General features: G+C 38.7%; 2 protein-coding genes across 2 annotated transcripts; one reads left to right on the forward strand and one right to left on the reverse strand.

Moving 5' to 3' along the window:
* Nucleotides 1-23,089: 23,089 nt before the first annotated feature.
* Nucleotides 23,090-30,578, reverse strand: LOC109239370 (protein Brevis radix-like 4). Its single transcript, XM_019405924.1, has 5 exons — nucleotides 29,759-30,578; nucleotides 29,093-29,481; nucleotides 24,707-24,842; nucleotides 24,216-24,601; nucleotides 23,090-23,462 (listed from the first exon to the last, which is right to left on the reverse strand). Exons 1-5 carry the CDS (start codon nucleotides 29,879-29,881, stop codon nucleotides 23,381-23,383), a joined length of 1,116 nt encoding a protein of 371 aa, XP_019261469.1. The 5' UTR covers nucleotides 29,882-30,578; the 3' UTR covers nucleotides 23,090-23,380.
* Nucleotides 30,579-59,033: 28,455 nt separating this feature from the next.
* LOC109239356 (immune-associated nucleotide-binding protein 9-like) lies at nucleotides 59,034-60,627 on the forward strand. The gene is made up of 6 exons (XM_019405909.1): nucleotides 59,034-59,259; nucleotides 59,484-59,752; nucleotides 59,988-60,152; nucleotides 60,288-60,386; nucleotides 60,504-60,539; nucleotides 60,616-60,627. Exons 1-6 carry the CDS (start codon nucleotides 59,034-59,036, stop codon nucleotides 60,625-60,627), a joined length of 807 nt encoding a protein of 268 aa, XP_019261454.1.
* The last annotated feature ends 11,462 nt before the right edge of the window (nucleotides 60,628-72,089 follow it).

Below are 72,089 nucleotides of genomic sequence, written 5' to 3' on the forward strand. Positions count from 1 at the left end.
ACATATTGCCTGATTTAAATGACACTCCAACTGAAAAAGGTATTAAAAGTTTGATTCTCATATTAAATTTTCGTCGTAAATATATCAAAAGTTAAAAAATTATTATTTAATAGGAACTCTTTCAAAGTTTTTCTAACAATCCTTCTACATTGTAGATGTGCAAATGCATAATTCTCTGCCAGATTTAAATGAAACTCCAATAATGCAAGGTAAGGATTTGAAATTCTTATTGTTATTAGTTAAAAGTAAAATACAATGTTAAGATTAATGAAAATTAATTATTCCAACTCTCTTACTAGAAATCGAGGCTGCAATAAACAACACTGTCATTCAGTATGTTTCTATGAGATATTGATTTACCTTTAAATAATGACCTTATACTAGATGTGGCTATATGAATCTAAAGTTACTTAATTGACTATCTTCAAGAGAAATATTTTGGCATTGTTTCAAGTTCTAACACCCGAAATATAGGAACTATTTTTTCCATAATGATAGTATACTAAGAAGTGAACTGGCAACTAAAAGTTGTAAAGTTTAGGAGTATATGTAGAAATACTGTACGTTAACGCACTGTATCATGTTGATGTGATAATGGAGATTATTGAGTTGTCTTTACCAATACTTGAATTCTGGATTCAACTTTTGCATCTCCTCCTCTAATGTTTATGAATCGTAGTAGATTAAAAAGAATGGCAGTGTTCTATTGAAACTTAGTATGTCTGTATAGACTACAAGTAGAGTGTGCAATGAAGGGAAGCTTCTCTAGGAGAGCCTATGGATGATCAGGGGAGTAGAAGTAGGAGTAGTAATAGTATTAGATCAATATACACTTACAAATTATACATGTAACAGGGCAGTTGCGAAATAACATAGGATATGAAGATGATGAAGAGTATCCAGGTATAACAACCATATCTTTGCACTTTTCTGTTTTTATTAAAGAAGAATCTATATTGACAAACATAGATGTATATATTAATAATCCATCCCTATTAATTGATTTAACTAATACTTTTTTTAGATGTGGATGTTGAATGTGACGAAATTTACACTGAAGGTACTTATCAGATACTCCTTAATCACTCAACATAGTTGGATAAAATAAATCAATAATCTCTATCTTTGACTTTATATATTATTGCAAGTATAGATTACTGGGACATATGAGATGCTACATATGAATGCGAAAAGTGCGGTGCTCTTTTTTGGTTTGAAGAAAGAATCCGCAAGCATTACAACAAAAAACCTATTTTCACAATGTGTTGTGATCGCGGAAAAATAAAGCTTCCAGATCTTAAGAAGCCTCCTGAAGTTTTGAAACAACTTTTATTTGGATAAGGTTAGAGGAATTATAACTTTTATATCAACATGTTCATATCGTCTTATATTCACATTTATCATTTTGCAATGGTTTTAACATAGGTCCTAAAAGTAGCCATTTTCGAGAAAATATTAGGAGTTATAACTCCATCTTCTCATTTACGTCAATGGGGGGTAAGGTTCATGTCTCTATCAACCAGAAAAGAGGGCCAAGAACATTCAGATTATGTGGTCAAAACTATCATCAAATTGGGAGCTTACTACCTCCTGAAGGATCTACTCCAAAATTTGCACAATTATATATATATGATACAGAGAATGAAGTTACAAATAGAATCAACGCTATCAGGTTAGCCTTATACCTTTATTATATAATACTATAAAAATAACATCTAATTTAAAAACCTTTATTGATATCATATATTTTTTCAGTCGTGGCGAAGATATTAATAAACTTCATGCTGAAATTGTTTCTGATCTGAAACAAATGCTTGATGACAATAATATTTTGGCAAAGGCATTTAGGATGGTCAGAGATCGATTCCAAGAGAATATAGACTCCAATGTTAAGCTCAGATTAATAGGGAAGAGAGGTACTGATGGTAGAAGATACAACTTACCAACAATACCAGAAGTAGCTGCTTTAGTGGTTGGTGATTTTGAAGTTTCTGGAAGTGATCGCGATATCATTATAGAAACACAATCTGGACAGCTACAAAGGATAAATGAACTAAATGCTGCATATTTAGGTCTACAATATCCTTTGCTTTTTTCTTATGGTGAAGATGGGTACAGAGAGGACATTCCTTTAAGTCAAGGTGATCAATCATCGAGAGGAAGGCAATGTGTAAGCATGCGAGAATTTTTCGCTTATAGAATTCAGGAAAGAAAAGATAAAGTTCCCATAATTGTGTCTTTAGGAAGATTATTTCAGCAATTTTTAGTTGATGGTTATACAATGATAGAATCTTCTCGGTTGAAGTTTATAAGGACTCATCAAAAGCAATTAAGAGTTGATTCTTATAAAGTCCTAGAAGATGCTATATTGCATGGTGACATCGATCCTTCATCCCAAGGTAAAAGGATAATTCTACCTTCAAGCTTTACAGGGGTGCACGATATATGGTTCAGAATTATCAAGATGCTATGGCAATATGCAAATGGGCTGGATATCCTGATCTTTTTATTACATTTACTTGCAATCCTAAGGGGCCAGAGATTACTAGATTTGTGGAGAGCAGGGGCTTGAATCCTGAAGATCGTCCAGACATTTTAAGTAGGGTGTTCAAAATTAAATTGGACCACTTAATAAAGGATTTGAGAGATAATCAAGTTTTTGGACAAGTAAAAGCAGGTATACCATTTAGAATTTAATTTAAATAAAGATGGTGATTTTATATGAGTTTTTCCTATGATTCAGATAATTATTTTTTCAAATTAACTTGCATAATTTCCAATGCAGTGATTTACACCATCGAGTTCCAAAAACGAGGGCTGCCTCATGCTCATATCTTACTCTTTCTTCATGAGCATAATAAATTTCCATCTGCGTCAAATATTGATCGAATAATTTCGGCAGAAATACCAGATGAGGTGGGTGATTCTAATTATTATAATGCCGTAAAAAATTTGATGATGCACGGTCCATGTGGTTCTGCTAGGAAATTTTCTCCTTGCATGCAGAATGGTAGATGTACAAAGCACTTTCCTAAAAAGTTTGTTGACGCAACAACGGTTGATGAAGAAGGGTATCATGTTTACAGAAGAAGGGATAATGGTAGAACAATTATGAAAAATAGTATTCATTTGGATAATAGATATGTGGTGCCACACAATCTCTTCTTATTATTAAAATATGGCGCTCATATCAATGTGGAGTGGTGCAATCAAACCATATCCATTAAATACTTATTTAAGTATGTCAATAAAGGTCATGATCGTGCAACTGCTGCTTTTTCTCAAAGTACTCATGACAATGGTTCATCAAGCATTGATGAAATCAACATGTATTATGATTGTCGCTACATATCCCCATGTGAAGCTGCTTGGAGAATATTTAAATTTCCAATTCATCATAGAGAACCGTCAGTGGAAAGACTATCATTCCATCTTCCAAATGAACAAAGTGTCATTTTCTCTGATGATGATCCAATTGATAATGTTGCCAATAGACCAACTGTAAAGGAATCTATGTTTTTAGGATAGTTTGAGGCAAACAAAATTTATTTGGAAGTAAGAGATTTGACTTACGCAGAATTTCCTCTTAAATTTTGGTGGAACCAAAAATTAAAAAAATGGGAAAAGAGGATAAAATCTGCATTTTCTATTGGGAGGATTTTCTTTGTTACTCCAGGAAGTGGAGAGATATATTATCTCAGATTGTTGTTGAATGTAATCAAAGGTCCAACTTCGTATGAAGAACTTAGAAGAATTAACAATCAGAACTATCTTACTTATAGAGATGCATGTTATGCACTTGGGTTGTTGGATGACGACAAAGAGTATGTCGATGCTATAAAGGAAGCAGGTACTTGGGGAATGCCATCTTATCTAAGACATTTATTTGTCATGTTGTTGTTATCAAATTCAATGTCACGGCCAGAAATTGTTTGGCAATCATCATGGCAATTATTGTCAGAAGATATTCTCCGTGAAGAAAGAACATTATTGAGTAACCCAGTTATTAAAACATAAAATTTTCATATTAAAATAAATTTTTACTGCTATATGGATTAAATGAGGAATAAATGTTGATACATGATAACTTCTGTAATATTCTACTTTCTTGAATTTGGTGGTCTGATAGATGAAGACAAATCTCTTTTTTAACTATTTATAAAGTCAATTTGATCAATTTATAATATCAATCTTTTCTCGCTACCTTTTATTCGTATATGTTCTAAATGACATCACAAATTGCAACTTTCTCTTTTGACAATTTTAATACATGTAGTTAAAAGAACAAAAAATAGTACTCCAGATCCATGCTTAGATATGTTATTTTATAACATATAAAAATCAATGATCTGTATACTCATACAAACAAACTATATAAACATGAAACTACATGGTTGAGTTTAAATTATGAGTATATATTTTATTTTGAACTCTAACATTTTTATGTCATGCAGAGGCTGAATTAACCGATGATGAATTGAAAAATCGTTGCTTGAAAAAGCTGGACAGGATTTTAAAAGGTTGTGAAAAAAGCTTTAACGATTTTCCGACAATGCCAAGACCATATTACAATGATGAAGAATTTGATGATGCCAACAGACTAATTAATGAGGAATTGCGCTTTAATAGGCGTTCTCTGTCACGACCCGGATTTTCCACCATCAGAGTCGTGATGGCGCCTTCTCGTGGTAGCTAGGCAAGCCAACTTAATTACCTTCCCATCACTAGCAATTATCTTTAACAGATTATAACATCAATATAGAACATAAAGTCTAATAAGAACAATAGCGGAAGTCTGTCTTAAAATGATGAATTTAAAACGCGGAATATTCAAAAACAACCTCTACCCAAGATTTGGTGTCACATTACTCACGAACCACTAAGAATAAACTAAATACAAAGGTCTGAAAGAAATATAACAGCTGTCTGTCTCGAAACAAGGAGGCAACAGTCTAACAGAAAACAATGAAAAGAGACGCCGGGCCTGCGGACGCCTGCAAGGCTACCTCAGTCTCGTGAATATGAATCGCCTGCTTCCGAACTACTGCTGCTGCTGTTCCTCAAAACCTGGACCTGTGCAAAAATGCACAGAAGTGTAGCATCAGCACAACCGACCCCATGTGCTGGTAAGTGTCTAGCCTAACCCCGGCGAAGTAGTGACGAGGCTAGTATGGACACCACATAAACCTGTGCAGTTATAGATATACAGCGGAAATCGAATACAAAGCAATTACCAACATGGGAGGGGAAACATGCTATGGGGAGTTACAATAATAACAATAATCCAGAGTAACAACTAAAGCAACTTAGGTTCACAGTGAACAAGAAATCAATACTCAAATGTAAACACATAGCCTCAATAATTGTTGCGGCGTGCAACTCGCTCCATAATTACCATTGTTGCGGCGTGCAACCCGCTCCACAATATCATTGTTGCGGCGTGCAACCCGACCCATATTACTTATCATATATCATTGTTACGGCGCGCAACCCGATCCTCATATATTATTGTTGCGACGCGCAACCCGAACCTCAACATTATTGTTGCGGCGCAACCCGATCCTCACCTTTTACTGTTGCGGCGTGCAACCCGATCCTCAATATCATTGTTGCACGTGCAACCCGACCCTCACATATTATTGTTGCGGCGTGCAACCCGACCCTCAATATCATTTAACAGTCCGACTCCCCAAACAACAGTCACAATTAAGGGGCATAAAAATAAGTAAACATTTGACAAACATCCCGGCAAGGGAAAGAATCCAACAAGTTCAACCAGATCCCGGCAAGGGAAAGAATCCAACAAGTTCAACCAGACGTCCCGGCAAGGGAATAATCAACAACGTTTTCTCTTTCTTACTTTTCTTATCTCACGATATCATTGGAGCCCAAGCTCCAAGAAATTTCTTATCTCATATTCCGTCACAAACAAAAATATGACGACTTCCCAGTAAGGGAACAAAACATCATCTTAAATATTCTGGCAAGGGGATTACTATAACCACATTAGTTCCAACATCTAACCACCATATTAGTTCCAACATCTAACTACCACAGCTATAACCAGCCTATTACCACACTTGACCACCTCAGCTATATCTAACCGACTACCACATCCAACCAACCCATCTACAGCTATAGTCATCATATGACACAAGGAAACATTAACCTGAGCGACCCTAGTATCCGTTAAGAACACAATACAGAGGAATCACAACCCAACAATAGCCCGCCAAGAGGGCAACATAATGATCTCTCCTCTTTCTCGCTTTTACTTCACAATTCTTTTTCACAACTCGAGCAGATGCTCCAGAGGTTCAATTATCACTTAACTTTCGTTCTACAACTGGAGCCGACGCTCCTCAATGGATTAAGTCATTTCATATACTTTCAATATTCGTATCACAGTTCGAGCCAATGATCCTAGGAATCAAATTATCATATCACCATTCACATGTTATTCACAATATATGGAAATACTCCAATAAACATGAAATTCACAATAAGTTCATGATAATCACATTATAAGGACTCACGGTCATGCTAGACACAAATGTATAGATACTCGTCACCATGCCTATACATCGTACTCGATCACATAGCAATTAGCAACAAGACTCAACTCCTATTCCCTCAAGCTAGGTTTAAACCAAACACTTACCTCAAAGCCTTGAAATCCACTTAATCCTCAACTATCGCTTTACCTCGTGATTCCACCTCCAATACAGTGATATCTAGGCATAATTAATTCAACAATATCAATAAAGACTCAATGGCAACTTCTCATAGCCTAGATATATGTTTTCTAGCATTATTCCCAAAATACCAAAATTAGACACCGGGCCCACATGGCCCAAACTCTAGGCTCGGACCAAAACCCGATCACCCATTACCCCACGAGTGCAAATATATAATTTGTTTTAAGATTCGACCCCAAATTGAGGTTGAATCACCCAAAATTCTCAAAAACCTAACTCTACCTAAACCCCATAATTTCTACCTTGATTTCATGTTTTTAGGGCTAGGAATTCACTAATTAATGAAGGAAATTGAAGGAAACAAGTTGAACAATGCTTACTCAAGAAGTTTTGATGAAAGGAAGCTTCAATGGACGCCTAAGTGCTTGGAGAAGAAAGGGTTTCGTGTGTTTTTATGAAAAATCCCGTGCTACTGTTCTGTTTTTAACTTAAAAATTCGCTGGGCAAAATTGCCCTATGCGATCGCGGAAATAGGGATGCAATCGCGAAGGGTACCACTGACTGGTCATCGCGATCGCGTGGAGGGTTACGCGATCCCGTAGAAGAACTACTGGGGGTCCAAGGATTTGGCTTACGCGATCGCGTGGTTCAAGACGCGATTGCGAAGGAAGACGACTCAGTGCTATGCGATCGCGTGGGGAAGAGCGCGATCGTGAAGAAGGAAATCCCTGTGTAAAAATTGCAGAAAATTTGATATCATCCTAAGTCCAAAACCACCCCGAACACCTCCGAAAACACTCCCGAGCCCTCGGGGCTCCTAACCAATCACACACCCTAACTTAATAACATCTTACGAACTTACTTGAGCGATCAAATCGCCAAAATAACCTCAAAATCATCATTTTCCTTTCAAACTTCATAAACTTCAAACTTTAGATATTTAGGTCCGAACGCGTCAAACGACGTCCGATTTCGACCAAACTTCACAGAAAGCGCTTGAACAATATATAAGACTTGTGCCGGGCGTCGGAACCAAAATACGAGCCCGATACCACAGTCTTTTAATCAATTTTCATTTCCATTTTCCTTAATAATTTTAGAAAAACAATTTCACAGAAAAATTCATTTCTCGGGCTCTAGACCTCGGAATTCGACTCCGGGCACATGCCCGAGTCCCATATTTTTCTACGAACCTTCCGGGACCGTCCAATCTCGGGTCCGGGTCCGTTTACCAAAAATGTTGACCAAAGTCAACTGTAATCATATTAATGTCAAAATTCTTCTAATTTTTCACAGAATTCACATATTTCAACATAAAAGCATTCCGGCTATGCGTCTGGACTGCGCACGCAAATCGAGGCAAGTAAAAATGAGGTTTTCAATTCCTCGGAAGCACGGAACGAATGAGAAAACAGGTGATGACCCTTTGGGTCGTCACATTCTCTCACACAGGAACATCAACAATTATTAATGAAATTAACATTCGAGCAGAAGTCTGTTTATGATAAAATCATATCTGCAGTGAATGAAGATAAAGGAGGGTTATACTTTTTATATGGTCATGGAGGAACTGGCAAAACTTTTATCTGGAAAACATTTTCTTCTGGCATACGATCTAAAGGCGATATAGTGATAAATGTTGCTTCAAGTGGTATTGCTTCTCTTTTATTACCAGGAGGTCGAATTGCCCATTCAAGATTCGCAATCCCTCTAAATCCAACTGAAGATTCAACATGCAATATAAAACAAGGTACTCCTTTGGCAAAGTTGATTGTGAAGGCAAAATTGATCATTTGGGATGAGGCACCAATGATGCATAAATACTGTTTTGAAGCTCTTGATCGAACTCTTAGAGATATTCTAAGATTTAAAGATCCGTCAAATTTAGATCGGCCATTTGGAGGTAAAACTATTGTTCTTGGAGGTGACTTTCGACAAATCTTGCCTGTAATTACAAAAGGTACTAGGCAAGAGATTGTTAAAGCAACTCTAAATTCTTCATATTTCTGGCCCCACTGTCAGGTTTTAAAGCTAACAACAAATATGAGATTGCAAGGAAATATATCTGGTGCTGATTTGGATGATTTAAAAGAGTTTTCTGATTGGATTTTGGCAATAGGTGATGGAAATATTGGATGTTCCATTGATGGCATTGAGAAAGTACAAATACCCGATGATCTTCTCATACATAATTGTGATGATCCAATATCTAGAATTGTAGAAAGTACATATTTTGATTTCTTGAGACATTTCACGGATATAAAATACCTTCAAGAAAGAGCGATTCTTGCGCCAACTCTTCAGATGGTAGAATCGGTGAATGATTACATGGTTTCTCTCAACAATAGTCAGGATAAGTCATACTTAAGTTCGGATACAATTTGCAAGTCTGATCACGCATTTACATCTTTGGAACATGTACATACACCTGAATTTCTAAATAGTATTAAATGTTCAGGTATTCCAAATCACTCTATCTCTTTGAAGGTAGGTGTTCCTGTGATGTTGTTAAGAAATATAGATCAATCGTCAGGATTGTGCAATGGTACAAGATTGATCATCACAAGACTTGGAAATCGGGTAATTGAAGCCAAAGTATTATCTGGAAACATGGCTGGAGATAAAGTTTTTATACCAAGAATGACACTTACTCCATCGGATGCAAGAATTCCTTTTAAGTTCCAAAGAAAGCAATTTCCGGTCATTGTATCTTTTGCCATGACCATCAATAAAAGCCAAGGTCAGTCATTATGTAATGTGGGATTATTTTTGAAGAAGGCTGTGTTTACTCATGGACAACTATATATTGCACTTTCAAGAGTAACAAGTAGAAAAGGGTTAAAGATCTTATGTTATGATGATGATGGGAAAATAACAAATGAAGCTACAAATGTAGTGTATAAAGAAGTTTTCCGAAATTTAGAAGATAGAAGTTTTTAATGAGTAAGTATCAAAAGAACAGCAGCAACAACAAGTTCAGTGTACATACTCAGTCTACAGTTGGTCATACTACAAACAAAATAAAATTGGATGAGGTACTCATTCTTCTAAATTTAATTTACTTTGATATGTCCTATTATAGCTTAATTGTTTTTTAGTCACGGGGAAATACTTTTATTTGTTAAATTATATATCTATATTTGCAGGAAATACTTCAATTAAATTGTGGAGTTGCAAGAATATGGATTACCAATCATCATTTCACATTCATTGATTGCTACTAGGTATGCAATATTAGTTAGGATGAATTTTATTCGCAAATATATAATAACAGTGGTAGTTCGATCTCTGAATGCTCATTATGAATAGGAAGAAAAATATCTTCAAGTTGGCATAAGGTGAATACATAGCTCCTGAGAAAATTGAGAATGTTTATGTCAAATGCAAAATTTGTTGCACAGTGCTTTGTCTATGGTACGCAGATAAAGAACTTTTCTTTTACGGATTAACTAAATGGTGTCTCCTTTGCTCACAGCTAAAACATTGCAGGTGATAGCTTTACTTTCTCTTTAATAGCAATAGTTTGTGTAGAATTTTGCTCACTGCCCGTCAAATTTAACTTTCAAAATTCTCCTTTGCAGGTGTCTCTTCTTTGATCCATTATTAGCACTGGAGAATTTTGAAACTTCTTGGTTGTGGATGAAGGTTTCGACAAATTGTGATCATGTCAACATTATACAACATAAGTGTTTTTCCCTATATTAAAATCTGTTTGCACATGGTCTTCTTTTCAATTTTTTCTGTATCAACATTCCTGATATTTTATATACTAATATCTTCGGCATTCCTAAGACCCTCAAGTGAAATGTGAAGTGGGAACCCTGTTTCCACATTTGCATATATTTGTTTCTATGTTGACAACTCTTATTAGTTCTTCAAGAACCTTGCATTAACATTATCACTCTCCGATGTTATGTCCATGATTCTTATGGGTATATATTCTAAGTTATTTCGTATAATCTGTGTTTCACGGAATCGGACGCGATCATTCTTTCATTTCACTTAATATTTCTTAACAATGGCAGGGTTTTGATGTGAAACTCATTGATGTCAATAGAACATGTAAGGTCACTAAGGTAATGCGGCTATTCCAATGGATTTGTCATTCTTTTTTAATGGAGCTTGAATAAACAATTTCACAAATTATGGCTGAAATGTGATACAGGGGGGACAAGTTGTCAAGTATACTGCTTTGTTGGCTTGTGGGAACTATCACGGAGTTGTTGCTTTCGCAAAAGCAAAAGGTCTAGCTATTCCCATTGCCCCGCAAAAGCTACCAGAGTCTGTTCATTATTTGAGCATTCCATTTAAAGGTTTGTTTTCATTTTGATCAATGCCTTGGACTGGATGATTGGTCTTTCAGCAACTCTGCTAAAACAAGGATTTTTTTTTTAAAATGAATTGTGCAGGCATATGAGAAATGCTTTCACAACCTACATTATGTCAAGCCGCATGATAGTTTTTAAGCATACAATTTCTACACAAACTGTAGACACTTATTCACTAATTTTGGCTCACTATTATTGTTTTGTGACTTGGTAAGTATATGTCTAATTTCAGAAAAGTTGAGTTTGTGCAAATACTTCGACGTCTAAGCATTAGGTTCTCTAGAGGAAGCACAAAATACAAGGGAGCGGCGATGCACAAATATGGATGATGGGAAGCTCAGTTTTTCTGCTTTCTCAATAAGAAGTAACTAACCGCTTATATCACCATACCTTAGGAATGTCATAATATCAGCGATATAACTGTTAAAAAGGTTTCTTGATATATTATCATATTATTATACATATTTTATAAAGAAGAAAGAATATCGTGTAATTGGATATATGTTGCTATTTATCTATCTAGGACTGATTGACAATGAGATGGAAGCTACAATGTCTAATGACTATAACTTGACTCTCCCGCTCCCTTTTCTGTTATGTCATTTTTGGACCAGGTCGTACGATAAGACTGCTATAAAGTGCAACAGAAGGGAGGCAATTACTAATTTTGAATTGACCACATATGAAGGGGAATTTAAGCGGTTTCATATGTTCAAAAGTTGTCGGGGTTCGATGATGATTTAGTGATCGACGCTTATAAGTTCCTTACGAGAAAAGAGCAAGACATTCCTCAAATTGGATGAGATATTAAGAACACTTTGGTTAATCAAACACTGTATTTTGTTTGAGAGTGTTAGATCGATAATGTGATAATATGTTTTAGTTCGTTGTTGTCGTTGTTCGTCGTCTAAATGATCTATCACCCCCTTTAGTTATTAAAGCTTAATGGCATTATTGTGCTATCATTTCCTCTTTCTTGAGAAAGTTTTGGTTCTTCAACAGTAAAAATTATCATCAGAGACTGCTGTAGTCTTTTGGATATTAATCAAAATGACATTACCATTTTTGTTTCAGGTCTACCATACAGTACAAGGAACTCCTCCTTAAGTCTTTTCCGTTTTACGTTGTGCACAAGCTGAGAAAATCTGCTTTCCTCAAGGATAACATTTGGCAAGCTTGGGACTATCAAGATACACGACTTTTCAGATTATCATTGACAAGATCAGAAACGATTTGCAGAATTATGTTTGAAATAATGCAGGGTCTTGCTTGAGATGAGAGAGCAGATCCTGTTGGAGTTCAAAATTGTAGATAGATTGATGAATACCTCTTTTCTCTTAATTTGTTCATCCTTTACTCCAACTCCATGCAAAGTCTCCTTTTATTGTCTTAAAAACAGTATGGATAGTTTGCAACAAGATGTGAATAAACAGAATCACAATGATATAACGGTGAACAAAATTAATATACAATATCAAAATTACACATAAAGCCTGTAACAACCCGACCGGTCGTTTCGCGTGCTAGCGCTCCGTTCAGCAATCGGAGGCCATGAACAGTTAATCTTATGAGGGGGAAACTACCCCATAGGTGAGTTAAATTGATTATGTACTCCTATTTGTGGGGGCTACGTACGCACGAGGTGACGAGAGTCCGTGCGTAGCTACTATTATGCTATTGTCCGGGTAGTCTATAACCCAAAAAGCATGTTATACTTGGATTAATGTGAACCCATTGATAGTGGAATTGTTTAAATCACCTTTAATTGGTAAAGGAATTTAAAAAGAGATTTAATATTAATTTTCCCTGAAATGTTAAAAAAAAGAGAAACTTGTCTATTTGGATGATTATCCTCGATAAACTCTTAATTTCCTACTTGAGCATGTATTTTTTGTGTGCCTGCGTCGCATGGATGATTCGCGAGCAGGATATGTGTTTATTTATGGAACGGGCCGAACGCCTCGGTGAGAATAGATGCATCTATGGTTCGTGCCGCTCGACCCTCGGCAGTGCACAATTTACATTTCTGTTGGAGCGGGCCGTCGACCTCGGCATGATTTGCGCGTGTTTATCTGTTACTTGAAAATTTTAAATGTGGAATTGGCCCTACGTGGCTAGATATAAACTGATAAGATAATAAAGAACAAACTTTAGAAGCCCTGGATTTATTGTTGAAGGTGTTTACCTATTTTTCTGGCTTCACAATCAGAACTTCTATACAAATCCATGATTTTCCTCACACTTATAGAACATTGCTAATTGACCTCTAGTGAGTGTCGGAGTTGGCCATCTCGTCTCTACCCCTTCGGGATTAGGCGAGATACTCACTGAGTACACGTTGATTACGTACTCATACTGCACTTCTGTGCATTTTTGTTGCACAGGTATATATACCTCTAGCAGCCTATTGGGCGTAGCAGCACGGACGACTCTGGGACTAGGTGAGCTGCATTGTTCGAGACGACCCGCAGCCAGAGTAGTTCCTTTCAGCATTTTATTATTTATTCCCCTGTCCACTGNTCCTTCTACAATTAATTGTGATATATGTTGTCACATTGAGTGGTTGTAGCCATTCTTATTGTTTCCTTGGTCCTATTTCAGATACTGAACAAGGACAAGTTCGAATTACTACAACTGGGAGTTGTCGAAGTCAAGGAAGGGGACAACGTAGAAGGGTACGTCGTGGCAGGATTTATTCCTATAATGATTCTGACTCCGAGCCTGAAGTCATCAGGAATGTCCCAAGGCCGATACAAAATAAGTTAAGAGATCGAAGGGCTGAACGAAGGGAAAGAGAAAAGAAATTTAGAGAGCTTAGGGCTTCACTAGCTAAACATATTGAAAATTATCAGTTTACCCGAGATGCACTAATTGATGATATTGACCAAATTAAACTATCTGATTGGGAAGCCTTAGCAATTTTAGTAGATTCACTTGGACAACCTTTAGGTAGTATTTTAACAGAAGTTAATCATGAGGTTTGGCCAAGTGAACCTTTTTGGGTTTATGTTCTTAAATTTGAAGCAGAGTGGGAGAACTGTCTGTACAACTATTTGTAATTTGTTTACTTAATGAAACTTTGTTATTTGTTTGCAAGATTATCTGTCATTTTACTCTTGATTTTTTTTTAAGAGTATTACATAAAGAACAAAAAGGAATAATAGTAACTTATTCCTTCAAATAATGCAACTTTAACGACATACCCAATGTGTTAAAAAGAGGATTAACATGAAGAGACAGATTACTTTATGCTCTTTACTTGATTATATATACTCCTCATGTAAAGTAATACTTTACAATCTGTTTTGCTTCTTTTCAAATCAAAAATTAACGAGGAATCTAGCTATATTTATGTAGTTACAAATATGAATTCATCCAAAGTATACTTGCAGTAGAGTATTACTTTATAAATGAAAATAAACTTCACTTATGTTCCTTTCGGTGAGTATCAAGTGTTGATAGTTATTTATATTGCTAGAATTCACTTTTGAACTAAATGAATTTTTATACTTAATTATCATTCAAGCTTTATCCTCTTTCAACTGCTATTACGATTATATTCATGATTGAATTAATAGGAAGTTAGTGTACCTTCTTCGTTGCTGCAATTTTATTGCCGTTAAAAGTTGAATTCTATTTGGTTGGACTGCTTGACAGGAAATATGTCATGGAGATTCTATTGTTGTTGCTCTATACCCTTTTATCGCTATGACAGAGAAATATTTCGGAATTCAATTAATAGGATTCGTGGATACTTCTCCATTTACTTTAATTCTAACTTACACGAAGTCAAAAATATAAATATGTCACCAAGTTTCGATGAAATTTTTTCCATCACTATTTCTTATTCATAATTTATTCTTCATGAAACATATATCATAATTTGAGTTAAATATTTAGAGGAATACATTTCCACAACTTTATTTGCCATTATGAGTCTCTTAGAAGTAGAATAGGATTTTTCTTATATTTAATTTGGAGGTTATACATTTTGACAAATTAAAGCTTAATTTAGTTCTTCATTCTTCACTTAGGATTTTTCTGATATTCTGTTTGGCAGTAGATGTTAATGATGAAGCAAATATTTTAGCAAGCCTTATATATGTATTTAATAATGTACAATTGTTATGTACAGTCTTTTATATGTTATGTTTTATCAAGGGGTAATATGGCACAAGTATTAACTTCCCAACATTCTATCTTACATTTTTGTGGACTAAAAAAAGTTCACAGCCATTCAGGCGTGTAATGATATTGAAACAATATGATTTTCTAAGTTGTGTGCTCAAAAAGGAATCAAATAATAGTGGGTACTACTAAACAAAGAACAAATCTCTCCATATCAATAACTTCCAAATAACATTAAATTATTTTGTATATTATCAATCATAAAATATTGGAATTTGTAAGTTATATAAGATAATGCATAACCTTCCAAAACTGCTCTTACGGGCAAAAATCTTAAGCTACTTTGCCTTTAAAAGATTAGTCTGTCATATACCTAAACCTTCATAACCATAATGCATAATTTAAATTCAAAAAAAAAAAAAAAATCAAGCAACTTAGCTACGCAAACATCAAACAGAGAAACAAAAAAAATAAAAATAAATTCGATGCAATCATGGAGGGTTTATCAATTCAAGCTGTAATTTGACCGATGAATACAAATAAATGGCATGTAAAAATCTTTTAGAAACAAGTGAAACAAATTCATTTATTTGTGTTTTGGTTTAATTCTTTTGAATACGGTCACTAAATTTTTACTTCAATATAGATCTTTTTCTATTATCGCTCTCCGTTCATTTTCTCATTGAATTAATCCGCGCATCGCGCGGGTACGTATACTAGTTGTATAGTAGTGCGTTCGAATCCATTGTAAATAGGGGTATTCATGGTTCGGTTTGGATCGGTTTTTCCTTAAAAAGAAACCAAACCAAGTAAGTCGGTTTATCAAATATTAGAATCAAACCAAACCAATTAAGTCGTTTTTTCTCGATTCGGTTTATGTCGGTTTTTTCGGTTATTTGTCGGTTTTTTCTTAAATATAAGACATACACTACCAAACACATATTCCAGCGATCATAATTTCAATGTAACACTATCAAATCAATTGTCCTTTGAGAAATCTATTATTTACCAAGATATATTGATGATAATTGAATCAAATATTGATGAATAATTTAAGGACTCAATTAAAATATATTATTTTTAACACGAAATGGATTCTTACACTAAACAAAAGAAAAAACTACCAATCAAACTATAATGTAAAGGTAAAGAACTATATTAAAAGTGCAAATTATTAACATTTACCCTAAACTTTTTGAAACTTTGTATAACAATATATATATATATAGGTGTAATAATAAATTTGAAATAGCTACTCCTATAGTCGGTTTGGTTCGATTTTTTTCTGATTAAAACCAAAACCAAACCAAATTTGATCAGTTTTTAAAATTCAAAACCAAAACCAAACCAAACTAAAAAGTATCGATTTTTTTGGTCAGTTTAGTTTGGTTTTCGGATTGGTTCGATTTTTCGGATTTTTATGAACACCCCTAATTGTAAGCAAGTGAGTCTTGAATTTCGAATATGAAAAGTAAATTTAAGTCAAGTTGGTGTTGTTGGAAAAGCTTGAAAACATTAACAGATCAACATTGTCATAAGTTTGAAGAAGTGGGTGCTAAATTTCGAATATGAAAATTGAATTTAAATCAACTGGGTATTTGAAAAACTTGGAAACATTGAAATCATCGTTGCTGCAAGCCTGAAGAAGTGGGTCTTGAATTTTGAATATAAAATTTGAGTTTAAATCAAGTGAGCGTTGTTGAAAGAGCTTACAAATATTATCAGGGATGAAGATTAGAAGCTCAAACTTCAGAAAAACTTATTCTCAAATTTGGCCTTGGTAAGCCAAGCTTACACCCCACGCTTAAACCATTGCTGGTCCTCGAGCAATCAAACTACACTTTTTTATAGACACGACCTTTTTAAACAATTCTCCTAACTCATCACACTAAGAGTATTTAAAATAGACTAAGCACAAAAGCATAACATCTTCACCTCAAAATTTGACTCACAAGTACCACACGTTATTCACAACTCACCCACTTACTCTAATATAGAGGTCACTGACATTACCTTTCCTTCATGAATTAAGTGCCCTCACACAACAAAAGAGAGTAGTTCCACACAATAAAATTTACGAACACTTAGGAACTCAAGATAGAAAGAATTCACTCACTCTCAGAAATAACATTCATATGCCACAAAAGATGCACCATAAGCTTGCCCGTAGTGTACTACTCCACTAATCGAGCCCATTCAATCTTGGATCAATTAGGACTTTATTTGGTTGTAATGTAGGCTACGGGACGGGTAGGATACATTTAGATATAAGAGTGACTACACCTCCCTAAGCACTTTAATACATACATTTTAACATTCAAACCCCATACTTATGTCAAACCAAAACTCCACCTTCACATCAATATATATTACCTCATACTTCTTTAAGCACAGTTACGTCAAGAGCCACCACTTACCAAATTTTTTTTTCCCACAACAATCCAACTATTTTGTTTTCAATTCAAGTGGCTCTTCCTTTTTCAAAGCAGTGCACCTTTCTCCTTATTTCATTAGTTCCACTCAAAAGCCAAACAAACCACCCCACACTTTAACTTTTACAAAGTTCATAAACAATTCAAGTGCTCATGAGAGGTTACAATGGTTCAAATAGATGGTTAATTCGAACAAATGGGTAAGGCTTGTAATGCGGTTGCCAAAGAAACAGGATTACAGGCTCAAAGGGGTTAACTACGATACATAATAATTAGGCGGGTAAAATATACATATCTGGCTCAACAAAGAAATGCCTATATCACTTCCTAGACTGAATAAAACTACTATTTCGCTTTGCAAACACACGGGGCAAGTTCTAGGCATCAAATGCAATGCACAGAATATCACAAAACCTTACACACACATGGCACATAACTCACTCAGGATTGGATTCATCAAGACACCCTAGTCAGAGCAGTTAAGCAAATTAAGATCATACAATTTAAGGTACTTATACAAGAGTCAAAAACTGAGCCTAAGCGTCACAGCCAAAGTACTCACTATTCTGAAAGCATAACAAAGTCAAGAGATATTGCTTCAATTCAAAACTCAACACAATGGCTCATATTCCTAAAAAAAAATTAACTACACCCGGTTCAAACAAAACCCTTGGAAAAGAACCGGGCACAAAGAAAAATCAAGGGGGAATTATTACACTACCTAACAAAAGAAAATCTTTTTTTTTAGACTTAAATCCCTCAAGAAAATTGTCTAATAGATCCATCGTCGTGAAAAGTCCAATCTTTTATTAAAAAAAAATTATTAAACTAACACAACTAAAATAGCATAGAAAGTCACCCAGACGATCTCCTCACCCCACACTTAAAATTTTGCATTGTCCCCAATGCACACCATAACTAATAAAAAGGGTAAAAGAGACTCCCTGGTAGGCCAAAGGCCGAAGCACTACAGCTCATGGGGTACTCAAACTTCTCCCCAGCTTGGTCCTTCGTGCGGGTACCTCACACTTAGTTTCAACCATTTGGTTTGCTGTTGCATTCTTCCAATACCTTTGCTTTCCATGCTCCTAGAAAATAAAAAAATTGACACTACAAGAATAATACAATTAAAAAAATAAAAATAAAAAAATAAATAAAAGAAAGCAATAAAGTTGGGTTGCCTCCCAACAAGCGCTTGATTTAACGTCGCGGCACGGCGTGAATCACTTTCTGCCTCCACTTTGAACTTATGAATCGGACCCCAAGTTTTGATTCTGCTCTATGATCATGCTCCTGGGGTGGTGGAACGAATCCGACTGGCCCAATAAAATAATATAGTGTTCTGCACTTCTTGGCCTTTATATGAGGTGTGTAATCCCGACTTTCTGGCAAGAAGAATTCCAGAATGTAAGCACTTTGTTCCTCATTCCTCGACTCCTCAAATGGCTCGGATGACTCTATTTCCATATCATCATCTAAACACAATGTGGAAAAATGCTTGGAGTGAGGACCCATGCGCTCAACTACATGAACATTGGGACTATCTACATTCTCAACACTAATGACAATAGAGTCAACTAAATATGTATCCTCAATATCCTTGGTTGACTCTAGTATCTCTTCTACAACATCGACATCCTCAAAATCTAGTGTGATTGATTGTTGGTGTTCTACTCTAGCCTCCTCCTCTAGCTCATCAATTTTTGTATCTAATTCACGCTCTTCTTGGATACTATTCACAATATTGGCTTGTTGAGCATTAAAAACATCAACCAGTTGACTCACGTGAACTTTCAAGTTGTGAATAGTTTCCTCCTGCCTTTCTATCCGCAATAGTAATTTAATCTGTTGTTCCAAAATGCACTTTAACATATCTTCGAGCTTCTTTAGGTCAGCTTCCCTAGGTTCTTTGTTCCTATTAACTTCACCAGAAAAAGAAGAACCATCAAAGTAAGGGGTTGGGGGAAGGTAAGAAATATAAGCACAACCGTGAAAGTGATCATCTTGACCACCACACATATCACACACATTCCACACATAAGATTGAGTTGGTGCACAAAACTCGCTCTCAGGAATATTTTGATAATTTTGCCCTGGGTGGTTTCTTTCACAATATGCATAAGGAGGATCAAAAGTAGAATTACCAACAACAAAATTCTCATAATTCCATGATGTCATGTTTCTCAAATAAACAAATAAAACTAAAATAAATCAAATAATAAAATAAAAGTTCAAACTTGAAACCTAGCAATATGTACACCTACAACTACACCGTTAGTTCCCCGGCAACGGCGCCAAAATTTGATCACGCCCAACTATGCCTTATAAAAAGGACAATGCGGTCGTTGCAAATATAATCCGGTTTACAAGTCCGAAGTCGAATCCCACAGAGAACTAAGGTTTAGCTACAACTGTTCACTATCACCAAGAAGACAAGCTTGAACAATTCCTAACTTATAGATATTAAGATTCTTGTGTTTAACTAATTAACTAACAAATTAAAATAGTAAATTAACAACTAACGATACTGAGGGTTAGAGAAAGATTAAGGAGGTCTAGAGTTATGATTTCCCCTATTGTCGGAATCCTTCCCGCTATGTCTTCTATAATTTCGCCTAAGTATTCTCTACCTATCATGAGCACTCTTATTGCCGTAAATCTCTCCCGAGTAATTACGACAATTTACTAGACGCACTCTCCCGAGCTACGCTAGCTGGCTTTTAATACAGCTCACTTCAGATCGCACCCAAGGCGTCGTTATCCCTAATCCCGCCTTTAAACCCTCGGTTATTGATCCCTCATATACTTTGGAAGTGGTGTTGTTTAACAATTACCTAAATATGCACTCTCTCCCGAGTTATGCATACTAAATTGGCACAGCTAATTGAGAGCTCTTCAATCAACCAGAATATAAACGTAGTTGAACAAATAGAGAAAAGCTATGGCTCAATTATATAAAAACATAACAAGAATTTATCCTACAAAAGGTTCTATCAAAACTCTAGATAACAAATTAGCTATTCATAATAGTATGTAAAACTACAATACTAAAAGTCATAACCAACAATGAAAAATAGGAAGAGGAAGGAAAAACTCGTAGAAGAATTCTCCGCCTTGCTCCCAATGTGTTCTTGCCTCCAAGGGTGTTGTCTAACCCTAAAGTAGTGTCTCTCCGCCTCCTTAGGTCTAATTTGTGTCCAAAATATGTCCCCCTCTTGTTCTTGGCCGGCCTCCTTTGTTTAATATAGGGTTTAGGACTTAAAATCCCATGTTTTGCACTTTAGTCCCTGAAATTTTCGCTTCCTGCCGCGGTTTTGCCGCGGTCGCGGTGGAACCGCGGCCAAACATGCCCTCTGATTCTTCAGTTGTCCGCGACCATCTTCTACCGCGGTTCTGCCGCGTTCGCGTGGAACCGCGGTTTTTCACCCTGTTCCGTTTGGAATTTGGAAAAACGTAAAACATGAAAGTTGTAGCCCTTTGAGTTAGCTTTCCAACCATATATTGTGGAGCCCAAATGGAGTTCTGAGCAAAAAGTTATATCTATTTTACTAGACAGTGCACAATATGCCTCCTCAAGTCTTCGTTCGTACTTAATTATCAAATTTGACCCCCGAACACGATCCCGGCTTAATTCCTTGAGCTTTTACTCAGACTTCAAAGCTTCAAATCACTTAAATTCATTCCATAACATCTATATAGCTCGGAATCACACCTACAAGGCATAAAACACACAATTAGTGCAAAACACTAGCGATTAAAGCGCAAACTCAATTAAAGTACAGTAAATTCGAGTGTAATAAGCGACTAAAATATACAATTATAGCCTATCATCAAGACGCATATGTCATAGTTAGGCTTGGCAATGCCAAACTTCATGTGCATATATCATAAGTTTAGCCTTAGAAAGTCAAACTCCAGGCACATATATTAGAAGTTTGGCCTTGCCAAGCCAAACTTCTAGTGTGTAAGCTGGACGTTTGCTTTCACAAGCAATATGTCAAACTTCGGTCACAAAATTTTATAACTTCGATCGCGTATATCGAAAATTATTTTTAAAATGGCCAAACGCACAAAAAATTATAAATTTCAGCTATGCCTTAAATGTTGGTCCTCAAATTGGCTATTTGTGCACTTGCCCCCAACTAAAGTGGACTTGTGAAGGCCCAAATTGTTCTCACTTCTTTATCTAGACGCATATCCAAATTTTGTTGTTAACACTTGTTCTCCTATAATTAAAGATTCAAATAGGCTGAAACATTGCATTCATATGTCAACCAAAATCTGGGTGAAATTCAAAAATAGCCAGATTTACAACTGGTCGTTCAAAAATACGCCAGCATATTATTCTGGAGTTCTAGCATAAGTATACCTGAACTCCAACATATTATACTGGAGTTCCAAGATAAGTATGCTGGAACTCCAGCATAATATGATGGAGTTCCAGCATAAGTACACTAGAACTCCAGCATAATATACTGGAATTCCAGCAAGTATACCGGTCCAGCATAATATACTGGAGTTTGGAGCACTGGTGCTCCAGTCTCCAGTATGTTATACTGGAGCCAGCAAAGTATACCGGTCTAGCATAATATGCTGGAGTTCATACACAGGTGCACCCAGGGGCGGATTTAGGGGGGCGCAAGGGTGTTCACCCGAACACCCTTCGCCGAAAAATTACACTGTATATATAAGGCAAAATCTGTGTTTTACCTCTATATATTAAGTTTTGAACACCCTTAACACAATCCAAAAGTGTAGTTTAGTGGTCAAGGGTGTTCAAAATCTACATAAGGTCATGGGTTCAATTTCCACTAGCTACAAAAAAAATTTTGAACCCCCTTCGTGGAGATCACCAGTCCGAAAACTGGCTATACCGTGCTATTTTAACCCAAAATCTGGATGTCAAAGGCCAACTTTCCTGCCGGATGATAACTGTTTTGGCCTTTCTCGTTGCTACCGCAACATCCTCCGCCCTCCTCCTTTCTCGTATTTTTATCTTTCTTTTATTGGTAAGATCTTGACCATTTACTTTGGTTCTTCGTTATTTTGCTGACATATCTTTTTGTTGGTTTGGTTTGCCAGAGTCAAAAAAAATTGACATTTACGTACTATAGTTGGTTTAATTTAGAACCGTTAGATTTGTGTTTAATAATCACATTTTTAATTAGATATTCAATATTCAATAGGTCAGACTTAAAGTTGAAATGTCGAAATGAAAATTTGTGCCACGTTCAAAGAGCGGTAGATGTCTTCGGCATATGTATTCAACAACCAAAAAATCTAATCAAAAAAAAAAAAAGATTTTACACATTTGTTTCCTAGATGTGTTGGCCACATATCTGGAACACCGAACAAAGTTAAGCTTGAACACAGAAAAGAGACTTTCCCCTTATATATAAACATTTTTGCATATCCAACATCAAAATCTCTTTTTTTTTTTTTTTTTTTTGTTTTCAATTAACATCAAAATTCTCAACCCTTAAAATCTTATACCCAAAAGAAAGATTTTAATTTCTTTGCCATCCCCTTTTAACCCACCATAATATAGACGAAGGAAATTAAACAAAGAAAAAAAAGAAGAACATGATGTCCAACAACCAAGGTGGTTGTTCACAAATGTAACAAAACTTAGATTCTTCTCTGTATGTTGCCTCTCTCAACTCTCATACTATTATCTGGCTTCATATATATAATGAATATACTGGGCGTTGCCAAAGAAGTGCAACACTCAAGTAGGCAACATCTCCTTAAATTGGCAGCAACCAGAGAAATTTAGCAATATTTGCAAGCACTCCTATCCCAGGTATTGCTTGTGTATCCTAGCACGATTTTCTTCCCACCATAACCTGGCATGCACTTCTCCAAATTTTTCTCGGCTGCATTGACGTGCATAAGTTTATATCAGCCTCAATCAGAAAAATCATACATAAAGAATAAATGATGAGAGGCAGAAGAAGTAGCTACAGTAGCTTTGAGTCCATGTCCTTGAGAAAAAATATATAGGAAAATATGTAGTGTCGTCCCAAGTTCTCATGGCATATGTGCGTTCTCTCTTTATGTTTTTCTTCTTAATGTAAGGGGAGCGTTGGAGCAACACTAAAATTGTCTCCTTGTGACCTATAGGTCACGGGTTCGAGCTGCGGGAGCGGCCACTAATGCTTGCATTAGGGTAGGCTGTCTACATCACACCCCTCGGGGTGCGGCTCTTAATTCCCTCGACCCTACATGAACGCGGGATGCCTTGTACACTGGGTTGCCCTTTTTTTGCTTTCTATCAAGCATTATAACAATGTGTAAGAAACTAAACATGTATGTGAAATAAATCTACACAAATTAACACTTTGTCAAGCATGCTATGATGAAAACTTTAGTGAGAATGCTCTTCTTGCACTTATTATTAAAATGGACAGTAGTAGTGCAACTGCAATGACAGCATTTTGAGGCAATAATTTGACAGATTTTTTAGAGGTCCACCTGCATAAGTAGGCCTGCCGAGTAGGTCCCGTCCCCCCTCACATCATACTTAGGTCACTTAAGAAGATGTAACTTGAAATATTTGTACTATTGCAAGCAAATATGCCTGTTTTAGTTCACTAATTATTAGTATGAAATGGTGAGATGAAGCTAACCTGAATCTGACACGTTTGAGTTCTCTTCTGCCATTTGGTAGCGCTTGTATGGTGATGTAAACTCCAGGCTCATCTTGCTCAACCCATTCAGTTTCAAGATCACTGGCATTGCTGATGGATAGCTCTCCAGAGCGATCTGCATCTCTTGATGTGCTAGTCCTAATAGAGGCATCCATAGATGATATCTCTGTCTTTGCTCCACTGATGCTTGAGAGTTTTGGAGTTGAGGCGACACCACAAGAATCATAATTATAGCGAGAATGCGTCGAATGTTGTTCAAGAGAATCTGAAGATGAATACATTGGACGGTACAAAGTATGGGGCAGTCGTTCTTTAGTGAGCGGGGGTGTCACAGGACTGTCTTCGATGGATTCAATTTTTGAACTCTATGAAAGAACAGAAAATTGATATTCATGTAAACGAAAAAGGGTAATAAAAACGAAACAAATATTTAGCACATATAAACAACATGAAGTAGGAATTATGCGTACCCCGTCTTCAGATCTTGGAGGTGTTGGCAGAGGGAAAGCTTGGCGATTCAACCTCTGGACATTATAAAGCTCCATTACCTTCTCACAATTCTCTGCCCACCACCTCTGAGCTTGATATTTATTAAACATTTCTCGACTATTATAACAGAATAAACACAAGTCAGAAATCTGGATGCATTAATAGAGAAAATAATTTGGAACGTGCAATTAATTAAACTTAATAACACATATATAAGCTCTTTTCTTATTATTTTCATTGAACTACATTATTTTGAAGTGAACATATATGATTTTGAAATGAACATATATTAGTTCCTTGTTATTACACAGTGGGATTTGACTCCCCTCCATTTCTCATTCTCTCAAGTTCCCCAAGTTCCTATTTAGATTTGTGACACTTGTCCTCTTTACATATTAATGGTCCAGATTTATTTAGCCATCAAATAGTCTTAATCATGGTTAATAAGGTTGATATTACCATTATTTGAGGAAATTTAATCTAGAACTTTAGTAAGAAATCATCATTTCCAAAAATATTTTTAAGTATTTGCCTAACAAAATACGAAAACACTGTTTTTGTTTTTGGCTGTTGATAAATACGTTTTAACTTCATGTTTATTCTATGTTAAATGGGTGACTTCATCTTCATGCCTTCCATTCAGTTTCTGCTAGTGGAAAAACTAGTTACCTTATGTATTTTTTTGTCCAATAATGTACAACTGTTAAGAATATTTCTCAACAAAATCAAAAACAATAGAGGCGATAATGTCAAATTTTAGATATATATTGCAGCAATTTATTCATTTTTTTTTGTGTGTGGTTGAAATCTCCGCCAAGTAGGCAAATGTACATGTTATCGTCTGTGTATTTTTAATATATTTTTGGAGATGAAGATTTCATACTAAAGTTAGAGAGTATTTTTTCCTAAAATAAAGACATGTTAACCATGATTAAGACTATTTGATAGTTAAATAAATCTGGACCATTAATATATAAAGAGGACAAGTGTCACAAATCTAAATAGAAACTTGGGAAATTTGAGAGAATGAGAAATGGAGGGGAGTCAAATCCTACACAGTGTGTCATTCTTACCGGTAGTATTGACACTATTCTTGTATTTTCGTATTCTTATATCTTTGTTATTACATCCTGTCCCATTTGCTTCCGTTGTCCTACTACCTTGTTGATGCTATTGTTTGTCTATTGCTTCCTTTTCTGCTCTTGAGTCGAATGTTTACCGGAAACAACTTCTCTACCTTCATAAGGTAGGGGTAGGGTCTGCGTACACACTATCCTCCCCCGACCTCACTTGTGGGATTTCACTGAGTTTAACGTTGTTGTTATATATGAGGTAGCTTGGCCTTTAATTTAACATGAAACTAGGTCATTGATTGCTATCTGGTTTATGCAATGCATCTCCAGAGCATCTGCTATGTTACCAGCTTAATGTTTTAGGTATAATTTTACTATTTTAGGTAAAAATATGGTCATAGTAAGAAGGTAGAAATGGAGAAGTGGGAACAAAAGAAAGTAAACGAGATCAGCAATAGTTTTGGTGGTAAAAACTAAACAAATCATAGCAAGTGATTTAATTAGTTGATTATGTTATGGAGTAAGTGTCCTCTTTCATGGCCTACCACTCACTCAAGCTTTTAGACAAAAACGATTCCCCTGCATAATTTAAGGGGACCAATAACTCAAAAACTGGCTTTAATGCATGGATAAAATTAAATGCATAACCTTTGACTTTGCTTAGAGGACATCCTATCCTATCCTTCACCAACCTAGAAAATGATTAAATCTATTTCACGGGGATGGATAGTGACTCACAGGCCATTGAACAGATTATGAAGAAATACTGTTCAACAATGATTAATTGCAACCGTATTTTACATACATATTTATATGATAATCGGAAGGTTGATGACTCTTATCACAAATCTTGTGATCCACGGATTGCACTAAGGTACAGAGAAAGGATTCAGGATTTGAACTTGATCTAATCGGCCTTTGAAGTCTAACACTGAACTTAGGATGTGTTTGACATGAAGCTTGAAAATATTTTCTTGAAAAATGAGTGGTTTTATTACTTATTTTCTCGTGTTTGATTGGTAAATGAAAAACTTTTTCCGAAAAATATTTTGTATTGTTTGATTAGTGAGTAGAAAATATTTTTTTGGAAAATATATAATTTAGGCAAATACTATGGGGTGGAGGTGAAGGGTTGGGGGTTGGGGCTGGGCAGGGTTGAGGGTGGGTGGGTGGGTTGGGGAGTTTGGGGTGGGGTGGGAATTAAGGTGGGGAGGTTAAAAAAAAGTTTCGAAAAATATTTTCCCTCCTCTTAGTAAAGAAAATATTTTCTTGGGGAAAATGAGTTCACGAGAAAAATATTTTCCTTCATACCAGACACACCCTTATCATACTTTTAGAATTATGAATTCAAAATTAATATTAGTAAAGATTTTAGTCACATATATATTCATATCCCGTATAAAAATTATTGGGTTCGGTCTAACAGGCTACATTTGCCACTACAAAGGTGAGGCCTACATTATTCAATTGCACCCCAAAAGTCTTGGCTCCCACTTTCTAGCATTACTACCTTAACATAGACTCAGTTGCTAGTTATTTTCCACGCCTAAAATGGCTGTCACTAATCACTATTGACATTGTGATCTAGATCAGAACAAGAAAGTGATAGATCAACAGTCTTGTTCCTCCATTAGAAGCCAAAATTCAGAATCACTCCAATTTTGTAGTGACAGGGGAAGTGTGAATGCTAATTGTTCTCAGCTATTGACAAACAAAACTTTGGCACTCAAATACTTACAACAAGACAAAATCGAAGAACTTCGCATGATCAAGATTGAAAATGAAAGGGATAGCAACTCCCGACAAAAGGACAACATTAGTAAAAGGTTTTTGCCAACATAATCAAAACAGGCCCACCAAAGTGCTTCATGATTTTTATTTTTTTTTTATTTTTGCTTTTTAGACTTTAAAAGGAATCTTATTTTCTTTTGTCCTGTTTTTTCATGATCATGGGCATAATTACGATTAGCACCTGTTAATTTCTCCGTATGAACAGAGGTTAAAAAAGGTGATATTTGGGTGGAGATTCAAAATTTACTTTTAGCACGCTTTCTTTTGGTAATAATCACACGTAAAACTTTTTGCATGGACTGTCTGAAACACAAATCAATTGCTTTTTGATGTCATCTTGACCATTAACTGTTGCCAATTTTGACAATACCCACATCCATTTATTAGCATTTAGCCACATACTTAAGTGGGAAAGAACCGTTTAATTATCGCCACTGTGACGACCCACTATTGGATGATATAATCATAGTGATTCTCAATTCGTTCTCCACTAATTTTAGAATTAAATAATATGATAAAGATAGTTGGGTGAAATAAGTAATACTTTCATTAAGTATCCCAAATAAGAACAACAACCCATTTGAATCCCACAAGTAGAGTTTGACACGGTAGTATATATGCAGACCTTACCCCTACTCTCAGGAGCAAACACACGGTAGACGAAGCGGTGTCACGCGGCACCATACGGAAAATTCTACTAAGCATATGTAATAATACTTTGTCGAAACGGATAATGACACCAACAACAACAACCTAGTGTAATTCCACAAGTGAAGTCTGGGGAGGATAGGATGTACGCAGCCTTACCCCTGCCCTAGAAGGCAGAGAGACTGTTTCTCGTTTGGCATGCCGGTGAGGTTTTTGGTTTTGCTTTAAGAGGTTGGAGGTTGAACTTGAACAAGAACATATTTTTGGCAAATATTGAAGAGCCTCTTGTTAAAAATTGTAGTTAAGTAAAACTGAGCTCAAAACCTTTTCTAACTTAAGACTTCACAAAACTAATACACTAAGACTGTTCGTTTAGAAATGTGATAATTAAAGCTATTTATTTTACACTCTTATATTAATATCGACTCCGCTTATAAAAAGAATTGTGTACGCTCCTGCTTACTCTAAAAAGGTAAAGAGACTGTTTCTGATACTCACTCAGTTCCAGTTCCAGGAAAAGAAGAAACAAAATGATTGTCTTTAAAAAAAAAAAAAAAGCTGAAAGGCAAATTTAGAAGTACTTTCCTAATGTGAATAAATTCCACCAAACAGTCCATCTAGATTCTAGCCTACAAAATATAGACGGCAATAAAGTTGTTGGTTCATAAAAAAAAAAAAAAAAAAACAATGGTCCAACAATAATAAATCGAATTAAGTACCAAAGTAATGGTTCACCACTCATGAATAAACACAACAAATATAATAATAACAAAAATAAAACAATTAAGACAAATTTTCTGATAATTAGTTACTCTAATTACTACAGCAGAGTAAAAAAAAATCCGAAAAGATTACCTGAATCGAATCCGCTTGAGATCATTGCCGCCACGTGGTAACGAAACGAAAGTGATGAGCACACCCGGTTCAACTTGCGCCACCCACTCTTTCGGCTCGCTTTCTTCAACGAACACGACCGGTTCAACTCGCCGGCCACTCGCCGACGCCGATACCGGCGTAACTTCTCCGCTCGATATCCCTTTCAGCCTCGCCTCCAGTTCCTTTCTCCCTGCCGTCGAGCTCGAACTCGAACTCCCTGTTCTCTTGTACGACCACCGGAATTTATCCAACGACGCCGAGTCCGACGACTCGTTTTGGCTTCCGTTCTTCCGCAGAGTCGTCGGCTGAGTCGTACATGGACTACACTGCTTATATGCTCCTGATGCTTTCAATGCCATGTCCTTAATCTACACCACAAAATTACAAATAAATTCTAGTCCAATTTTTTAATATGTATACACAAATGTAGAATACTCCTATATATTTACTTCACTGAAATTCTTATACAAACAATCGGTGATACAAGGTGAGCGAAATATAGGTATGAGTATTCAATTGAATCCGCTTCGTCGAAAAATTAGAATGTGCAAATACATTCTAGTAATTTTTTGAATCTCCTTATATAAATTTCTGGTTCCGCCTCTGATTCTATAATGGTGAAATGTGAATACATGAGAAATGTACCTGAGAAGTGAGTGTTTTAACAGCTTGTTTATTGGCCGGAGCTGAATTTGGATTGAATTTCTCGGGTTGATGATCACGCGAATCATCGTTCGGTTGTTTCGAACGAGCTATGCACGTAAGCATTTTCTCAATCTCTCGCTAAATATATAATGAAATTCTTCCACAATCAAGAGAAAGAAAAAAAAAAACAAAGATACAAATTGAAGTTGAAAAGCAACTACAAGTTCGAAAACAGGGGAATTAATAAATGCAATACAAAAATATGAATATTTGGGTGAATTGAAGAAATTGGAAGAATAGGATAATTAGAGATGGTGGAGTCTGTAAATATGAAGAAGTATTGAATTAAGAGGAAGTGGGGGTAATAAGGAAAAAGAAACAGAGGGGGCTAAGGCGCACTTTTAATGCCTACCCTTAAATTGCGCCATCACAGAGATTCCTGTAGTTCATTAATTAAAGACACCCCTCAAGCTACAGTCAAACAAAATCATTTATTTAAAACTTAAAACCAAAAAAATAACAAAACTCCGTAGGGTCTGAGAAATATAGTGTGTAAGACAGAGCTCAAGGAAAGATGGGACAAACAGTTATAATAGTAAGATAATAGAATAACCGAAGAAAAAAAAAAACTTAAAACCAATTAAAAAGAAACAAATTTATGAAGGTTTTGAGTACTAGTACAATACACATGGATGGAATAGAAGTTTTCAGAAATTAAGGGAAGAGAAACAACAATGGCTACTTGGTGAGGAAGCTAAGGAGCTTGAAGATGAAGAGATTGGAATAAAATTTATCAAGTCTTGCTTTAACGCAGTAGGAGTTTAATGGAGCTAGAACTTTGGCTATATTTGCTTTTACTTTCTCTTTTTCATTCTTCTTTTTCTTTTTCTTCGCTCCCTTTATGAGGCACATATTATATCATCATTTTGAGTTCAAAAAAATTGTAGAACCTAGGGATCGGTGTTATAAAAATACTTTCAAAAGTAAGAGATAAAAAGGAAAAGGCAAAACTTTTATTCAAAAAAAAAAAAAAAAAATAGCCCATTATGATTTTTAAACTTACACATTAGCAAATTACCTTCCTGTGGTGCAAAGATAAATTAGAACTCTCCTAGTGATTTGTACTGGGAGTTGTGACATGTATTCATTTTCCATCCAAGAAGATCATGTAATACTTCCTAACTTTGTTTCCTTCTTCTATATATAAGACCATATTTTCTAATTGGATATATATATGCCCTAAAAACGGATAACAATTAAATTTATACGCGGTTTTAAGGATACGTGATATAATTTGGCACAAAATAACAAGATAGGTAAATTGATATTGAAATTGACTGCAAATAGAAATAAAAGCAAACCAAAGGAAAAGTATAGCTTTGGCCCTCAAGCTAGATCACCCTCGAACCAAACGAATATTCCACTAGTAAATAAGAACAGAGTGACAAAGTATTGAGAACTTAAGAGAAAGATAGTATATTGCTTTATGTAACGTGAATGTGATCCCCTTTACAAATGATCAGACCCCCTTTATATAGTATGGGAGTCTTACCCTTAATACAATCCTAAATACGGTAAGAAATCTCATGATTAGCTGATTAATTGGCCTCTTCTTGATACGTGCCGAGATTTTTGTTGTGATCCTCGCCCGATCGCGGATATCTTGGCTTTCCATTATTTGGCTCGGCAGGCTTCCCTCGATCTTGATTGATCTCTATCCCGCTCGGTCTCGATCTTGGCTGATCTCAATCTCGGTCGATCCCTGAGTCACGAGCTTGGCAATCTAACTTCGTGTCACGGTCCGGTATGACATGGGGTCGAAACTTGGCATGTCACGCCCGGTCTCGATTAGTCATAAAAAGGGCAAGCTCGATTTTGACCGTATACAGATAGTCCCCTTGTTTTTTGGAGAGTAAATGACAAGAAACGATTTGAGCCCTCGATCTTCACCTCGATACTTCATGACGTAAGCAACAGAGGTAACCGAAATGTCTCGTCGGTACAGTTTCCCAGGCATTTAATGTGCGTCAGTTGACGATCGGCCATTACCGGCTTTGAACCGTCATTGAGAAATTATATATATCCTCCTTCTTCATTTTTCAAACTTTACTTTCAAATCTTCTTTGCTCTAATCTTCAAAATCCTTTGCCTTTCTCAAAGCTTTGTATTTTTCAGATCTGGTGTTTTTCGCCTGTTTCATCACAAAATACCAAGTGCTTCTTCTCAGTTTCCATTCTTCTTCATTCATAAAAGTAAAATGGCTAAGACTTCAAAAATCGTTCCACAAAAGGAGACTGCTTCATCGTCACGGCCGGCTAGTGAGGAACCGGCGGCGGAGCCACGCCTTGAAGAGTATTTTTCCCGGAGGGTGTGTCATCGATTCTGATTTCAAGAATGAAAAGACTTCCTCGGTGCCGGGCCGATGTGAACCGTTATCGAGATATATCTGTTCTATCCCCGATAGCCTCCTCTCCCGGGTAAAAAAGGATTACAACTAGGTAATAAACATGTGGTGGTGCCTGCTTCCGAAGAATCATCTGTCACGCCCCAAGCTCGGGGAGCGCGACCGGCGCTCAACTGAGTGAACCCGGCCGAGCAAGCCCGTTAGACACTTTCTACCCAACTCACGTACGATCAAGAGAAGGCATGTTTTCATTAACTAGACAATAGGAGACCATACAAGTACATTACTAAGCCATTTCATTAGTTACATCATTGTTAAGTTTCAAAATACATACACCTTACGATTTAGTGGAACAAGAGTCCAAAACACGACATAATCCATTGACCTTCCCAATACCCATATACAACCCACATAATATCTACGGAGCCTCTAAGTAGATACAAAAGAGAGTGCTACAAAAATGCCGGCAACAAGGCCCCGGTTATACCTCAAAACATGATAAAAAGGTGAACAAAAGATACAAAAGGTACAGGACCCCGAAATGATGTGGGGCTCACCAAGTCAGTTGGAAAGAGGGTGTGCCACTAGCTGCGATCGGCACTGCCTGCTATGGAACCACCTACATCCATTTAAAGATGTAGCGCCCCCGGCAAAAGGGATGTTAGTATTGTCGAATAGTACTAGTATGTAAAGATAATCACCAATCCTAATAGAATGAACAACGAAACAAAGGGGAAGTAATCATGATGTACAACAAGAGCTTCAAACAATACTAAAACATCAAGTAAGGGTCACATAAGTTCTTAGTTCAATTTCATCTTATTAGGTTGATAATCTTAGTGCCATGTGCCACAATCCACAATACCATTATGTTCCTACACGGAGTCTGATCTCGACCCGAACGGCTAGGTCATCTCATTTGAGACATCAACCATATCCACAATTTCAATCAATCATTTCCAGCACACCTACCACCATGTGTGCGGCATGGAGTCCGATCACGACCCGATCGGCTAGGCCATCTCACTTGAGACATCATCCTTTCAATTCATCATCTCACTTCATATTTCATTCCCATCTTTCAATACAATGGCACAAGTGGCCTCATTCATTAAGTCGTTCTTGGAACTTGGCCGCATTTTACAATTCAAGTTTCCCTTTTACACATTCAATAACACTATCATCAGCAATAATAAAGCCTATCATGTAAGGTATTTGTATACATAAGGGGAAGACTTGGAATTCATAAGCACATAGAGGCCTTTCATACAAATTGGCATAACAATCTTTATTTGATTTTTGACATGAAGCCTTAACCTTTCTCAACACATATCCCACATTTTTAAACACATCCTCAAATAACATGATGACATGATAAACATTTAGAGCAACTATTGAACATGAATCTTTCAACACAACACATTATGGCAGTCAATTCTAGTATGATCAATTTAGGGACTTACACCAATTACGCGGACACCAAGTGTTCGATTCTAAGAAGAATGGGATTTAGCCATTCATACCTCAATTTAGCTCCCTAAACTTTAAGATGACCCGGAATTTAGCAACTTCAATCTATTCTTGCAATATAGCATAATTGAACCCAAAATTAGGAGAATGATATATAATTCTAGCTCACTAGAGCATTCTATCAAACACTATGTGTGCATTATGTTTTAAGACTTTTTTTGTGTAAGATTCCATCATTCCACAATCCATCTTTTATCATTTTTAGCCCATAATCTTCCTACACTCTTTCACCACACATGCATGCAAAATAAACAACCCTCATACCCATGAGCCATTTTGCCAATTACCCATATTTAGTAGAAATTTCGAAATTGAGATCCAGGGCATAGATTCTTACCTTTAAGGTGAAGACTTAGTGAATGTCACTTGACAATCTTCAATGATTCTAGAAAAGATTAAGTAATTTTTTGATGAAGAACCCTTTCTCCCTCTAGGACCCTCTTTCTCACTCTAAAGGTATAAGGAAATAGGCTTAAAATGAGCTATAACATATGATATATCAACATATGATCGGGTTTAAAATTAGAAATTTAGAGCCCCGACATGGATCTGCGGTCGCATATGCGACCGCATAATGGCTATGTGGCCAGCGAAATGATCGCGAAAAGTGGCCCTCAGGGTCCTGAATTTTTTTGCCTCGATCTGCGGCCAATATGCGGTCCGCAGACCTATTCTGCGGTCGCATAATGCGCCGTAGAACCCCCTCCCCCCCCTTGCAAAAGTCCAAGAACGATTATGCGTCCAAAGTGCGGCCCGCGAAATGGTTATGTAGCCGCAGAATTGGCCGCAAAATGGACCTCAAAATTGGCCAAAAAGACTGCCTCAGTCTGCGGCTAAAATGCGGCCCGCAGAGTGATTATGCGGCCGCATAATGGGCCGCAGAAACGCACACTTCTGCAAAATGTTTTCCTTTAACTCTGTAGCAACTATTCAATCTAAAAAGTCCGAACCGCATATTACAACACATAAATCTAACTGGGCACCATGAAATTCCGGGTTTTAGGAAGAATTTTACGGGGCCTTACACAATCACTACCCACGTGGAGGGTTTCTTAAGTGTTTACACTTATCCCTTCACGTTGGGTTCCTTGGATCCGAAAATTATAGATTTCTGCAAGAAGTACGAAGTGACCCTCAGCCAGATCCACCCCTCTTTCTTGAGGATAGTGATAATACTTCGTTTCTTTGTAAGCAAAGTCGACGGGTGTCCTTTCACCCTCGATTATCTTATACGCTTATATAGTCCCCGACTTTACCGAGGAGGACTAATAAAGCTTCAATGGTGGGCCACCAGGGCACCTTTCTCGAGAATAGATGAGGATAAAGACCATGGCTGGATGGGCCGATTTGTTCGAGTGAAGGACTCGGACTTGATCCGGGCTGAGAGTATGCCATTTCCTGAGAAATGGAATATGAATCGTAAGTATAGTTCCGTCCTTAATTTCCATTTATTGTCTTCATTTTTCACCCTCTCTTATCAGTATTTTATTTTATGCCTTCGTTGCCTGGATGTCGGGTGCGGTTCCCTAACTTGAGGACTGGGTTAGGGGCCTTGTGTCGCAGCAAACACATGATGAGCGCGCATAGCGCGATTTGGCAAAGGGTCGATAGAAGACTAGTAGTCATGGTAAATATTTCTTCCTGATTTAGTGATTTGACAATTGTTCGAATCTCTTCCTGAGCTTACTCATCTTTCTTTTTTTTGTAGGTCTCGGGAAAGACGTGGCAATGAGGCCCCCGTCTGGTGACGAAGAAGTTCTTCACCACACATCCGTTTCGAAGCCAGTGGGGGAGAAAAAGAGGAAAAGGTCTTCAAATTCCACAAACTCAGAGGGGCAGAAACCCAAAAAGAAAACAGTCCGTAAACCCAAAGGGAACATCATCCCTCTATCTTTGGAGTCAGTCCGACGGCTAAAGGATGGGCCCGAAGAAGAAGAAGAAGAAGAAGAGGAAGACTCTAGGCTGGTGGCCCGTGTGCGAGCTGGCACCGAGATTCGAGGAACTATTGAGCCGGTGGGAGCTGAAGCTGCTCTGACTTGACTTGATAAGATTGAGGGGGAAGCCTCGGTCGAAGTCCCCGAGCCAGAAAGAGTTGAAGACGCTTCGCCTCGAGGTGAGAAGGCTATCGAGGAGGCGATTGATGTTGGTGTAGAAACTATGCTCGAGGCTTCCCAAGATGAAGGCGGTTCCCCAAAAGATTTACCTGGGGTGATAGATATCGGAGATTCCCCCTTGTTTCCTTCTGTCACGACCCATTTCCACAATAGGTCATGATGGCGCCCAACACCATTGCCGGGCAAGCCAACGCGGAAGATACTAACTAAACTTTCATTTACCTTTACCCCGAAATAGTTGGAATAATTCTTTAAGTTGAAATAAAATCAGAAACGATTAATAAAGTCGTGATAATCATACAACCCCAAAATAATACAGTCTACTAATGTGTGTGCCAAGACCTGGTGTCACAAGCTGTGGGCAACTAGTAGAATATACAAAAGAATCACACTATCATACTGTCCGAAGCGGAATAGACAACAAAAAAAATACATAAGAAAGACTTCTTCAGGCTGCTGAACAGCATGGAAGGGAAGCAGCTCACCGTAGAAGTCTCGAGTCCGCTCAGAGATGCGCACCAGACTGGTAGCCAGATACACCTGCCTCATACCCTGTACAATTAAGTACAAAAGTGTAGTATGAGTACATAAACAATATGTACCCAGTAAGTATCCCGTCTAATCTCGAAGAAGTAGAGACGAGGGGTCGACTTGACACTTACTAGGGTCAAACAATGTGAGAAGAATTTATAAATAGCATGGATAGCACAAGTTACTAGTATTTAAAAAAATATCATGAAATAACAGTTCTTTCCCAAGTACTATCATGGATATTCACCTATATTTCAAACAGATATGAAATTCAGTCCTCAGAGAAATGCTAAGCAAAATATGCGCAAGTAACACCCTGGGACGTACGGCCCGATCCAACATAAAAGTAAATTGTGCATTGCCGAGGGTCGAACGGCTCGAACCATAGATGCATCTATTACCCCGCTCGCGAATCACCCATGCGACACGGTCAAATATAAATAAACTCATCAACAAGCAAACAATAACATATATCTGAGGAGTAGTTATTCACAGAAATACCCAATATTCTCTTTTAAAAGACCAAACAGGATAAGGTCCCTTCACTAGTCTCATTTACCTTAATCAAAATAGTTTATACGAATCCGAATTTATAATCAAGTTACAAGAATACCACGTAGAGCATGCTTATGGGTCCTGGACTACCCGAACTTAACATAATAGCCGCTACGCACGGACTCTCATCACCTAGTACGTACGTAGCCCCCGCATATAATGGAAATTAATTCAATTATTATACCTATGGGGACAATTCCCTCTTACGAGGTTAGAAAGGAGACTCACCTCACTCCAAAGTGCACTTCCAATTCAAAGAACGAGTCCAAGCCCTCAATTTGGAGCCGAACGATCCCAAACTAGTTAAACGAACTAAGAACTAGTCAATATAGACTCACAAGATCGAATTTTAGCTATTTAAGCAATTTTCCAACCCTTAACACAAGTTTCCTAAAATCCGACCCTGGGCCCACGTGCCCGGATTTCGAGATTTTTCGAAGGAAGTTGTTCTCTACATCCTAAGGATCAACAATATATGATTTCTAATTTATTCCATAATAAATTTCGTGGTTAAATCTAACTTTTATTAAAGCCCTAGGTTTTTGCTCTAACCCCATGATTTCACCTTAATACTAGTGTTTAATTTACCTAAGACATAAGTAATAAACTAGAAATGGGTAGGACTAACTTACCTCAAGATGCTTGGTGAAGGTTTTCTCTCAAGAGCTCTAAAATCGCCAATGGAGGAGCGAAGAGTGTCAAAAATTGGTTTGGAACCCGTATTAAATGAACCTCACTGCTTCAGCGATTTCCGCATCTGCGAGAAATGGACCGCATCTGCGAAATGGGGAAAAAGAGCTGGGATCTCTTCTACGTCTCGAGGCCGCATCTGCGGAGCCGCTTCTGCGGCTTGAGAGCCGCTTCTGCGGCTTGAGAGCCGCTTCTGCGGTTCCTAGCCTGGCTACCCTGGGCCACATCTGCGATGAAGGGACCGCTTCTGCGGTCTTGCACCTGCGGTCCACCAACCGCAGGTGCGGTTATGACAGAAGCAGCAACCTTCAGCTCTCCTCAAAAAAATTCACGTTACTCGAGCCTCGTCCGATTGACGCTCGGGGCTCCCGGGCCCTGCCCGAACATACCGTCTGAAATCACGAGACGGACCTACTCGTACCTTCGGAACACCTGAAACAACGCTAAATCTAGAAATCACCCCCTAAAACCAAATGAATCAAACTTATGAAGTTCAAGTTCTTAATTTTCCTCCAACGGGCCAAAATGCCCTTAAACTACTCGGATTGACACCAAATTTTGCGGGTAGGTCTTAAATGATATTTTGGACTTGTACCGGGCTTCGGAACCAACATACGATCCCGATACCCATGAAATCAATCATTAGTTAGTTTCTTTAAATCCTTAATATTTCAGATTAACAATTTCTAATAAAAATTCATTACTCGGGCTAGGGACCTCGGAATTCGATTCCGGGCATACGTCCAGGTCCCATATTTTCCCGCAGACCCTCCGGAACCGTCAAAACACGAATCCGGGCCCGTTTGCCCAAAATGTTGAACAAAGTCAAACTTAGCCTTTTAAGAAAATCCTAAAGAGTCAAATGTGCATATTTCAATCCAAACTCTTCTAAATCCCGAACCAACCATCCCCGCAGGTCGTAAATTAGTTAAAGCGAGCACAGAAGTCCCAATAGACCCATACCAAATTCAAACCAAGCAATTCAAATTGGGTCCAGAAGTAAAAGAAAAAGGCCAATTAACACTACAACATTCAGTAATTAAAACTAACCCATGCCATTAACCTCTACAAACTACAAATGACTCAGAAACTTATACTTAATTAAACAAAGAGAGAAAAAGAGGGTGAAAAAGAAGAGTAAACAAACAGTTAACTAGTAATGAACCTAAAATCATGGAATAAGCGACGATTTTCAAGCATGCAGAAGCCTAAAACCAAATCAGGAACAAAAACAAGAAAAGAAAAAGAAATACTAAGAAAATAAAGACACAAAAATAAAATGAAATGAGCAAAGAGAAATACCTAGCAAAATGACCAAAATCAAATCACGAACCTCGGCAGAATACCTTGAAACTTTGACTAAACAACCCTTAACCGTGTGTTTTTTATGTGAAAACACACGCCTAAGACCCATTAGAGTCAAAATCGTTAACAAAACCTCTTTCCGGATTTTAGGGTTAACTTGAATTTTAGATTCGTGAACCTTGGCTAAGATTTGGGGGAAAAGGGGTGTGGATTTGTGATGTGGGGGTGGAGGAGATCCTACGGTGTAAATTTGGTGGGGATTGGGTGGTGGCGCCGCCGGACACGGCGGAGGAAACCATGGCAGCGCCCTAGGGTTTGGGGATTTTGGAGGGTTCCGATGGGATTCGAAGGAAATTAAGGGTGGATTGATGATGGGGGAAGGGAGAGGGGGCTCTGGTGTGAATTTGGGGGTCATTGGACGCCGGCCGCCGCCGTGGGCGATTTCCGGCGGGCGGTAGGCGGCGGAGACGGTGGGGAATTGATGGCGGCTAGGGTTTCTAACAGGGGTGAGGGTTAGGAGAGAGGAGAGACGGAGGGGTAGGGGGGTTGTTAAGACATTTATATACTTATTGATGGTCCAGTTCCGGACCGTTGGATTAGTGAGATCCAACGGTCGTGATTGAACATGCCCAATACGTGGTCGTTTGGACTGGGCGGAAGACTGGACCGGTTCAGGGGTGATTGGGCTAGTGTTTGGGCCTTTTGAGCGGGTTTAAGGCATCACGATTTGGGCTTGGGGAATTAAAACATGAAATTGACCCAAAATTTGGGTCTTTTAAAAATAAGAGACTCAATTTTCTTTATTTTCTTTTCAATTCTCATTCATTTTTTTTGGATTTTTGTCAAATACAAAATTAAAAATAAAAAGACCTGATTTAATTCTAAAATTAAACTAATTAATTTTAAAAGATTAACTAACTCCTAATTTAAAAGAAAACTAAGAAAAAAAAATTCGAACATTAAAAGTAAAAATGCAAAAAGGACTATTTTTGTTATTTTCTTTCATTAACTAAATAATTATCCTAAAAAGTAGAAAATTAGGTCCTAAATGCACTATTTTGTATTTTTTATGAATTATATCAATTAAACATGCACACAAAAATGCAAACAAACACAAAAATTATGCAATTAATTCCCTAAAATTAAACAATTAGAGGAAAAGTTCTAATTTTAAGAATCCTGTAGGAGTAATTCATGCGAGGCAAAAATCACGTGCTCACAGCTGCCCCTCTTTGCTCGGAAACACGCAGGGTTTTCGGGCAAAGATAAATGAGCAATTATGAGGGATATTTTCCGGCTTGGCACTCCATGAGAAGCATTTTTTGGAAAATGTCTGACCGAACCTTGCTTCAGAGGTTGCCTACATATCCTTGGCTATAAAGGAATCAGGTCAGTGTAGTTCTGGAAGTTTTGGTAGCTGGGACTACCAGGAGCTGTGATTTCACTGTTGTTGCTGCTGCTACTGCTTGCTGACCTCCTTATTACACCAAAAGGAAAATCAAAGCTAAGCTAGCTATTGCCTATCAACTACGAGTTATAAGATTCCTATCTATAAATCTCTTGAAGCTTGATCTTGAGTCTTAGCTGATTTTTCTGTGGACCCCGATCTGAATCTTGATGCTCACAAGTTGCAGGTGCTGGTTCTTTCTTCAGCATTGGATCAAAGCGGGACAGGCGGAGCTTGTGACTTCAGTCAAGTTTTGAGTAGTCCGTATCTTTGTCCGCTTCAACATTTTGAATTCACTTCTTTTTGTTATTTTTCTTCTTTTCTTTATTTTGGATTGAGACTCACTCTTTTGGTCATTTCGAACCCTTTGCCTTGAGGTAAAACCTGCTCAGACAATAAAACAAACAAACGAACGAAATTTTTCTGCCCCAGTTTTCACTAGGAAAATTTCGTGAGTTATTTGTGACAAAGTCTGAACTCATTCTCTCTCCTTTTCTTTTGTTTGAATAAAACAAGGATTGTGTTTGTCTATGATGGAACAAATTAGGGAGTGGAGCCATACATCTAAAATGTCAACTCAGGGATTGGAGCCTTAATGTTGGTGCAAAAACGACTAGGGAATGGAGGCCCTATGTCTAAAAGGCGCAACTCAGGGATTGGAGCCCTAATGTTGGCTAAAAGGTAAAAAAGCTCAACTCAGGGATTGGAGCCCTAATGTTGGCAAATAGGATACCAGGTTGATATTGGGAATTCTAAGCTATCCTCTTTTGGGATTTTCTTCTTTTGTCATCCTTTTTTTTCATTTTTGATAAGATGCAGGAAAGGACTTGGAGGAAACTTCCCTTTTGCATTAATTATTTGCTGCAAAGCTGTTTCAGCACCTGCGCGTTTCTTTTCTTTTGGCTGCACCTGCTTTTGCGCGGTTGCCTGGATTGCACTTGTTTCAATTTTCAAACAAAAAACAATTGTTAGTTTGAAATGGTGGTTGGTTTTGTGGCCTTGATTGCTTCATCCCGGCCTAGCTTCTGTCGAGAACCTTTACTGCTTGTTGGTTTTGAAGATTAATCTCTTTCAAACCGACGGGCTCAACTTTCAAGATTTCATGACAACTCGCACGCGTGGGGCTCTGGCCTTTTCACTTTATTCTGCTCTTAGGACCTTTGTCTTTGGCCATCCTTTCCTTTTCAATATCTTTGCTTTGAAAGCATCAACAATCATGGCCAGTCGGGATTGGCTTGATGCACCCGCTGAGGCTGGGTGCCTTTCTTTTGCTCTGCTAGGCAGAGCCCTGTAAAACCAGTCCTGCCACCTTTTCTTTGTAATAGTTTCAGAATCAGAGTTAGAGCGAAAGGGATTCAAGGAAAAAGTAAACAAAGAGCAAGAGGATGAATTTAAATAGAAGCGTCCCTTTCGGGGGGAAAAGAAGGACTTATCTGGGGTGCATGCAGGCTTCAAATGGACATGACATGCCTCTTGGACTGGATGCCCGACCCGCACAAACTTTCCCAACTTCTCGTAAACTCATTGATTCATATTTCAAAACCAGAGAACCTTGCCAGGACACTTTTAATGGTGGGAGACGTCTTCTGTTCGGCCGACGGCGCCCTTTGCTGGTTTTCACCAATCGACCTCTCTCATTTCTCTTCTCACCGTTGCCCGATAGTGCCCTTTACGAGTTTCCACTAAACGGACTCTCTCATTTTCGATTTCTCTACTCACCGTCGCCTTATGGTGCCCGTAGGTTTTCACCGATAAGACACTCTCATTTTATTTCTCTCAGTTTGGACTGCATCAGATTCCAACAATGGTGTTTTTTTTCAATTCCCACGCCTTTGCCAATTGATCGGAAGGACTTGGACAAGGTTTTGGGTAAAAAGAATTTTGGATGGAATTACAACTTTGGAACCGTTTTAGTGGGCTCATAGCCGAGCCATTATATCATCTGCCCCAGTTTCACTTTTTGGGGGAATTTGGATTTTTGTTTTGGTGTGACTAAACCCCAGAGAGAGGCTGCTTACGTATCCTTTTGGAATCAAGTCAGACGTAGTTCAGAGAAACATTTGTTTTTGGTTGTTTTGTTTTTGTTTTGTTTTGTTTTTCTTCTTCGTTTTTTTTTCATTTTTTTCATTTTTTCATTTTTTTCATTTTTTCATTTTTTTCATTTTTTTTCTTTTTCAATAGTACTTTCGAGTTCCAAAGAGGGTAATAAAGGAAGGGTAACCGACTCAAAGGGTTTGCGAAAGATTGATAGTGTTTGGGTAGCGGGAACGAAAGCCTTCGTCATCTCAATTGCACAAAGTCATCACCGCAGAAAGCTTAAACATAGTACCTTTTTACTGCATCCGCATTCACAGCTGCTTCGGGATCATTTCCTTCGATATCACCCAGATACAATGCTCCTCTCGGCAATATCTTTCTGATGATGTATGGACCCTTCCAATTAGGAGCAAATTTTCCTTTTGCTTCCTGGTGATGAGGAAGAATGCGCCTTAACACAAGTTGTCCCACTTCAAAATTCCTGGGTCGCACTTTCTTGTTATAAGCACGGGCCATTCTTTGTTGGTACAACTGCCCGTGGAAGACTGCAGCCATCCGCTTTTCATCAATTAGGGTCAACTGTTCTAGACGAGTCTTGACCCACTCACTGTCCTTAATCTCTGCCTCAATGACTATCCGAAGCGAATGGATTTCCACCTCTGCGGGTATTACAGCCTCAGTCCCATAGACCAAAAGGTAGGGTCGCCCCTACCGATGTCCGCACCGTGGTGCGATATCCCAGTAATGCGAAAGGTAACTTTTCATGCCATTGTCTGGAGCTCTGAATCATTTTTGTCAAAATCTTCTTGATGTTCTTGTTTGCTGCTTCAACAACACCATTGGCTTTGGGCCGGTAGGGAGTGGAGTTTCTATGCGTGATTTTGAATTGTTCGTATACTTCTTCCATCAAACGACTATTCAGGTTTGCAGCATTATCTGTGATGATAGTTGCGGGAATGCCAAAATGGCAGATAAGATTAGAGTGCACGAAATCTACCACGGCTTTCTTGGTGACTGATTTGAGAGTGATGGCTTCAACCCACTTCGTGAAGTAATCAATGGCAACCAATATAAATCTATGTCCGTTTGAAGCTCTCGGCTCGATCGGCCCAATGACGTCCATACCCCAGGCAACAAATGGCCAGGGTGCTGACATAGGATGCAGTTCTGTTGGTGGCGCATGAATCAAATCACCGTGCACCTGACATTGATGACACTTCCGGACAAAACTGAAGCAGTCCTTTTCCATGGTTATCCAGTAATAATCTGCGCGAAGGATTTTCTTTGCTAAAACATACCCATTCATGTGAGGTCCGCACACTCCTGCGTGTACTTCATGCATAATTCTTCCAGCCTCCTCGGCGTCAACACATCTTAACAAGTTGAGATCCGGGGTCCTTTTGTACAAGGCATCATCGCTTAAGAAGAAACCACTTGCATGCCGTCTAATGGTTCTCTTTTGATCTCCAGTAGCTTGCTCGGGGTATTCTTGCGTTTTCAGAAACCTTTTAATGTCATGGTACCATGGCTGGGTGATTGGTTCTGCCTCAACCGTATTGCAGTAACCATGCCTTTCCTTGATTTGGATCTCCAAGGGATCAATATGGGCATTGCCTGGATAAGGCAGCATCGAGGCCAAAGTGGCGAGTGCATCAGCTAGTTCATTATGACACCGAGGGATGTACCTGAACTCTATCGACTTGAACCGCTTGCTAAGATCTTCCACATGTTGCCGTTAGGGAATAAGCTTAACATCTCGGGTCTCCCATTCTCCCTGGGCTTGCCGGATAATCAGATCTGAGTCCCCCATAATCAACAACTCGTCGACGTCCTGGTCAATCGCCATGTTCATACCCATGATGCAGGCTTCATACTCAGCAGTATTGTTTGTGCAGAAAAATCGAAGCCTGGCTGTGGCCGGGTAGTGCTGACCAGTGGGTGAGATCAAGATTGCCCCGATTCCCACATCTTTTGCATTTACTGCCCCATCAAAGAACATCTTCCAAGCATGGGTATCTTCAGAGATTGCTTCTATTGAATTTACCTCTTCATCTGGGAAGTAAGTGCTCAACGGCTGATATTCATCATCAACCGGGTTTTCAGCCAGATGATCTGCCAACGCCTGGGCTTTCATCGTCGTGCGAGTGACATAGACTATGTCAAATTCAGTGAGCAGAATTTGCCATTTTGCTAATCTCCCCATGGGCATGGGTTTCTGGAATATGTATTTTAAAGGATCCAACCTGGTTATGAGATAGGTGGTGTGAGCTTGCGGATAATGTCTTAGCTTCTGAGCAACCCAAGTCAGAGCACAGCAGGTCCTTTCCAACAGAGTATATTTAGCTTCATAACCGGTGAACTTCTTGCTCAAGTAGTAGATTGCCTGTTCTTTCTTCCCAGTTATATCATGTTGCCCGAGGACACAGCCGAAAGATTTTTCTAAGATTGTCAGATACAAGAAAAGAGGCCTCCCTAGATCCGGTGGGACCAAGACTGGCGGATTTGACAAATATTCTTTGATCTTATCGAAGGCTTCTTGAATTTCATCCGTCCACTTGACTGCTGCATCTTTCTTCAGTAACTTGATATGGGCTCACATGTAGAAGTCAGTTGAACAATGAACCGGCTGATATAGTTTAATCTGCCCAACAAGCTCATCACATCTTTCTTGGTTCTCGGAGGAGGCAAATCCCGGATAGACTTTATCTTCGTTGGGTCTAACTCGATACCTCTCCTGCTGACTATGAAGCCCAAAAGTTTGCCCGAGGGGACCCCGAATGCACATTTGGCTGGGTTCAGCTTCAGATCGTACTTGCGCAACCGCTCGAAGAATTTTCTCAAGTCTCGAACGTGATCCTGAGTTTTGGACTTGATGATTACATCGTCCACATGTACCTCTATCTCTTGATGCATCATATCATGGAAGATGGCGGTCATGGCCCTCATATAGGTTGCTCCGGCATTCTTCAGGCCAAATGGCATGACTCTGTAGCAATATGTACCCCAGGGTGTGGTGAAGGCTGTTTTCTCTGCGTCTTCTTCATTCATCAACATCTGGTGATATCCTGCGTAACAATCCACGAAGGACTGTATCTTATTCTAGGCGCAGTTATCAACAAGGATGTGGATGTTGGGCAAAGGGAAATTGTCTTTGGGACTTGCCTTGTTCAAATCTCTGTAATCCACACACACCCGGGTCTTTCCATCTTTCTTTGGAACGGGGACTACATTAGCCAACCATGTAGTGTACCGGACCACTCGGATTACCCCTGCTTTCAGCTGTTTCGTGATTTCTTCTTTGATCTTATCACTGATGTCAGTTTTAAACTTTCTTTGCTTTTGCTGGACCGGAAGACAATCGGGGTAAGTTGGCAACTTATGAACCACTAGATCAACACTCAGCCCTGGCATGTCATCATACGACCAAGCAAACACATCTTTAAACTCAAACAGGAGTTGGATTATTGCATCCCTAGTTTTCTCATCCGTGTGAATGCTTATTTTGGTTTCCCGGATTTCTTTGGAAGTTCCCAAGTTAACTGGCTCAGTATCATTCAAGTTTGGCTTAGGTTTATTCTCAAATTGTTCCAATTCTCGATTTATTTCCCTAAAAGCCTCTTCTTCATCATATTCCGATTCTTGGTTCATTATTTCACAATTAGACTGCGTGTTTGGATCTGGGCATGAAGTCCGCAAGCATGTCATGTTATTTAAAGCCGCATTATTAGAACTGAAAAGAAAAAATAAAAGAGAAAAAATAGCAAAATCAGAAAGAATAGAGAAAAATAAACGATGAAATATTGATTTTATTTCTTGGAATTGAGAAGATAACAGGGTTTACATTGGGAAATTTAAAGACAAGAAACTAAAGAAGGCATCCGAGTTACACCTTGGAATAACTCGGGATGCAGAAAAAGTAGAAGGGCAGGTCTACCGGGACTCCCGCCTGATCGGAAATGGCGTAGCCTTCCAATTTTGAAGCTTGGCGCTTGGTCCCATGTATAACACCTCGGCGGTGCTAGTGCCCTCTCCCGGCTGAACAATGTGGGTTTTGTATAGTATCTTCCTCATTTCCCCACATATTTCCTCAATTTCTTCGGTCGTAATGGCCTCATCATCTTCCTCCTCGCTGTACTTCGGCTTGACAAAGGTTTCATACAAATGCGGCAGTGGTTGTGGCAAGACCCATCCCTCCTTCTTTCTCTCATCTGCCCACTTTATATCGTCTGGGGTAGGGAGGAAACCTATCCCGAAGAACTTTTCAGTTGTAGGCAGGGTCACTGGTTCAGATATTCCTTGCAGAGCTTTTCCAAGTCCCTTCCCTGGCTTGAAACCATATCTAATCATTTCCTTGGCCACCATAATCGCAGCGTTGGATGGGAAGGGTTGGGGGCAAGGGTTTCCTTCTTCATGTTGGTCCGCCACTACGACTTCAAAAGCTTGGTAGACTATGTGCTCACTGCCTTCCCTCGCTTTAAGACATGGGACGGATGGGTCCCGATAGATTGATTGTTCATCCTCTCCATGGACCACAATCTTCTGGTCCTCATGTTCAAATTTCACCATCTGATGGAGGGTAGAGGGTACAGCTCCTGCGGCATGGATCCAAGGCCTTCCCAAAAGAAAATTATAGGACGTGTCCATGTCTATCACTTGGAAAGTCACCTCGAAGTCCACCGGGTCAATGGTCAAGATTAGGTCAATTTCTCCGATTGTGTCTCTTTTGATACCGTCAAAAGCTTTCACACAGACATTGTTGGGACGAATCCTTTCAGTCCCGATTTCCATACGCTTTACTGTGGAGAGTGGGCAAATGTCTACCCCAGAACCTCCGTCTACCATGACCCTCTTCACATAGTATCCCTCACATTTGACGGTTAAGTGCAAAGCTTTGTTGTGAGCAGCTCCTTCTGGAGGCAAGTCGTTTTTGCTGAACGAAATCTGATTGAGAGCGAAAAATCTTTCCGCCATTCTTTCCAATTGTTCCACCGAAGTTTCAGCTGGCATGTATGCTTCATTCAGGGTCTTCATTAAAACCTTTTGGTGCTCAAGGGATTTTATCAGCAATGACGGTAAGGATACTTGTTCAGGATACTTTCGCAATTGATCAACCACCTCGTAGTCGGCCATTTTCATTTTCTGAAAGAAAGCTTCCGCTTCCTCGGCACTTACAGGTTTCTTAGGTGGGAAACACCTTCTGGTGGCGTTGTTCACTTCTTCTATGTTGGAGTATTTCTCAACGGGGTGATTTTCTTGAAGCTCCCCCAAGATCTCTTTGCCCTTATACGTAACCACCGTCTGATGGTAATTCCATGGCACTGCAGCAAGATTCGTCATAGGCTTCTATGGTGCGCGTCCAATAACCACGGGCTCATTCAGCCTCGATGGTTTGATTGTCCCCCGCATCACATAGGCTCCCTTGGGTACGTACATTTGGGCTCCCTTTTTCAATTCAAATCTCATTGGAGGGCTCAAAGTCAGCTGCTTTTCTTTGCGGCCTCGTGGAACATAAAGAACACCATCTTTAGGAGGCATTGCCTCCGTTCCTGTCTCAACTTTCTTTTCTGGTTCTGACTGGGTGACTTTGTTCTTCTTTTCCCCTTTATCTTGCTTCGGGGCAACCTTTGGCTTTCTTTCCGCATCAGCAATGGCGATTATGGCCTTTAGTGCCGGATCAAATTCTTTATCTTCGCAAATCATCCCAATTACTGGCCCATTGTTGTGGGCTGGCAGTGGATTATTAGTCACGTATGGGACATCCTCATCCCTTAGCACTATCTTTCCTTGCTCTATCAAGTTCCCCACCGCTCTTTTCAATGTCTAACAATCATTTGTGTCGTGCCCTTCTGCTCCTGAATGATAGGCACATCTGACACCAGCTCTATAAGCAGGCGAGGCTGGGTTTTGCCTTGTTTGAGGGACTGGCTGCAGTAGACCCATTTGGACAAGCTTTAGAAATAGATTGGAGTAAGATTCACCAATTGGAGTAAAAGTTTGCCTCCTGGGTGGCTCACGAGGAGGAAAGTTATTTTGTGGAGGACGGGGATTATAGTGGTTTTGGTGAGGAGGCTGATTTCTTGGAAATGGAGCTTGGTTTCTATTGGCATGTTGCTGCGGTCGTACAAAAGGTTGAGCATTCATGACCGCATACGGTTGAGAAGCATAGGCCATGTCTTGGTGAGGGTAATAATGTTGAGGGGTTCTTTCTGAAAACATGGCTCTAGGAGCACGGTGTCTTCTTGCACCTGATGCCGCCATGGATGTTTCTTCTTTCTTCTTACCGTTTGCCATTCCTCCAGACCCGCGTTGAATGGCTTGGGAGGTTGCTCTAATGGCTGATTGGCTCAGAATTCTGCCTGTTTTTAATCCGTTCTCCACCATTTCACCAATTTTAATAGCTTCTGCGAACGGTTTGCCCATAGCTGACATCATATTCTGGAAATAATCAGTTTCCTGGGCTTGAAGAAATATCGTGACCATTTCCACCTCGTCTATTGGAGGCTTTACTCTCGATGCTTGCTCACGCCACTTTATTGCATATTCTCGAAAGCTTTCTGAGGACTTCTTCTTCAGATTTGCCAATGAGTTCCGGTCTGGCGCAATGTTTATATTGTACTGGAACTGTCTAACAAAGTCTCTTGCGAGGTCGTCCCAGATGTGCCGGCGAGAAATGTCCTGATCCATATATCATTCAGAGGCGATACCCACCAAGCTTTCCCCAAAGTACGCCGTGAGCAACGCTTCTTTTCCTCTAGCCCCGCGTAATTGATTGTAGTATTTCTTAAGGTGAGCAATAGGATCGCCGTGCCCATCGTATTTCTCGAACTTCGGAGTTTTGAATCCCATAGGCAAATGCACGTGAGGGAACATGCATTGATCCGTATATGACACACTCTTTTGCCCACTCAAACCCTGCATGTTTTTGAGGCTCTGCTCTAAGCTTCTCATCCTCTTTGCCATTTCGTCCTGTTCAGGAGCTTTGGGAGTTTTGTCCTGTTGTAAACTCAAATGGAGGTGGTTGGGAGTAAGTATAGGTGGGGTATTGAGGAGGCTCCACTTGGAAAATAGGATTTTGGAATGTGAAGGGTGACGGATCAAAAGGGGTTGGTTTTTGGAGTGCGGGTTGTGTTGTGGTGGAGCATGCAGTAAAGATATTAGGGACTCCTCCGGATGTGAACACCTGGGGGCGGACCTCAGAAGGTGTTCCCACAAAATGAGCCGATATGGTGGTTGTCCCAATAGGGGATTCGGATGACTGATGGGAATATTAGAAGTACCCCCGGATCTAGGGAACAGTTCGGGAAAGCCGGGAAAAGCACTTGGAGGCTCCCTTCCATTAGTCCATGCATCCCACATTTCCATGACCCGGAGACGTAGGATCCTGTTTTCCTTAGCTATTGCAGACTCTGAGGCCGGGATGCCCGAGATTGGGCTATCCTCTGGGATGGGAACCGCTGGCAAGGTCATTTCCGAAGACATTTCTACAGTTCCCTTTGATCTGGTAAAATACTGATGTGATGCTAGTTTACAAAAACCAACCACCGTTTCTATAAAACCTGAACTGGAGGTGACAGCAGCAAACGGTTAGTTTGAGACAAATAACAGATAGGTAATCGCACGTTGGGGTGTGATGTACCTATACAGTTAAATGGGTTTCTGCATGTTTTGCAACGGTTGCATGCGTCATCTCGGCTTTTCCTTATCCTTTTCCTATTTTCTTCCTTTGATTTCCACTCTCTTTTCCCCGCTTTTCTTTCCTTTTGCCCTTTACTCTCTTTTTCTCATTTTCTTTTCTCTTTCTCGTCTTTCATTCTTGCCTTTGCTTTTTGCCATGGTTTCTTTCTCTCGGTTTTCTTATTTTCTCTCTTTTTGTTTCTTTTCCTCTCTTGTTTTTTCTTTTATTTTCTTCCCTCCCCTTTTCCTTTTCTCTTAGGGTTACGGTCTAATCTTATGGAGATTGCCTACGTATCATGACCCCGCATGAATCAGACCAAGCGTAGTTCTTGCAGATTAATGCAAAAATAAGGAAATAATTTTTGGGATTTTTCAATTTTTCATTAATAAACTTCTATTACAAGGATGCTAAACTATTTGTTTTCTTGGAAAGGAAAATTACAAAACATACTCAAAATAACCAAACTACAGACTCAATGACTAAGAACAAGGTTAAGAATACATTAAAGCTTCACCTCCTGGGGCCCGCGGGGCATCATTCGGCATCGCCGCGGGCCTATGTGCAAGACCCCCTTGTAGTTTCTCCAGATCACTCATAACTTGGTGGACAAAAATCATCACCGCGGCAAAGAAGGTTGTATGTGTCATGTCGTTGCACGCTTGACATTTCAAGACAATATAATCAGTGATGGCTCTAATCCTGCCCTTTTCCTGAAGTAGTCAACCTATTTGCTGGTTGTGGGCTTCTAGCACCCGGGAGTCATGGAGGTGGTGGTCTTGTAACTGCTGTATTTCTCTCTCCATTTTGGCCATCAGCCTATAGCAATGCTCTCTCTCAGCCTTGAAGTCTTTAGCCTGCTGGGCTGCCTCGTCCTCAAGGGTAGTCACTTTTCTTCTTAGATTAGTAATAGTCCCTTCATAATTTCTCTTCATTTGCTCCACAAATTTGGCCCGTTCTTCTGCTTTCTTTGCCCACTGTGCCCGGATTTTTGCTATGCTCACTTCGGATTTTTCCAGGTCTCCTTGGCACTCGAGGACTTTCTTTTTTAGTCCATTTATCAGCCTTTCATCAGCCCGGCTTCTTTCTTGGTTGTTGGCAGCTATTTTCATCTGTCGGATCTGAGCTTTAAGAGCCTCATTTTCTTGAATTAGTTTCTTCTTGTCACCCTCATCGGCTGCGGCTTGCAAGCTATTTTCAAACTGGAGATCCCGGACCTGCTTTTCCAGCTCCCCTATTCTGGCCCTGTATTCCTTCTCTTTTGCTAACCAATCCCACTGCACCTGGGCCCCATCGGTAAATTGTTGGACGTGTGGCCTCTTTGCGGGCCTTTCAGGAATCTGGAATCTTTTGCCAAACCAAATTATGTATTTAGGGTCCACTTCACCTCTAGCCTGGTCTCGCACTATGGTCTTAGGTTCAAGGAATCTACACTCATTCCATATTTGGCGAATCTTCCCTTCGGGAAATGCAGCTTTTGGGCCTAGTTCAATTACTTGTTTGCTCGGATCTTCATCATTGTGGGTATTTTGAAATCTTCCTAGTTGTCGCAAGACCCTGTAGGGAGCATAGGGTTGGATACTCTGGATGCCCATCAAGAGGATATAAGGCACCTCAGCTGACGTGTATACTGCTTCAGTAACCGGAAGCCATTCAAAGGCCCACTCAATTTTGTCAGCAATCAAAGATTTCAAATGTGATAGCCAAGCCTCAGTACCCTCAGGGAATTCAATACCTGCTACCCGGGTTTCAAATTCTTCAATGCAGCTCAGCCCGGTCAATCCATAATTCATGTACCCAGTCTGTGAGAGAGGTGTTCTTGCATCCATAGTTGTAGCAACAAATTGCAACCCTGGAAAAACTTTCCCCCTTCTCGGCATATAGTCAAGGCTCGATAGATTTCAGACACGATCAGAGGAACCATCGTGCTGTTGGCTTTCTTGATTGCAACATCTAGCATTCCTACGAGGCCGATCTCTATATGACCATCTTTTCGTGGACAGACCACAACTCCCAAGAAGGCTACCATGAAAGCTAAACCCCGCCTTGCCTCCCACTTATCTTTGTTTCCGGCATGGGTTAAACCAGTGTTGGGCTCTTCAAAACCTCGGGGTTTCCGTATCGATGATACAAGAAATGGAGTGTGCAATACCCTTCTGATAGATTCCCGTCTTGATCATCCCGGCTAATACTCAATAAGTCCAGAAATCTGTAGGGGGGTTACCGGTCTCGGTGACAATGGATATCGACTCCTGAGATTTCCATTAAGGCCTGCATAACCCGCAACTTCCTCTAATGTTGGTGTGAGCTCGAAGTCTAAGAACCGGAACACGTTGCGAGTAGGGTCCCAAAAAGGTATCAATGCTTCAATAATATCCCGCCTTGGCTTAATGTTCAATAATCCGACGAGGCCATCCAGAACCTTTACCACTGTTTCTCTGCTACCCTTTCCTAGGTCATTCCACCACATGTGGAGCTTCAAGGGGATCTCATTAAGGACTGTGAAGGGTTCAATTTCAATCGTGCTCATCCTGGACATTTATTAAGGCGATTTAATGACTTATTTTGACCTAAAAGAAAAAGTGACTATTTTTCAAAATTTTCATTTAAGAAAAACAAAGACCTGGTTTTGCAGATACGGCCTTTCAGCACTTCGGAGAAGAAGATTTTAAGGTTGTGCCCGCTAACCGTTACAAATGACTCAGGGTGGCTGTTCTTGCACAAACAACCTTCCGGTGCCCTTTTGGGGACATTCAGCTTATTTTAATACAAGAATGGCATCACTCGACTTATTTATGACCAAAAATTAAAATTTTTGTTATTTTTGGGCTATTTTTGAAAAAGGGAAGTTGGACCCGATGGGGGTTGCCTACGTATCCCACGTCCGGTGGGAATCAAACTGGCGTAGTTCGGGCAGATTTGACAAAACTATCTATTTTGAAAACAAAAATCTTTTTTTTTTTCAAAAATCCGGCAGAGTTTCAGTACTATTTGGGCATTGGTTTTTCAAAACAAGTGGTTACACTCACTTAGTCCTAACACTGCTATTTTCTTTCAATCATCTCTCATTATGTACAAGCCGGTCAACATGCAAATCCGAGCAAATAAATGCACAAGTAGCACGTAAGATGCATCAGGATGGTCTTTTCATTTCAGGTCACCTGTCCTAGACGGACCCAACCCCTGTGTTGAGTCCCCTAAGTCAAATGCACGTGATGCAAACAAACGTTCCTACTAGGGATCCGACATGAGGCTTTGTTATACTAGGTTTAGCCCTTGGTTTATTGTTCTAGACCTGGCTTACCCGAGCGGACAACTCGAGCCGAGGGGGAGGCAGCGTACCGGGGATACAGAAGCTCCGCCAGCTTAGCAACTTATCCGAACCTCGTTCTAAATGGGATAAGACTCTAAACAGAAGAGAAGTAACATGAAGTGCACCCTTCTCCATGATGTAGAAGACTCAGAGAGAGGAAGAGTTTCGTAGCAATTTATATATACAATTCAGCAAATATCAAAGCGGTAAAGCATTTAGCACATTTAGCATGAAACATGTAGGAAAATCAAATAATAAATAACGCCAATCATAATAGCTATTATAAGCTCGAATTCTTGAACCCTGAACCAAAATTCTGGGTTCGTATCCCCAGCAGAGTCGCCAGAGCTGTCACACTTCCTTTTTTACACACCACCCCGAAGGATAGTGTATAAGGGAGTTTTTCCACTTTAAGTGACATTATTCGAAATGGGATTATTTAATGATTAGAGTCGCCACTTGGGATAGGTTTGGTTTTTGGTGTCCCAAGTCACTGGTTTGTCTTGAATCCCAAATCGAGGAAATTTTCGACTTTCCAAGTGAAGTCTGCGAACCAAAAATTCTGACTAAGGAATTCTGTTAACCCGAGGGAAGGTGTTAGGCACCCCCGGATTCCGTGGTTCTAGCACGGTCGCTTAAACTATCATAATTGGCCCATTACTTGATTTTAAAACATGTTCATCCTATAATGCAATTTTAAATTATTTACCGCTTTTAATTAGTTTTTAAGGAAGATTGAACGTCGTTTAAAACGTGTCTTTGGATCGCGTCACATGAAATGCACCCGCAATCCGAAACACATTTTATTCAACGTTTTAGGATTTGGATTTGGGTCACATGAAATGCACACCCGAATTTAAGAAAGTAATATTATTAAAAGACGCACCTAAAGCGACTAACGCGTTGTTAACTTTGCGGGAGGCCATACAAATTCGCTAATGGCACATCCCGAGTTCTAAGAATTTTAAAAATATAATTAAAGAGGGCCACGCAATTTGTGATTTTTATTTGGCGCGGCGCACCTCGATTCCATTTTAAAGGACATCCTGACTAAAATTTGGAGAAGGCCATGAACTATTATTATCTATTTGGGCCACCTCCGCAATCATTTAAAGGGCAGTGATTGAAACTCCATCTGAATGAACCTAATATTTTTAAACCCTATGAATCAGTAAGTGGTGAAATGATGAAGGGGGAACGTGAAGCCCAAATGAGGAGCAAGGCTCAGAACTAACGAAATCCAATCAGCATAAATCAATCAGTGGGCCAATGAATAACAGCTGGGCTTGTTTATGCAACTAGGCCAACGTTGGGCCCAGTTCTTGTAGTCCAAATGGTTTAGACCAGATTATAACGATACAAACACAAATTAATGCCAACTCATGAATATGAAATAAGAGATTTGAAATTCTGATTTAATCCTTTTGACACAAATTAACCCAAACCACCATCAGATTCAACTAAAATGCCTGGGCCTGAGAATGAGCCCAAATTCGAACAAGGATCACTTCCAATAAGGACAGGATCCTTAGCTCAAATTTGCTACTAAACTCACAGGCCGACCTCTCTTAGTTTCTCTTTTTATTTACGAATAAAGGACAGACTGCAGGAGTGAAATGTTCAACACTTAAAGAAAATGTATGAACTCCTGTATTTTAGATTTATAGATTTCCAGACTTGAAAAGGATGACCACAAGAACTAGGGCAGTGGAGCTTAGCCGCTGAATGCATAGATTAGGCTTTAACTAAGAACCATTTTAATGAGAATCTGCTCACCACAACATTAATACTTGTATAAACAACTATATTAATCCTATAGTTATTTTCATGCTCACACGATATTCCAATTTAAAATTCAAACTAACATTTAAAAGACAGGATAGCAAGACCTTGAAAATGTTTAACAGAAATCAGGGCTATTATAGATTAAACTCCTAATGAGTTTCATGTTCCATGAACAAACAAAGCTCAATTATTATGAAATACTAAAAAAATATCAAGCTTACACATACTGAAGAGTAATAAAACCTGATAATTCCAAAATCACTTCCACATTCAGCTAGTATGGATTGCAATTTAACTTACAACACTAAAGCTAAACAAACAACAAGATCTAAACATGTCATAGTCTCAACAGTCCATGATTAATTACAGCCTGATTCTTAGCTATTCTAAAGAAAAATCACTACATCACTGATAGAAATGAACCAGGCATAGAGTCATGAAAGAAATAACACTTTTAGCATAAAGAAAACTAATATTAAGAGGTAGAAACTGCTTCATTCCATCTTCAAAACTCGGTTTCACATTATGATATTCAAGGTTTGTACCTGGAGATTGAAATAAGGAAAAACAAGGAGGATCAGCAGAGTAACACAGCAGTCAAACCCAGCAGCAATGCAACTCAATCAAATCGAGTGTCAAAACCAAAAGAGAGCAACATCACTCGAACAATACCCACAGCAAATCAGTTTTTAAGAGAGTAAAACCAAAACAGTGCTCCACCAGTCTAACCAAACGATTTCAATCAAATCCAAAACCCACACCTCAAAATCAGACTTTAGAGCCAAATTCAAATCATGGTTATGCCTTAAATGAACCCAAAAAATGCTTCAGATGTAAAAAAAAATCAGAGCAGAGGCAATGGAACAGTATTTTTAGAGATTTAGCCGCCTAGAGTTTTTCAGAGTTTTCAGTGCTTGAAAATCTGCCTTTAGCCCCAAGTAACAATGCCTTTATAGGCAAGTTACTAGGGCAGCCTTGTAAAATTATTTTTTACCCTTTAGTCCTTTTCTGATTTTTGTTTTTAGCTAGTTAGTCCTTTATTTTATGCCTTGCTACCCAAGCTAAACTACCCAAAATCTGAAATTCTCCTAGAAACCCCTACTAGAAGCTTCCTATTTTAATTACATTATAGATTCCCTATGTGTATTACCCCAATTACCCTCATCAACCCCTGAATTTTACTTTGGACAACTAGCCAACCTTCAACTCATGGGTCAAGTTGACCCAATCGTTTAACCCCAACTGGACTGGCCTATTTTCCTTGGGCTTTCAAACCCACCCTGAAATTAACCCAATTCAGAAGTCCCAATAGACCCATACCAAATTCAAACCAAGCAATTCAAATTGGGTCCAGAAGTAAAAGAAAAAGGCCAATTAACACTACAACATTCAGTAATTAAAACTAACCCATGCCATTAACCTCTACAAACTACAAATGACTTAGAAACTTATACTTAATTAAACAAAAAGAGAAAAAGAGTGTGAAAAAGAAGAGTAAATAAACAGTTAACTAGTAATGAACCTAAAACCATGGAATAAGCGACGATTTTCAAGCATGCAGAAGCCTAAAACCAAGTCAGGAACAAAAACAAGAAAAGAAAAAGAAATACTAAGAAAATAAAGACACAAAAATAAAATGAAATGAGCAAAGAGAAATACCTAGCAAACTGGCCAAAATCAAATCACGAACCTCGGAAGAATACCTTGAAACTTTGACTAAACAGCCCTTAACCGTGTGTTTTTTATGTGAAAACACACGCCTAAGACCCATTAGAGTCAAAATCGTCAACAAAACCTCTTTCCGGATTTTAGGGTTAACTTGAATTTTAGATTCGTGAACCTTGGCTAAGATTTGGGGGAAAAAGGGTGTGGATTTGTGATGTGGGGGTGGAGGAGATCCTACGGTGTAAATTTGGTGGGGATTGGATGGTGGCGCCGCCGGACACGGCGGAGGAAACCATGGCGGCGCCCTAGGGTTTGGGGATTTTGGAGGGTTCCGATGGGATTCGAAGGAAATTAAGGGTGGATTGATGATGGGGGAAGGGAGAGNAGTTGTGGTGTTATTTTGGCCGGGTTTGGGATAAGTAGTGATTTGACCGGAATTTTCGAATTAATATTCGAGAAGATGGATTGTGATTCGAGGGGGATGGTTATGGGGTTGGAAAGAGGAGGGGAAGATGAGTTTGTGGTGAAATTTTGGGGCCGGTGGGGTGACGGCGGGGACGTGGTGGTGCTACGCCGGCGATATCAGGGGTTTGTGAGAGATGGTGAGGCAGGGGGTTCTGGGGGGGGGGGGGTGGCGTATGTTCGGACATTTATATATTAAACGACGTGGGCTTCAGGACCGTCCGATCAAGAAACCTCGACGGTCCTGATTGAATGAGCCCAAACGACGTCGTTTTAATGTTCTGGGGACTGGACCGGGTGAGATTGGACTGGGTTTGGACGGGTTTCAGATGTGCAAAGGTTTGGGCTTGGGGTGTATTTGGCCCAAATTCGGGTCTTTTATTAAGGAACCATTTTTCTTTTCTTTTTCTTTTCAAATTAAAACAAAAAATCTAAATTAACTCTAAAAACTAAATTAACCTACCCAACTATATTAAGCTCTAATTAATAACCAACACAAATTAATTAAAAACCAATTTAAGTGACAACTGAACAAAATTCAAAGCTAGAATTAAATAAATCATTTTCTGTGATTTTTTTGTATTTTTGTAAAACCCTAATTACTAATTAATCTAAAACATATAGAATTAAATCCTAAATGCAAATGCAATGCGTATTTTTGTATTTTTTATGAATTCACGTTAAATAAAAAATTAAAAAAAAATACAGTAAAATGCAAATAAACATGAAATTATGCAATTAATTCCTACAAATTAAACAATTAAAAGAAAAATCTTAAATCTAAGAAATCTGTAGGAGTAATTCGTGCGAGGCAAATTACCTATTTCATGTTTAAAATCTTTGCTTGTTAACATATTGTTTGGTTTTTTCTTCTGTTTTGATTTTGTTTTTCTATCCCATTAAACCATGAGGTTGCTATAGATTCGGTTTCCTATAGAGCTATGCTCCTGTACGCTGGTCTTCACTGTTTAAGTCAAATAACTTGAATTGAATGCTCGTATAATTTTTTGTCGTACGCTACATGCATTTCTTTTTTTGCATGGACTGTCCAAGTTTGGTGGTAAGTTGTAGTTTCGTGTCTTCCTTGCCCTTATATATTCACTTAATTACCACCTACTATATATGTTATTTTAATTTCTTTTTCTTTTTGGTTGAGTGTTTTGTTTTTGTGGGGTTGGGTTTCTTCCCCTGCTGTTTTAGATTAAGCTGAAATTATTTTTAGGGAAGCTTTTGTGTTCTTGCAAAATTAGGAGAATCTCTCATTTTTTACGTACTCTTGAAACTTCCCACTTTTTATAATCCCAAACCAAACCAAGTGAAAAGTTCTTACCTGCACTAAGATTTTGTTCCAATATGATTTTGAATACCATTTATTCATTTCGAACCTTTCAACCTAAAGGTTTTTGTTGTAGCTAGCTAGTAAGCATAATTTTAACATCAGGATTCTCACATCTGATTCTTAGCTAGAGTTTCATCTTATATTGTTGGTCAACTTATATTATACTGAATTGGTTGCAGTCTGGAGCTTTGAAAATTTCAAATATGTAAATACTATACTTATCATAGTCTATTGTATGAGAACCTGATCTTATCTTAAACATTTAGTCCTTAGACAGTATATATCTCATTCTTGTTTTGTTAGTTGTAAGTTCACATCTCACATCTATTGTGTGGACACACTAGATTTATTGTGTCTCTGTTAATGCTGTACATTTCTTCTGCTGTTTCGTCCTTTGTTGTAGGTAGTTTGATTCAGAACGATAAAATGGGTGGAAGTGCAGTTAATGATGATTGGGAATTTACTAAACATGAAGCTCGGACATTAGTTCTGCTGGGTCGCACCGGTAATGGAAAAAGTGCGACAGGCAATAGCATTATTGTAAAAAAAGAATTCACGTCAAAGTACAGCTCTTCTGGTGTTACAAGTACCTGTCAACTTGAGAGTGCTCAATTAGACGATGGTCTGACTATTAATGTGATCGATAACCCTGGTATTGCCAATGAACTTGATTAGCATCTTTATCTTTTTTTACTTGTACTTTTATTTTATTTTGGTAATGTTGATGATGTATTGAGTTAAATGAAAGGAATGCGGATTTGTATCGCTGATCCCAACTTGCTTGGAAATTCTGACTGAGGCATAGTTGTTGTTTTTGATGTATTTTTCAAGAAATCTGTGAAACTACTGATTGCGCTAAGGTTGTTGGAAGTGCAGGGTTGTTTGATTTTTCTGGTGAACCTGAGGTTATTGGAAAAGAAATTATCAAATGTATGGATTTGGCCAAGGATGGTATCCATGCTTTTCTTTTAGTTTTGTCTGTCCGAACGTGGTTTTCTAGAGAAGAACAAGCCGCTGTACAGAGCTTTCAAGAGTTCTTTGGGAACAGAATTAGTGATTACATGATTGTAGTCTTCACTGGAGGAGATGAGCTTGAAGATAGTGATGAGACTTTGGATGGTTACTTAGGCAATGACTGCCCTGAAGTTTAGATTATTTGCAGACATTGTTTTGGCAGAATTAGCTAATTATCAGTTCATAGAATATAATGTATTATCGTTGCAGTCTTCTGTTCTAAGAGGTTTTGGCGTTATGATCCATTCATGGTGATTTAATTTCCCGTATTTTGGCAAATTCATTAATTTTGAAGATTGATTCTGCTCGATAAGAATTCTTATTGGTTTGTAATGTCAAGCATTGAGAAAAAATTCTTTATTACAGGAAACTCTTAAGTTGTGTGATAATAGGAAAGTGCTTTTTGACAACAAGACTAAAGATCCAAAGAAGAAAGACTGCCAGTTTAAAGAACTTCTTTCACTTGTGAATTTGGTTTTGGAGAAGAATGATGGTGTACCATATACAAATGAATTGTTCAAGGCATTACAGGTATGTATTTAATAGAATAATAGTTCGGTTGGATTCTACTCTTAATTTCTTGTTAGTACTTTACAAGAAATGTGACTAATAACTTTTGTTGGTATTTTCACCCATTTACTGAACAACTTTTAACTTCATAATCAGGCCATGAAGGTTAGTTCCTTGTTTGGTGATGCTGAGCACGAGAAAACTCAGGCGACGGAACCAATTCCAAAGTATTATGAGGAGAAACTTACTGAAAAGGTATATGTATATATGATTGCGAAAAAACTTTAGTTTTTATTCTATCTGCAAACATCTGTGTATCAATAGAAAATGAATGTTTGATTGCTGTATCTGTTCGTAGTCAAACAATGTTAGATTAAGGCTGCGGCTACAATCTCTCGCTTGTTTAGAGTAAGTTGATAATAGTTTCCATATTTATCAGAGAACAGGAATTTGTTAAATGGCTTGAATTCTCATGCTGGTGTAGACTGCTAATTAGATTTTGATTATTTGCTGATATTATTATTTCCAACACTCCCTGCCCCCATGTAGATTTATGGCAAAGGTCTTTATAATTTTGCTATTTAGGAACATCAGAGTCAATATTCGAGTAAGTTTTAAGTAGTTTTTTTTCTTGCCGAGCGAGAGCAACATGATCTTATTGTATATATCTTGACAAGCTCTTAATATTTGAGTCTATATTTGCAGACTCATTAGTTACTGTACTTTTAGTTTGCTGTGTTATGTTCTTCGTTTAATTATCTCTTATCAGTCCCTATTCCTAATGACTTTTTTTTATTTCATTACTTGAGCGCATTACTTTGCATATGGTTAGTTAATAGTGAACGTGAGGTTTTTGTGACATTTTTCTTCTTGAGTCTTTCCAGCTTGTTTCGATCGTGTTACTTATCGTTTTATAATGTATTGTATTGTGTTATATTGTATTGTATTGCAACATTTTATGGATACAACGTTTGGATAGATTATATTGTTGTTAAAATATTTTACTGTTTGGTTTGACCGTATCGTACTTGTAATGTAACTAGTAAGTTTACTACAATACCCTCAATTGTTTAAATATTACTTATCAAGAATTATGCATGAAAACAGTTTTTGAAAAACCCATTTCTATTAATTTACCACCAAATATGTCTTATAAATAGATTAAGCAATTAAAATCATGCAAAAAAATGTAACAAAATTAGTAATTTTACGTTGGAGTTGGAAGCGGCAAAAATTATGTTATAGGTGGGAGATTTTGAGTTGAAGTAAATATTAAAAAAAGAAGGTAAAGTGTAAAGTAGAATGATGGAGTAGTAAGTTACGGCATAATTTGAAACAAAAGTAGGAAACAGTCTCACCACACCAAATCAGTTGTTTCAAAAAATGGGGCTTTTCATTGTTCCAAAATAATGTATTTAACAATACAATACAACCAATTTTAATGAAACAATCAAAACAAACATTGTTTAATTAAATGCTTTTGGAAAAATTGTTATGTAGTAAGCACTAATATTGAAATTAATTAAATGTTTACACTATCATATTACATAAAGGATAACTTCATTTGATGCCTATTTTAATTCGTTCTTAGCATGTCCCCACTGCTATAAGGGCACCATTCTTCTATTTCATAATGTGATCAAGTCTACTCACGTTAGTAATTCATTGTCCTGTTTAATTTCGTAGCTTGACCCAACATACATGTTGACGTTGTATAGCCGCTTTTATAATAATAGCCGAAAACTATATATTTTTATATATATGTGTGTGTGTGTGAAAAATGTATATATGTATATAAAATTATACAAAATTTATACTCTTTTTAGTCTATCGAATATAAATAATTTCTGGCGCAAGCTAAAAGTGATAATACCCTAAACTAAAGGAGCACTGCTTGGACATCTACAGGCGAAGCCAATCCTTCCACAAGTATCAACTGCATGTTCTCCTTGATTTGCACAAATGATTTATTATTCTCTTTTCATTTGTCACCATTTAAGTTTTGACCTTATTAAAAAATTATAAAAATATAACCTTTTCGCCAGATTATATACGCAGCAAAATCTCAAAATTTGTTACTCTGTCACGATTCGAATTTTCCACCTTCGGGAGTCGTGATGGCGCCTACTAGTGAAAGCTAAGCAAGCTAACCAACTGAATTATTTGTTTTGTTTCTTTTTTTCAAATTCGTTAACAGTTATAGGCTAACAATTTATAATCAACAAAAATTAGCAAGCGGAAGAATTAATTGTAAACTTAATAATACTACTAATACAATTCCATAACAAACCTACCCAAGATTTGGTGTCACAACTTCACAGACTGTCTAAGAGTACTGCAAATAAGGGTCTGAAAGAAATAACAAAGTACTGTCTCTGGAACTACGTAAAAGAAACAGGAAAATACATAGAGGGGGACGCCAAGGCCTGCGGATGCCTGCAGGACTACCTCGGTTCGCCTGATAAGCAAGAAGCTGAAACCTCATTGCGGTCCGAAATCTGCAGCACTGGGATCTGCACAAAAGAGTGCAGAGTGTAGTATCAGCACAACCGACCCCATGTGCTGGTAAGTGCCTAGCCTAACCTCGGCGAAGTAGTGACGAGGCTAGGACCAGACTACCAATTAAACTTGTGCAGATGAATAATGTACAGCGGAAAATAAAAGCAGAAATATATATAGTCAAGGCTGGGAGGGGGAAACATGCTGCGGGGAATACCAAATAGCAACAAGAGGACAACAGATAAATATATGGAACACCGCAATTCAATTATCAACAAGAATCAGAAATCAAACAAATGCACGGCATCACCCTTCGTGCTTTTACTCTCATTCTCACCATAAAATCAATATAAACTGCACGGCATCACCCTTCGTGCTTTTACTCTCATCCTCACCATAATTTCAATATAATCGGCACGGAATGGTGCATCATGCGGCACGACATCACCCTTCGTGCTTTACACTCTTCCTCACAAATAATGATAATAATACACGGCATCACCCTTCGTGCTTTAACACTCTCTCACCAAAACAATGCACGGCATCACCTTTCGTGCTCACCCAAACAACAAACACAAACAATAAGGGCAAGGAATAAATGAATCATAATAAAATCCCGGCAAGGGAACAACATTAAAACAACAACATCCCGGCAAGGGAACAACATTAAAAGCCACAACGTCTCGGCAAGGGAGCAATACATAATCCTTTTCTCATTTTCACATTTACCTCACAACTTGGTTCACAATTTGAGCCAATGCTCTATAAAGTTCAATTGCCAATTATACTTTCACATATCACTTTGCAACTCGAGCCAACGCTCTTCAATACACAAATACCAATATTCTTCCCACAAACCTTGCTCAACAATAGCAATTACCACATTAAACATGAACAATACAAACGGAGTCACATTAATCACAACATAAGACTCACGTGCATGCTTGACACCAATGTATAGATACTCGTCACCATGCCTATACGGTACTCAACATATAACACATAGCATATAAGACCAAACTCCTATTCCCTCAAGCTAAGGTTAGACCAAACACTTACCTCGATGCCTCGTACACAGTTCAAGCCTCAACTATAGCTTTACCTCTTGATTCCACCACCAATTCGCTCGTATCTAGTCACAAGTTACTTAATTACATCAATAAATGCTAAATGAACCAATTCTAATGCATGAAAATAAGTTTTCTAAAGTTTTTCCCAAAAAGTCAAAAATCAACCCCGGGCGCACATGGTCAAAACCCGAGGTTTGAACCAAAACCCGACTAGCCATTCACCTACGAACTCAAATATATAATTTGTTTTGAAATCGGACCTCAAATCAAGGTCCAAATCCCCAAAATTGAAAAACCTGGATTCTACCCAAAACACCCAATTTCCCCCATGAAAATTATTGATTTTGAGTTGAAATCATGTGAAAAGATGTTAAGGATTGAAGAAAACTAGTTAGAAATGACTTACAATTGATTTGGAGAAGAAGTTGCCTTTGAAAAATCGCCCTAGAGTGTTTATGTTTTGAGAAGATATGAAAAAGGGTTAAAAATTCGTCTAAGTATGGATTTTACAGGTCTTTGATGTCACAATTGCGAAGGGTTCGCAATTGCAAACCCAGACTCTGCTAACTTCGCAGATGCGAAAAATATGTCGCATTTGCGACCTGACCAAAAATCCTGCAACCTTCGCATTTGCGATAAAATGATCGCATTTGCGACTCTGCCTTCGCATTTGCGACAGGTACTTCGCATTTGCGAAGAAGGCAGCCCAGGCCACATCTCGCATTTGCGACACATTGCTCGCATTTGCGAGCCAGGCTTCGCAAATGCGAAGCCTGCAGACCTGCAACATACCAGCAATTTCCTAAGTGAAAATTACACTCCGTGGCCTATCCAAAACTCACACGAGCCCTCGAGGCTCCAAACCAAACATGCACGCAAGTCCAAAAACATCATACAGACTCGGTCGTGCATTCAAATCACCATCATATTACGTTAAAGGATAACTTCATTCGATGCCTATTTTCATTCGTTCTTAGCGGATTCCTTCATGTCCCCACTGCTATAAGGGCACCATTCTTCTATTTCATAATATTTGATCAAGTATATTCATGTGTTAGTAATTCATTGTCCCGTTTAATTTGGTGACTTGATCCAATGTATGATACTGTATTGTCGCTCTCAAAATAATAGTCGAAAAATATATATATTTTATAATATATTTTCTGTATGTTATATAGAACAATTATACATATTTAATACTTTTTTTCAGCTATCGAATGTTTTTTTGGCGCGGTCAAAAAGTAATAATACCCCAAACTAAATTGACTCATCAAACTATTGGGTCAAAATGGTATAACCAGTTCAATTTGACGATTGAAATTTATATAAATTTGGAAAAACTTAGACTAATAAATTTAGAGAAAGGCATTCACTTTTTCACTTTTTTTTTCGAGAAAATCTCACTTTATACCCATTAATCCTGAACTATTTATCCTTTAATGCCCAGGCCCAAACTATTTACTACTCCTACCCATGGGGCCCAAACAATTTACCCGTTTTTTTTTCTAAAACATGTTATTTCTGAATTCATTGTACCCATTAAAGGGTAAACATGTTACCCCAATTCGTATCAAAATTATTTCCGTTTCATCCATAAAAGGCTGAATTCACTGTACCCGTTCAGTTCAATTTTTTTCTTATAACAGATGCATTAGTGTTTATACATAAAATCGTGAAGTGGGTATTAATCACAAAGACGAATCAGCCCTTAGGAATCTGATCATCCATTCAGCTGTGAAACCCCTTCCCCCACTCATGTTTTTCTTTATCACTTTCTTTTTTTTTCCCCTCTTTTTTTTATTAAGTTTGTCCTTTTGTGTTTGATGAATGCGAAAAATCGTAGAACTTATATCCTTAAATTTATTTTTGTTCTTTTATGCTAAGAAAGTTATACAAATTGCAATTATTGTTTATTACCTTAACCATATTCAAAGTGGGTGTTGTTAAATATTGCTTATAGTACCTTCTGGAAGTTCATACTGAAATTTGATAGCAGTTGGAGCTAATTTGAGGTGATTGAGATTGAAATTTTCAGTTGAAAATCGAAGAAGAACACAGTTATAGTATACGCTACGGTATATAATATGCTGTAGGAGTATATAGCTATTGCAACAGTATACTATTATAATTTATAATATACTGCAACGGTATATTGTAATAATCGAAGAAGAACACAGTTACCTAACAGTATACCGCTACAGTATACAATATACTATAGGAGTATATAGTTATACTGCAACAGTATACTATTATAGTACACAATATATTATTATAGAATACTGTAATAATATGCAATATACTGTAACAGTATGCTGTAATAGTATACAATATACTATAATAGTATACTTATTACACGTAAATTCACTTGCCTTTTTCCTTTTAATATGCCTTAAGCTTTTACCCAGTGTGAGGGGCAAATTGAAAATGCCAAAAAAAATATTATAGTATGATATATAATGTAACGGTATACACTTACAATTAGATCCTTTTAGAATTTTTTGAAATTTTTATTGACAACTGATATTATCTCAGTTTAATAATTGAATTAAATTTTTTTAACTCTTTGCCTACAATTGTATACTCTGTTGGTATAGCTATATACTATACTGGTATCATATGTTAGTTAATATTTTTTTGGTTTTATAAGCTACATTTAATTGGTACACAATTTGATTTTTCTTTAGTAATAATATAAAAAAAAAAGAATAATACAAAATACTAAAAACAGTAAATGAAATTACATTATGAAGAAAAAAAATATAAAAAAAAGAAGTTAAATGTAATTAGAAAAGGATAAAAGAAAAAAATAAGAAGAAACGAGAAAAAAGAAAAGGAGAAAAGAAAAAAAAAAGAAAAAAGAAAAGAAGCATAGAAATAAAAAAGAATTAGAGAATAAAGAAAAAATTCCCCACAAAACCTACTATGGGTAGGAAATGTAATTAGTTTATGGGTAGAAAAACAAATGGATAGACAAGAATAAATAATTTTATTTTTATGGGTAACTATGTCAAAACCCTTTTTTTTCTTCTCAAAAAGCAAAATGGGTTAGGTCACATTGGAGGATTATGAGCCGTATTTGTCCATTTAGGCCCAATTTATTTTGACTCAAGCAAACTTTGGGCTCGTTCATTAGCCACTTCAGATGACGAAATTGTTTTAGGATTTTTAAAAAAGGGGACCCAGTCAAAAGTTTCCTTGATGACTAAAGGAGCAGTGCTTGGACATCTACAGGCTAAACCAATCCTTCCACAAGTATCAACTGCATGTTCTCCTTGATTTGCACAAATGATTTATATATTCTCTTTTCATTTGTCACCATTTAAGTTTTGACCTTATTAAAAAAAGAACTATAAAAAAAAAACCTTTTCGCCGGATTATATATGCAGCAAATCTCAAAAATTCATATTTGATATTGGGCATAACTTATCTATACAGCTGCCAATAATTAAATGGGCCGAATTGTCACGACCCCGGTTCGCCCTCCGTGAACCATCGTGACGGCACCTAGTCCCTACAACTAAGTAAGCCTAATAATGTGGAAAATAAACTAATTTGCGGAAGAAAAACAAGTAAAACCAAAAATAGTGAAACAAACAGTGTTTAATAGTGCCGCTCGGCATACACCATATCAACTCTCGAATATTAATACTTTTCCCAAAATCCGGAATCTCATGAAATCACAAGCTAAGAATAATACATAGTGCTCTAACTCCAGAATGTCTAAAACAAAATAAATACAGAAGGGCTGTAACTACAAGAGAGAATGGAGAGAGACTCCTCTGTCTGCGGACGAGGCAGATATACCTCGAAGTCTCCGAAGATCGCCTCGCCTCAAGGGTGGTAAGTCTGAGTAGAGGTACTCAGACTTAAATGGTCCCTCAAATCACCACTCAAAGGTCTCCAATTAGTCAAGCCCTAACCCCCAAATTACCACTGATTTTCCTTAATTTTTCATACTTAAAATGATAAAAATCATTCCAATAACGAGTTTAGGGATCAAATACCTTACCCCAATGAATTCCTCTGAAAATCTCTCTTGAAAGTGCTCCCCAAGGCTTCTTCCCGTTTGAAAAGAGGTGAAAAATAGCTCAAAATCGCGAAGGCAAGAACTTATATGTTTCTGCCCAACTAACTCGCTTCTGCGGCTTTGGGACCGCATCTGCGGTCCCGCATTTGCGAGGACAAGGTCGCATCTGCGACATTTCACTAAAAGGGGGACTTCCGCACCTGCGATCCTTTTACCGCAGATGCGGCGCCGCTCCTGCGGAAATTCTACCGCTTCTGCAGCTCCTGCTGTTCCTCTCCATTTCCGCTTCTGCGGTGGAGATGCCGCTTCTGCGGCTTCGCACCTGCGGGACCCAACCTCAGGTGCGGTTATGACAGAAAACGAGCAGCTGAAGCTGCGTCTCCAAACTCCAAAATCCTTCCGTCAACCATCCGAAATCATCCCGAGGCCCCCGGGACCTCAACCAAAAACACAAACAAGTCTAATACTACTGTCCAAACTTATACCAATCCTTAAAACACCTAAAACAATATCGAAACACCAATTTAACATCGAATTCAAGCCTAAGAACTTCAAAAACTCAAAATTTACGCTTTCGATCAAAAAGTCTACCAAACCTCGTCCGAATGGCCTGAAATTTTGCACACACATCACATTCAACACTACGGAGCTACTCCAACTTCCGGAATTCCATTCCGACCCTTAGATCAAAATCTCACTATCGAACCGGAAACTTAAAAAAAAAATCCAACTTTCGGTATTTCGAGCCTAAATTAGCTACGGACCTCCAAAACACAATCCGAACACGCCCCTAAGCCCGAAATTACCCAACGGAGCTAACGGAACCATCGGAATTCTATTCCGGGGCCGTCTTCACACTGTTCCGACTACGGTCAAATTTCCCAAAACTTAAGCTCTCATTTAGGGACTAAGTGTCCCAAACTCTCCGAAACTCAAAACCGAACATCCCGGCAATTTAAAATAGCAGAAATAAACACGGGGGAAGCAGTTAATAGGGGATCGGGGCGTAAATTCTAAAAATGACCGGCCGGGTCGTTACATACTCCCACACTTAAACATTCGTTCATCCTCGAACGAGCATAGAGACATACCTGAAGTAGTCAAAAGATGAGGGTAATGGCTGCGCATATCCTGCTCGGTCTCCCAGGTCGCCTCCTCGACCGGCTGACCCCGCCACTGAACTTTCACGGATGCAATGTTCTTTGACCTCAGCTTTCGAATCTGCCTGTCCAATATCGCTACTGGCTCCTCAACATAAGATAGATCCCTGTCCAACTGGATTGAACTAAAATCCAACACGTTTGACGGATCACCGTGATACCTCCGGAGCATCGAGACATGAAATAACGGATGAACTCCCGCCAAGCTGGGAGGTAAGGCAAGCTCGTATGCAACCTCCCCAACACGCCTCAAAATCTCAAAAGGGCCAATAAACGTCGGACTCAGCTTCCCTTTCTTCCCAAATCTCATAACGCCCTTCATAGGCGAAACCCGAAGTACAACCCGCTCTCCAACCATGTAGGAAACATCACGAACCTTTCGGTGCACATAACTCTTCTATCTGGACTGGGCTGTATGGAGTCTATCCTGAATCACCTTAACCTTCTCCAAGGCATCCTGTACCAAGTCTGTGCCCAATAATTTAGCCTCACCCGGCTCGAACCAACCCACCGGAGATCTACACCGCCTACCATATAAAGCCTTATACGGTGCCATCTGAATGCTGGACTGATAGCTGTTGTTGTAGGCAAACTCCGCCAATGGCAAGAACTGATCCCAAGAATCTCTAAACTCAATCACACACGCACGGAGCATATCCTCAAGAATCTAAATAGTGCGCTCGGACTGTCCGTCCGTCTGACGGTGAAATGTTGTGCTCAGCTCCACCCGAGTACCCAACTCATGTTGTACGGCTCTCTAGAATCGCGATGTGAACTGAGTACCTCTGTCGGTAATGATAGAAACTGGAATACCATGCAGATGGACAATCTTCCGGATGTAAATCTCCGCCAACCGCTCCGAGGAATAGGTAGTACACACAGGAACGAAATGCGCGGACTTGGTCAGCCGATCCACAATAACCCAAACGGCATTGAACTTCCTCAAAGTCCGTGGGAGCCCAGATACGAAGTCCGTGGTGATCCGCTCCCACTTCCACTCCGGAATCTCTATTTGCTGAAGCAATCCACCCGGTCTCTGGTGCTCATACTTCACCTGCTGACAATTAAGGCACCGAGCTACAAATCCAACCATATCTTTCTTCATCCGCCTCCACCAGTAGTGCTGCCTCAAATCCTGATACATCTTTGCGGCACCCGGATGAATGGAATACCGCGATCTATGGGCCTCCTCTAGAATCAAATCCCGAAGCCCATCAACATTGGGTACACAAACTCGACCCTGCATCCTCAATACCCCGTCATCACCAATAGTCACATCTCGAGCATCGCCGTGCAACACTTTGTCCTTGAGGACAAGCAAATGAGGGTCATCAAACTGACGCTCCTGGATACGATCAAACAAGGAAGACCGAGAGACCACGCAAGCTAGAACCCGACTAGGCTCCGAAAGGTCCAACTTCACAAACTGGCTGGCTAAGGCCTGAACATCCGTCGCCATGGGCCTCTCTGCTGCTGGTAAATAAGACAAACTCCCCAAACTTTCTGCCCGGCGGCTCAAAGCATCGGCCACCACAAATGCCTTGCCCGGGTGATACAAAATAGTGATATCCTAACCCTTCAGCAGCTCTAGCCATCTCCTCTGACGCAAATTAAGGTCCTTCTGCTTGAACAGATGCTGCAAACTCCGGTGATCAGTATAAATCTCACAAGGCACACCGTACAAATAATGACGCCAGATCTTCAAGGCGTGAACAATAACAGCTAACTCAAGATCATGGACAGGATAATTCTTCTTATGTATCTTCAACTGTCTAGACGTGTAGGCAATCACCCTACCGTCCTTCATCAATACCGCTCCAAGTCCAACTCTCGAGGCATTACAATAGATAGTATAAGACCCCAAACCGGTAGGCAATATCAAAACTGGGGCTGTAGTCAAAGCTGTCTTGAGCTTCTTAAAGCTCTCCTCGCACTCTTCCGTCCACTGGAACGAGTACCCATCTGGGTCAGTCTGGTCATAGGTGCTGCAATAGATGAAAACCCCTGAACAAATTGACGGTAATAACCCGCCAAGCCAAGAAAACTGCGGATCTCCGTAGCAGAGGATGGTCTGGGCCAACTCTGCACTGCCTCTACCTTCTTCGGATCCACCTGAATACCCTCACTCGAGACCACGTGACCCAAGAACGCCACGAAATCCAACCAAAGCTCGCATTTCGCGAACTTAACATATAATTTCTTTTCTCTCAAGGTCTGGAGCACTGTCCTCAGATGCTGCTCATGATCTTCCCGACTCCGGGAATATACCAGAATGTCATCAATAAAAACAATCACGAATGAGTCAAGATATGGCCGAAAAACACTGTGCATCAGATGCATGAAGGCTGCTGGGGCATTAGTCATCCCAAATGACATAACGAGGAACTCGTAATGATCATACGGAGTCCTAAAAGCAGTTTTCGGAATATCTGACTCCCGAATCTTCAACTAATGATAGCCTGAACGCAAGTCAATCTTAGAAAACACACAAGCACCCTGTAACTGGTCAAACAGGTCATCAATACGAGGCAAAGGATAACAGTTCTTCACTGTCACCTTGTTCAACTGGCGGTAATCAATACACATACGCATAGAACCATCCTTCTTCTTCTTCACAAATAAGACAGGAGCACCCCAAGGTGATACACTGGGCCGAATGAAACCCTTATCAAGCAATTCCTGCAACTGCTCCTTCAACTCCTTCAACTCAGGAGGAGCCATACGGTACGGAGGGATAGAAATGGGCTGAGTGTCCGGCAACACATCAATGACAAAATCAATATCTCTATCGAGCGGCATGCTCGGAAGATCAGCTGGAAACACATCAGAGAAATTCCGTACTACTGGACTGAATCAACAGAAGGGGTATCCATACTGACATCTCTCACATAAGCTAGATACACATCACACCCTTTCTCAACCATATGTTGAGCCTTAAGGAAAGAAATAACTCTACTGGGAGTGTGACCTAAAGCACCCCTCCACTCAACACGCGGTACACCTGGCATAGCCAGCGTCACAGTTTTGGCGTGACAATCAAGAGTAGCATAATGGGGCGACAATCAGTCCATGCCCAAGATAATATCAAAATCTACCATGCTGAGTAATAACAAATCGGCTCTAGTCTCAAAACCACTAAGAGCAACCAAACACGATCGATAAACGCGATTCACAACAAGAGAATCTCCCACATAGTAGAAAC

This window comes from Nicotiana attenuata, unplaced genomic scaffold (genome assembly GCF_001879085.1).
Source record: "Nicotiana attenuata strain UT unplaced genomic scaffold, NIATTr2, whole genome shotgun sequence".
Lineage (NCBI taxonomy): Eukaryota > Viridiplantae > Streptophyta > Magnoliopsida > Solanales > Solanaceae > Nicotiana > Nicotiana attenuata.

Coding starts and splice junctions, on each gene's coding strand:
- LOC109239370 (XM_019405924.1), bottom strand. CDS start 29,881: ATGCTTACGTGCATAGCTCGTTCGAAACAACCGAACGATGATTCGCGT. Junction 24,843..29,092: donor CTCAAGCGGATTCGATTCAG/GTAATCTTTTCG, acceptor CTGTTATAATAG/TCGAGAAATGTTTAATAAAT. Junction 24,602..24,706: donor CTCCAAGATCTGAAGACGGG/GTACGCATAATT, acceptor GTTCTTTCATAG/AGTTCAAAAATTGAATCCAT.
- LOC109239356 (XM_019405909.1), top strand. CDS start 59,034: ATGGGTGGAAGTGCAGTTAATGATGATTGGGAATTTACTAAACATGAA. Junction 59,260..59,483: donor TAATGTGATCGATAACCCTG/GTATTGCCAATG, acceptor TTGGAAGTGCAG/GGTTGTTTGATTTTTCTGGT. Junction 60,153..60,287: donor AATTGTTCAAGGCATTACAG/GTATGTATTTAA, acceptor CTTCATAATCAG/GCCATGAAGGTTAGTTCCTT.